Raw genomic sequence first — 69,753 nt, 5'->3', positions numbered from 1 at the left:
CCATTCAGACCTGTGTGAGGTGATATCTCATTGTGGTTTTAATTTGCATTTCTCTAATAATGAGTGATATTGAGCATCTTTTCATGTGTTTCTTAGCCACCTGTATGTCTTCTCTGGAGAAATGACTGTTTAGGTCTTTTACCCCACTCTTTGATTGGGTTGTTTGTTTTACTGGCATTGAGTTGTATGAGCTGCTTGTATATTTTGGAAATTAACCCTTTGTCAGTTCTTTAATTTGCTATTATTTTCTCCCATTCTGAGGGTTGTCGTTTCACCTTGCTTATAATTTCCTTTGCTGTGCAAAAGCTTTTAAGTTTAATCAGGTCCCACTTGTTTACTTTTGGTTTTATTTCCATTACTTTTGGAAGTGGGTCATAGAGGATCTTGCTTTGATTTATGTCATCGAGTGTTCTGCCTCTAAGAACATCGAGTGTTTTCCTCTAAGAGTTTTATAGTTTCTGGTCTTATATTTAGGTCTTTAATCCATTTTCAGTTTGTCTTTGTGTATGTGTTTGGGAAGTGTTCTAATTTCATTCTTTTATATGTAGCTGTCCAGTTATCCTAGCACCATTCATTGAAGAGGCTGTCTTTGCCCCATTGTATATTCTTGCCTCCTTTGTAAAAATAAGGTACCCATAGGTGCATGGGTTTATTTCTGGGCTTTCTATCTTGTTCCATGGGTCTATATTTCTGTTTTTGTGCAGTAACATGCTGTTTTGATGACTGTAGCATCACAGTATAATCTGAAGTCAGGAAGAAATAGAAATTATGAACAACCCAATTAGAAGCACTGTAACTGCATTCTTCTTTCTCAAGACTGCGTTGGCTATTTGGGGTCTTTTGCGTTTCCACAAAAACTGTGAAATTTTTTGTTCTAGTTCTGTGAAAAATGCCATTGGTAATTTGATAGGGATCACATTGAATTTGTAGACTGCATTTGCTAATATAGTCATTTTGAAAATATTGATTCTTTCTACCCAGGAACATGGAAAATCTCTCCATCTGTTTATGTCATCTTTGATTTCTTTCACATGTCTCATAATTTTCTGTGTAAAGTTCTTTTGTCTCCTTAGGTAAGTTTATTCCTAGATATTTAATTCTTTTGGTTGCAATGGTGAATGAGATTGATTCCTTAATTTCTCTTCCTGATTTTTCCTTGTTAGTATATAGAAATGCAAGTGATTTCTGTGTATTGATTTTGTATCCTGAAACCTTACTAAATTCACTGATTAGCTCTAGTAATTTTCTAATACTATCTTTAGGGTTTTCTATGTACAGTATCATGTCATCTGCAAATAGTGAGAGCTTTACTTTATCTTTTCCAATATAGATTCTTTTTATTTCCTTTTCTTCTCTGATTGCTGAGGCTAGGACTTCCAGAACTATGTTGAATAATGGTGGTGAAAGTGGACACCCTTGTCTTGTTCCTGATCTTAGCAGGCATGCTTTTAGCTTTTCACCATTGAGAATAATGTTTGCTGTAGGCTTATCATACATGGCCTTCACTATGTTGAGGTAGGTTCCTTCTATGCCCATTTTTTGAAGAGATTTAATCATAAATGGGTGCTGAATTTTGTCAAAGTCTTTTTCTGTGTCTATTGAGATGATTATGTGGTTTTTATCTTTCAGTTTGTTAATATGGTATATCACATTGATTGATTTGCATATATAGAAGAATCCTTGCATTCCTGGAATAAACCCAACTTGATCATGGTGTATGAGCTTTTTGATGTGTTGCTGAATTCTGTTTGCTAAAATTTTTGGAGGATTTTTGCATCTATGTTCATCAGTGATATTGACCTGTAGTTTTCTTATTTTGTGTTGTCTTTGTCTGGTTTTGGTATCAGGGTGATGGTGGCCTCGTAGAATGAGTTTGAAAGTGTTCCTTCCCCTGCAATTTTTTGAAAGAGTTTTAGAAGGATAGGCATTAGCTCTTCTCTAAATGTTTGATAGAATTCTGTGAAACCATCTGGTCCTGGGTTTTTTTTTGGTGGGGGGGGAGATTTTTTTTATCAGACCTTCAGTATCAGTGCTTGTAATTGGGTTGTTCATTATTTCTATTTCTTCCTGGTCCAGTCTTCAAAGATTGAACTTTTCTAAGAACCTGTCCATGTCTTCCAGGTTATCCATTTTATTGCCATATAGTTGTTCATAATAGTATCTTAAAATCCTTTGTATTTCTTCATTGTCTGTTGTAACCTCTCCTTTTCATTTCTAATTTTGTTGAATTGATTCTTCTCTCTTTTTCCCTTGATGAGTCCAGCTCATTTCAGTTCAGTTCAGTTCAGTCACTCAGTCGTGTCCGACTCTCTGTGACCCCATGATCACGGCACGCCAGGCCTCCCTGTCCATCACCAACTCCTGGAGTTCACTCAAACTCATGTCCATCGAGTGGGTGATGCCATCCAGCCATCTCATCCTCTGTCGTCCCCTTCTCCTCCAATCCCTCCCAGCATCAGGGTCTTTTCCAATGAGTCAACTCTTCCCATGAGGTGGCCAAAGTATTGGAGTTCCAGCTTCATCATTAGTCCTTCCAATGAACACCCAGGACTGATCTCCTTTAGAGTGGACTGGTTGGATCTCCTTACAGTCCAAAGGACTCTCCAATACCATAGTTCAAAAGCGTCAATTCTTCAGCGCTCAGCTTTCTTCACAGTCCAACTCTCACATGCATACATGACCACTGGAAAAACCAGAGCCTTGACTAGATGGACCTTTGTTGGCAAAGTAATATCTCTGCTTTTCAATATACTGAGTCCAGCTAAAGACTGCAATTTTGTTTATTTTCTCGAAGAACCAGCTTTTAGTTAGTATTAATTTTTACTCTTGTTTCTTTCATTTCTTTTTCATTGATTTCTGCTCAGATCTTTATGATTTCTTTCCTTCTACTAGTTTTGGGGGATTTTTGTACTTCTTATTCCAGCTCTTGTAGGTGTAAAGTTAGGTTGTCTATTAGATGATTTTCTTGTTTCTTGATGTAGGATCATATTGTTATAAACTTCCGTCTTTGGACTGCTTTTGCTGCATCCCATAGGTTTTGAGTTGTTGTGTTTTCATTGTTATTTGCTTCTAGAAATTTTTTATTTCCCTTTTGATTTCTTCAGTAATCTGTTGATTATTTAGAAATGTGTTATATAATTTTCATGTGTTTGTGTTTCTTACAATTTTTTTCTTGGAATTAATATCTAGTCTCATAGTGTTGCGGTCAGAGAAGAAGCCTGATACGATTTCAATTTTCTTGAATTTACCGAGGGTTGATTTGTGACCCAAGATGTGGTCTATCCTGGAGAATGTTCCATGTGCACTTGAGAAGAAGGTGTATTCTTCTTAATTTGGGTGGAATGTCCTGAAGATATCAATGAGATCCATCTCATCTAATGTATCACTTTAAGACTTGTGTTTTCTTAGTAATTTTCTGTTTTGATGATCTCTCCATTGGTGTGAGTGGGGTGTTAAAGTCTCCTACTGTTATTGTGTTACTGTCGATTTCTCTTTTATGTCTGTTAGTGTTTGTCTTATGTATTGAGGTGCCGCTATGTTGGGTGCATAGATATTTACAATTGTTATGTCTTCCTCTTGGATTGATCTGTTGATCGTTATGTAGTGTCCTTCCTTATCTCTTGTAATCTTCTTCAAGGTCAGTTTTGTCTGATACGAGGATTGCTACTCCAGCTTTCTTTTGCTTCCCATGTGCATGGGATGTATTTTTGCATCCTCTCACTTTCAGTCTATGTGTGTCTTGAGGTCTGAAGTGGGTCTCTTGTAGACAGCATATATATGGGTATTGTTTTTGTATCCATTCAGCCAGGCTGTGTCTTTTGGTTGGAGCATTTAATCCATTTACGTTTAAAGTAATTATTGATATATATGTTCCTATTGCCATTTTCTTAATTGTTGGGGGTTGATTTTGTAGATCCTCTTTCCTCTGTTGTATTTCTTGACTATATAAATCCGTTTAACATTTGCTGTAAAACTGGTTTGGTGGTACTGAATTCTCTTAACTTTTGCTTGTCTGAAAAGCTTTTTATTTCTCCATCAGTTTTGAATGAGATCCCTGCCAGGGGCAGTAGTCTTGGTTGTAAAATTTTCCCTTTCAGTCCTTTAAATATATCCTGCCATTCCCTTCTGGCCTGCAGAGTTTCTGTTGAAAGATCAGCTGTTAAGCAATGGGGTTTGCCTTGTATGTTACTTTTTCTTTCTCCCTTGCTGCTTTTAATATTCTTTCTTTGTGTTTAGTCTTTGTTAGGTTAGTCAGAGAAGGCAATGGCATCCCACTCCAGTACTCTTGCCTGGAAAATCCTATGGACGGAGGAGCCTGGAAGGCTGCAGTCCATGGGGTCGCTGAGGGTTGGACACAACTGAGCAACTTCACTTTCACTTTTCACTTTCATGCATTGGAGAAGGAAATGGCAACCCACCCCAGTGTTCTTGCCTGGAGCATCCCAGGGACGGGGGAGCCTGGTGGGCTGCTGTCTATGGGGTCACACAGAGTCGGACACGACTGAAGTGACTTAGCAGCAGCAGTTACATTAGTATGTGTCTTGGTGTGTTTCTCCTTGGATTTATCCTGTATGGGACCCTTCGTGCGTCTTGGACTTGATTGACTAGTTCCTTTTCCATGTTGGGGAAATTTTCAACTATAATCTCTTCAAAATTTTTCTCATACCCTTTCTTTCTCTCTCTCTTCTTCTTCTGCTGCTGCAGCTGCTGCTGCTAAGTTGCTTCAGTCGTGTCCAACTCTTTGCAACCCCATAGATGGCAGCCCACCAGGCTCCCCCGTCCCTGGGATTCTCCAAGCAAGAACACTGGAGAGGGCTGCCATTTCCTTCTCCAATGCATTAAAGTGAAAAGTAAAAGTGAATCGCTCAGTCATGTCCAACTCTTTGCAACACCATGGACTGCAGCCTACCAGGCTCCTCTGCCCATGGGATTTTCCAGGCAAAAATCCTGAAGTGGGTTGCCATTGCCTTCCCCGTTCTTCTTCTGGGACCCCTATAACTCAATTGTTGGTGCATTTAGTATGGTCCCAGAGGTCTCTGAGACTCTCCTAGTTCTTTTAATTCTTTTTACTTTATTCTGCTCTTCAGAAGTTATTTCCACCATTTTACCTTCCAGCTCACTGATTTGTTCTTCTGCTTCAGATATTCTGCCATTGATTCCTTCTAAGAGTATTTTTAATTTCAGTAATTATGTTGTTTGTGTCTGTATGCTTATTCTTTAATTCTTCTAGGTCTTTGTTAATGGATTCTTGTTTTCTCCCCATTTCCCTTTCAAGACTTTTGATGGTCTTTACTATCATTATTCTGAATTGTTTTTCAGGTTGTTTGCCTATTTCCTCTTCATTTATTTGGACTTCTGTGTTTCTAGTTTGTTCTTTCTTTTGTGTAGTATTTTTCTGCCTCTTCATTACTATTTTTTTTTAATTTATTTTGTCTGAGGTCTCGTTTTCCCAGGTTTCAAGGTTGAATTTGTTCTTCCTTTTGGTTTCTGCCCTCCTAAATTTGGTCCAGTGGTTTGTGTAAGTTTCTTATAGGGTGAAATTTGTGCTGAGTTTTTGTTTCTTTGTTCTTCCTCTAATGGGCAAGGCTGAGTGAGGTGGTCGTCCTGTCTGCTGATGGTTGGGTTTGTATTTTTGTTTTGTTTGTTGTTTAGATGAGGTGTCCTGCACAGGTTGCTGCTGGTGGTTTCCTTTGTGTGAGTTCTCACTATTTGATAGCCCCTACGGTTAGTTCTCTGGTAGTCTAGGGTCTTGGAGTCAGTGCTCCCACTCCAAAGGCTCAGGGCTTGACTTCTGGTCAGGAACAAAAATTCCACAAGTGGTTTGTTATGGCATTAAGTGAGATTAAAACAAATATCCAAAAATGAGAAACCAAAGATGAATCCCAGACATTGGGAGTTACAAAATCAGGTAAATAATAATTAAAATAATGGAATATGCACATATACAGATACACCCATGAGCAATGTCAAAACAGTCCAACAAAACTAAAGTACAATAGACTGGCCCGGTGAACAAAGGAAATCAAAAATTATATTTACCAGTTAATCCAAAACTAACTAAAGCACAGACTGAAAAACAAAGCTAAAGCAAGGTGCCAAGTAGGGAATAAAGCAATGAAAACAAAACTAAGAAATACGTTGAGAGAAAAGGAAAGAAAGAAGTGAAAGAAAGAATAGATATGCAAAGTTAAATAGAGGTAGGTGAAGAAGATTTATATACATTAAAAATTAACTGCAAGGGGAAAAGAGCAGAAGGAAAGGCACACAAAGGAATGAGTGTAGAAATAATATAATACGTTTAAAAAATTAAAAGTTAAAATTATAAAAAAGAGAAAAGAGAAAAAAACAGAAAAATAAAGAAAACAGGAGAAGAAAACAAAAGGATAACTCTGCAGAACTGCAAAAAGCCTAGCGTAGATGCAGAGGCCTCTACCAATAAAAAGTGTGACCGAATATACACGCATATGTATACATCCATAAGCAAAATCAGAACAGTCCACCAAAAAGAAAGTACTATAGACTGACCCAGCACACAAAGGGAACCAAAAAGTGTATCTACCAGAACAACACTAAGAAAGCTACTGAATTATACTTCAACTTTATAAAAAATATTCCGAGTGAGTTTTAATGTCATGTGTTTACTTATATGAGTAGGAATGTATCAAATTACATGTGCAAATAGAACTTACATAAATACTTTATAATAATACCAAGGTATAGACACTCTTAAAAGTCATTCACAGCTGCTCAAATCATTGAATAACTTAAAATAGTTCTTTAATATTTATTTTAGGTACTTAACATTGAATTTTTTTTCATATCAGAACGTAATTTTTCGTTTTACTTCATGATAGATATTTATCTGGATATTATCAACTTTTTTTTTTCTGTTCAACACTTGGATATATTAACAGCTATAGTAGAATTACATAAAAATATATATTTTTGTATTTTATTTACAAATATAAAATTTTCCATTTTTTAATTTCTGGAGCCCAAATCACACTGAGGTTCAAACATAAGCAACATGCCCAAGACATCCAATGGTTGCTCATAAGTATGGAAAGGCCACCTCTCACAAGATGACTTTGAGATCAAGCAAAGGATGGAGAGAAAGTCCTCTAGTGAACCATCAAGTCGCCTTAGGTTGCACCACTGACCTTGTATACAATTTGTTTATATTCCATAAACTCAATCTCAATGCTCCTCTTATGTATGCTACACAAGAAATGCCAAAGAGAGAAATAAATACTAAGGAGTCTGATTTTGTTGTATCAGATTGGGTTTTGAAGTGTAATAATAAATCATTGTAATGACAAGCTTTGTTCATGTTTCAGAAAACTAATGTCTGCATGTGTGGAAGCATATCATCCCCAGTGAGAAAGCATGATTTAGGAATCACCATCCATGTGAATTTCTGTCTCTGTACATTTGCATTAAATTTCATATTTTCCAAATGACTTTCAAGTTACAATCCAAGTCTATTCTTTTAAATAAAAGGAAACCATCTTTGTAATTAATTCAGAATGCGGAAAAAATTGATTATTTCATGGGAAGATTTAACTTTTGGCTCTGCTCCTGAATTCTTCTGATTTTACAGTGGATTTTATGTTGTCTTGTCCCCTTATGTTCCAAACTTCAAATAAGAGATATGTGACCATCTTTGGCAAATCAGCTCTGTAGTGACTGAACTCTGTCTTCTTCTCTTTGGTATCCTCTGTACCAGGCCCAGTGTAATCGCTCAACAGGTTGTTTCGTGGTTATTTACTTATTTATTCACTTCTGGATGCACCGGGTCTTCACTGCTTGCCTGGACTTTCGTCAGCTGTGGCAAGTGGGGATCGCTCTTCCTCGCAGTACCCGCTTTACTTGCTGTGCAGTCCTCCTCAGGCTCTAGCGTGCGGGCTTCAGGAGTTGCAGCGTCTGGACTCTAGAGCAGGGTCTCAGTAACAGGGGAGCACTGTCTTAGTTGTTCCGTGGCAGGTGGACACTTCCTGGACCAGGGATCGAATCTGTCTCTCCTGAAGAAAGATTCTTCTTCACTGCACCATCAGGGAAGTCCTCAACAAGTAATTGTAGCTAAAGCAGTTTCTCAGATTTCCTCCTACTACTGGAAGGCATTTACAAATGACCCAGCTATTTTGCTTCATCTGGGCCCTATTTCCTGTAACTATAATAGACAGCATCTGGTATTTCCACTCTATTCCTGCTGGTACCAGTCATACTGAGTTTGTTGCTAAAACCACTAGGCGTCTCCTTCCTTGAAGGCACATGTGGTCTGGGGATTCAAGTAGCAAGTGCAACATGCTTTTCAGCCTTTGCCCAGCACTATGTTAAACTCAGGAGGATGCCTCACCCCTAATTGTCCTCAACTAGGTCATGATTCCAGAAAACATCTACTTCTACTGCACTGACTGGGCTAAAGCCTTTGACTGTGTAGATCACATCAAACTGTGAAAAACTCTTCAAGAGAAAGGAATACCAGGCCACCTTACCTGCCTCCTGAGAAATCTGTATGCAGGTCAAGAAGGAACAGTTAGCACCAGACACGGAACAAAAGACTGGTTCTAAACTGGGAAAAGAGTACATCAAGACTGTATACTGCTAGTCTGCTTATTTAACTTATATCCAGAGTACATCATGTGAAATGCCAGGCTGGATGAAGCACAAGCTGGAATCAAGATTGCTGGGAGAAATATCAATAACCTCAGACATGCAGATGACACCACTCTTACGGCAGAAAGCAAAGAGGAACTAAAGGAACACTTTCTCTAAAGATGAAAGTGAAAGAGGAGAGTAAAAAAGCTGGTTTAACACTTAAAACATTCAGAAAATGAAGATCATGGCATCTGGTCCCATCACTAGGGGAAAGAATGGAAAGAGAGACAGACTTTATTTTCTTGGGCTCCAAAATCACTGCAGATGGTGACTGCAGCCATGAAATTAAAAGACACTTGTTCCTTGGAAGAAAAGTTATGACAAACCTAGACAGCATATTCAAAAGCAGAGACATTACTTTCCTGACAAAGGTCTGTCTAGTTAAAGCCATGTTTTTTCCAGTAGTCATGTATGGATGTGAGTGTTGGACTATAAAGGAAGTTGAGCACCAAAGAATTGATGCTTTTGAACTGTGGTGTTGGAGAAGACTCTTGAGAGTCTCTTGGACAGCAAGGAGATCCAACCAGTCCATCCTAAAGAAAATTAGTCCTGAATATTCATTGAAAGGACTGATGCTGAGGCTAAAACTCCAATACTTTTACCACCTGATGTGAAGAACCGACTTATTAGAAAAGATCCTGATGCTGGGAATGATTGAAGGCAGGAGGAGAAGGGGATGACAGAGGATGATATGATTGGATGGCATCACTGACTCGATGGACATGAGTTTGAACAAGCTCTGGGAGTTGGTGAAGGGCAGGGAAGCCTGGCATGCTGAAGTGCATGGGGTCGCAAAGATTTGGACACGACTGCAGGACTGAATTCAACTGAGGTTATGACAGGAAAGAACATGCCCGGTGTGATATACAGAGCCATGTATCTGAACTCAAACTCTCCCTGAGGCTCATAGCTGAGAGCAACAAGGCAGTTTACCACAATACTCTTGGTGTATCTTTACCAACATGGCAATTAGTAATACAGTGATCCAGATACTTCAGATAATCCTCACAAAGAATGATGAATGATCATTTTCATGCTCCATTTTATTCCACTGCATTGGCTGTTGAATTCCATTTCAATATGTTTTCCAGTATTTGACACGTAATAATTAAAGCCTTATGACAGGTTGAAAATCTAGAGTTTGGATATGAATCCCTGATTTCCTTTTTTTTAGTCTGCTAACCTGCTCATTTTTTTTTTTTCCTGGCTCAGGGTGACTATATTCTTACAAGCATGTAGACTTTAAAGCCCTTTATGTTCTGAATGGTTCAGACAGTTCAGTTCAGTTCAGTTGCTCAGTTGTGTTCGACTCTTTGCGACCCCATGAATTGCAGCATGCCAGGACTCCCTGTCCATCACCAACTCCCGGATTTCACCCAGACTCATGTCCATCGTGTCGGTGATGCCATCCAGCCATCTCATCCTCTGTCTCTCCTTCTCCTCCTGCCCCTAATCCCTCCCAGCATCAGAGTCTTTCCCAATAAGTCAGCTCTCCGCATCAGGTCACCAAAGTATTGGAGTTTCAGCTTCAACATCAGTCCCTCCAATGAACACCCAGAACTGATCTCCTTAAGGATGGACTGGTTGGATCTCTTGCAGTCCAAGACACTCTCAAGAGTCTTCGCCAATGGCACAGTTCAAAAGCATCAATTTTTAGGCACTCAGCTTTCTTCACAGTCCAACTCTCACATCTATACATGATCACTGGAAAAACCATAGCCTTGACTAGACGGACCTTTGTTGGCAAAGTAATGTCTCTGCTTTTTAATATGCTATCTAGGTTGGTCATAACTTTCCTGCTAAGGAGTATGCATCTTTTAATTTCGTGGCTGCAGTCACCATCTGCAGTGATTTTGGAGCCGAAAAAATTAAGTCTGACACTGTTTCCACTGTTTCTCTATCTATTTCCCTTGAAGTGTTGCGACCAGATGCCATGATCTTCGTTTTCTGAATGTTGAGCTTTAAGCCAACTTTTTCACTCTCCTCTTTCACTTTCATCAAGAGGCTTTTTAGTTCCTCTTCACTCTGCCATAAGGGTGGTGTCATCTGCATATCTGAGGTTATTGATGTTTCTCCTGCAATCTTGATTCCAGCTTGTGCTTCCTCCAGCCCAGTGTTTCTCATGATATACTCTGCATATAAGTTAAACAAGCAGGGTGACAATATACAGCCTTGACGTACTCCTTTTCCTATTTGGAACCAGCCTGTTGTTCCATGTCCAGTTCTAACTGTTGCTTCCTGACCTGCATATAGGTTTCTCAAGAGGCAGGTCAGGTGTTCCCATCTCTTTCAGAATTTTCCACAGTTCGTTGTGATCCACACAGACAAAGGCTTTGGCATAGTCAATAAAGTAGAAATAGATGTTTTTCTGGAACTCTCTTGCTTTTTCAATGATGCAGTGGATGTTGGCAGTTTGATCTCTGGTTCCTCTGCCTTTTCTGAAACCAGCTTGAATATCTGAAAGTTCACAGTTCACATATTGCTGAAGCCTGGCTTGGAGAATTTTGAGCATTACTTTACTAGCGTGTGAGATGAGTGCAATTGTGCAGTAGTTTGAGCATTCTTTGGCATTGCCTTTCTTTGGGATTGGAATGAAAACTGACCTTTTCCAGTCCTGTGGCAACTGCTGAGTTTTCCAAGTTTGCTGACATATTGAGTACAACACTTTCGCAGCATCATCTTTCAGCACTTGAAATAGCTCAACTGGAATTCCATCGCCTCCACTAGCTTTGTTTGTAGTGATGCTTTCCGAGGCCCACTTGACTTCACATTCCAGGATGTCTGGCTCTAGGTGAGTGATCACACCATCATGATTATCTTGGTTGTGAAGATCTTTTCTGAATGGTTAGCACCCCACAAAATTCATATCTTGAAGTCCTAAACCCCAAACTAATCATATCATGTGACAGACCTTTGGGGATATTCTTAGAGTGTGGGGATGGAGACCTCACAAAAGAAAATAGTGCCCTTATAAAAGAGGTGGATATAAACTACTCCCTCTCCTGCCCTGTGATCATACAAGGAGAACTCTGCAGTGTGAGACCTGAAGCAGGCTCTCACCACAACTGGACCATACTGACATCCGGTTCTCGGATATCCAGACTCAAGAACTAACTTGCAGCAATACATTTCTGATCTTTGCAAATACTCCGTCTATGCTCTTTTGTTGAAGAAGCTTGAATACTAAGATATAACATGCCATATTTTATCCTAAGAATACCTCCAGGAGTCTGTAAAAATACCTGAAAAGAGAAATCAACTTCCTCAACCCCTGTTTCCTAGACATTTCTTCTAGGCTGTAACATTTCTTGAGTTCAATCAATATTCATGTAACATCAATTCACAAGGATGGTAATGTTAGGAGAAACAATAATACCAACATCTGTTAATAGATATGATGTGATAACACAATAGTTTAAATATTCTTCATGGTTCTACCAGGGAGGATATGATGAACTACTGTGTGAGAGAATTTTTAAAGATCATTTGCAGAAATATTTTCTTCAAGTTTGCATTTTCAATATTTGAAAAGTGTAGGAGTGGAAGACCCACTGTCCACTTTTAGTTCAGTGATTCTCAAGTACTTGCAAGGAGCTGCCTGATCATTCTTTCCTTGTCTCCCTCAGGTAATAAGGAAACACTTTGTCTACACTTGTAGATGTTTTCCTCATTGGCCTATGCCTTTGGGAGTCAACCTGAATGCTTCTTTCAAATAGTCTATGATGCTGTGAACTCTGAGTGACAGCTCTGTCATCTTCCCCAAGCTGAAACTGTGATATAAGAGTTTGTCAGAGTGTGTGCAACAAGAACATTGGATTTCCCCTTGCACACCCACCCAGAGCTTCATTAGGACAAATAGTGCAAAAATGAAAAAATGGTCTTGTGCACTGAACTTGTCTTCTCCTCTCTTAATCATCCAATAATTTTCCCAACTTCCTTGCCATGAGACTCCCATGAGATTAAGTTCAGGCCGTGTAATGTGAGAAGTGCTATTACCCCATCTAGTCCTGGTCCTTGGAAGCATCCCATGTGATCCAGCAGACTTTTCTCTTTGCCTTCAAGGAGAATAGACTCAAGTGCTACAGGCAAATTTGGAGTCACAGGTTGATGATGGAAAAAAATCTCAAAACAATGGCACCAATGTTCTCAACTCACTCTTTGGAGGAGAGCAAGCTAGAAGATTCACCTGATCAAGGCCTGCATTGTGTTCTTCGAAGAAGGAAAGAAAAGTGTCCAGTAGATCAAATTCCTTACACTTTGCTGTTTACACGTTAAAGAAGCTAAGCTTTAGGTTAACTGACAAATACCTTTAACAACATACTCTCTTAACTTTTCCATAAAAAAAAATAAATTTCATATGTTGAAAATAACAAATACCCTTAAAACACATAAAAAATCTTTTAAATTATGTTATAAAATTATTTATTTAAGAAAAGAGATTGCGATTCTCTGTCTAAATATTTTTGTAAAATTGTGATTTTCATTTCAGACATTTTTCAGCTTGTAAGCAAACAGATGGTCACTTTGGAGGCTTAAGCAAACAACAGTCTGATTGAATGAAAAGTTGTCACAAGTGTAATTTTCATTGTATCTGTCGAATTATTTTGAGGATTCTTACATGAGGGAAAGGCACTTTTCAATTTGCACTCTGACAACCTCCCAGGCACAGGGGCTGTATTCCTTTCCCTTCAGGTAGAGATGGATTCCTTGGAAATACTTCCGGACAGCAATTCCCAAATGGGGACAATCCAGAGCCACTTCTTCCAGCTGTTCCAGGCTCTCATTCAGGCTGGAGTAGTTTGTTGAGGAGGGCGCTGTTCCAAGCAGCACAGCTGCTCTCCGTGGTGAAGAGGCTGAGATTTGCTGGAGCATCCGTTGGTGATAATAGGTGCCTTGAGTCATCTGGATTGGGGTGATATTCTCTCTTCTCCAAGGAAACTTGAAGTGGTGTCTGTGGTCTAGGCATGACTGAGAGGGGATCGTTTTCATCTGTTTCAAATGTATGAAGAATTTGTTGTCAAGAGAACAAACAGAGATGGAGCAGAGCACCACTCCTGCCACCAGCAAATAGATCTTGGCTATAGTTTCCGCGATTCACTGAAAGGCCAACAGGCGGCGCGCGGACACCGCTAATCAATGAGCGAAAGGTTTCTTCCCCTGGTCCTGGCACAGTGCTCTTCTCTGGGCGTTCACAACAGGGCGGATGATGTCTTCTTATCGGTTTTATTAGTGAGTTTGCGAGTTCTGAGACCGTTTCAGCGGGTGTGGCAGCCGTTTCAGCAGGAAAGGCGTCGCTGCTCAGAGACTAAGTTGGTGCTCCTTGAGTAGTGCACTAAGAAATCTTCAATCTGAGCCCTAGCCAGAGACATTTTGTGTGGTAGCAAGCCTGGAACCTTGCGTTTTCTGCTTTCCCCTGAGTGTTGTGCTTTCTTTTCGCACAGAAACTTGAGCGAGGCCACTTCTACAAAGAAAAGGCGTTCTGGGAGGCGTTTGAAGAGGAGAATCAGAGCGAGTTGGGGCCGATTTTACAGATTCGGGCTCCTTTCTGGCCCGATGAAAGGACAGCTCACGGAAAGGGGAAACTTGGCGGCGGCCATGGGACGACTGGACGGTGTTGGGGACGCCCTGCGGGTGAGTCGGAGCGCGGCCACCCGAGGACAGGGGTGCTGTGCGCCCCTGGAGATGCCCTGGGACTCTCGGGGTGTCGTTCAAGGAACTGGCCTTGAAGTAGGGAAGTATTAAACAGCTGAACAGTTGAACAGTTCAGCTGTTCAATATTGAATACTGTTCAATATTAAACAGTATTGAACAGCTGAAAGTAAGAATATTCAAACTCACAGCGCTGTATTTTTATGCATTTAAATTTATATTTAATTATATGTCTCATTAAATATTTAAATTTTTATTTTGAAATATTCTTTAAATATTAAATATATGATATTAAATATGTGAGTATTGAAATATTCATTTTATGAAAATATTTAAATGTTAGATAATATATTAAAATATGAGTTAAAATAATTTCATATTTATTAGTATTTTATTAAATTCTTTTAAAGCTATGGTTTATTTATACTGAAACAAAAATTTAATATGATTTTACTTTCCTGGCTTTAAATGGAAGCCAACTCATTAATATATTCAAGCTCACTTCTATATTTGTTTGACAATTTCTTGTGACTCTGTGACAGTCTTAAGTAATTTTTATTTAAGCTGAGTTTCTGAAACACCACTGCCAGCACCCCACCTTGAGTGTAGTGTAGAAAAAAGGATTAGTGCAGATGTCCCTGGTCCAATGAGTAAGACTGTGCTTTCAGTGCAGGAGGTGCGAATTTGATGCCTGGTCTGGGAATTAAGATCCCACAAGCTGTGCTGTGCAGTCAAAAAGAAAGGAAGAAGATGGAAGAGAGAGAAGGAGAGAGGAACCAGAGGAAGAAGAGGCAGTGTGCTGTACAAAGCATTGAGGGCATTTACCACGTCTGATCTTTTCATTTTCTTTGGGAAGAATTTTATAGGTGAAATGAAAATTGCCCAGATTTCATTGGCAATGTGAAGCCTTTCTTTGTAAGACACATATGGTCTTGAACATAAAAGGGCATTTCCTGTCTTTCTTGAGAATTTTGATGTTTTGTTCAGCGCATGTATTTTGGTATTTTCATTTTTTAATATTGAGTTACAGTGTTATTTATCTTGATGGCTTAGACTTGGTGCCTTTTAACATTTCATACTCAAGAGAAGTCCTTTCTTACTTCACGCCAAATACTAACCCAAGAAATAGCTTTAGAAGTACTGTTGCCATCTTCTCTGGTGGCAGGGAAAGTGTAGGGATGTCCCATTTCTTGTCATCCTCTCCTCTGTCACATTTTATAACTGATTTCCTGGTCTCGTAACCATTAAAAAAATCTCTGTCTTAAAATAATATCACCAGAGGTGGTCTGAGACTAACTGAGGATGATGTTAGGGACTGTTTACCTCATTTATACTCTTCACAGAGCAGCTATTATTTTATAAGACAATTTTTCAAGATGCTGGTCCCAAGCAAAAGGATTCAAGTGCTGTAAGATATCTTTTCATAATGTTCTAGGACTGCTGTAAGCACGGAATCTTGGGATCTGCTCCTTCACAATCCTTTGGGCAACCCCCTCTCACAGACTTTGGTTTTGGTAGGCCTCAAAACACAGCATTTTAGCCATTTTCCTTCTCTCCACATCTTTTTTTTAAAAAAACTGTCATTTTGTTCTTTTAGAACAAAAATTTCCTTTACAAAAAATATCCTTTAAAAAATTTCCTAACCACAAATCTGATTTCTTTTTCTCTCAGTGTGATTTTGAAGTATAACATAATCTGTAGCTTAAAAAGTAGCATCAGAGGTGGTCTAAAACTTACTGAGGTTGAGGAAAGGGACTGCTTATTATCTCATTTATTAGCAGAGCAAGTGTGTTTTATTAGACAACTTTCCTAGAATCTGTTTCTCTGCAAAGAACTTAAACTACTGGGTATTTCTCTCCATAATGTACCAGGCACTGATCAAAAGGGAGGAAACGTGGGTTCCTGGGCTCCTTCAGAGTTGTGCAGGCAGTCCCTCTCCTAGAATCTAGTCCCTCTCCTAGGGCCTCAACATGCAGACCCTTGACAGTGTTAACAGACTTGCAGGCAAAACTTCTCTTGGTTGGATTGAGGGTGGAGTAAAGAGGTTACTGTTGGTTATATGCAAAGTACATCATGAGAAACGCTGGGCTGGAAGAAGCACAGCTGGAATCAAGATTGTGGGGAGAAAAATCAATAACCTCAGATATGCAGTTGACACCACCCTTACGGTAGAAAGTGAAGAAGAACTAAAGAGCCTCTTCATGAAAGTGAAAGAGGAGAGTGAAAAAGTTGGCTTAAAGCTCAACATTCAGAAAACGAAGATCATGGCATCCGTTCCCATCCCTTCATGGCAAATAGATGGGGAAACAGTGGAAACAGTGGCTGACTTTATTTTTCTGGGCTCCAAAATCACTGCAGATGGTGATTGCAGCCATGAAATTAAAAGACACTTGCTCCTTGAAGGAAAGTTATGACCAACCTAGACAGCATATTAAAAAGCAGAGACATTACTTTACCAACAAATGTCTGTCTAGTCAAGGCTATGGTTTTTCCAGTGGTCATGTATGGATGTGAGAGTTGGACTATAAAGAAAGCTGAGTGCGGAAGAATTGATGCTTTTGAACTCTGGTGTTGGAGAAGACTCTTGAGAGTCCCTTGGAGTACCAGGAGCTCCAACCAGTCCATCCTAAAGGAGATCAGTCCTGGGTGTTCATTGGAGGGACTGACGTTGAAGCTGAAACTCTAACACTTTGGCCACCTGATGCTGAGAGCTGACTCATTGGAAAAGACCCTGATGCTGGGAAAGATTGAGGGCAGGAGGAGTAGGGGACAACAGAGGATGAGATGGTTGGATGGCATCACTGACACAATGGACATGGGTTTGTGTGGACTCTGGGAGTTGGTGATGGACAGGGAGGCCTGCCGTGCTGGAGTTCATGGCGTCACAAAGGGTCGGACATGACAGAGCGACTTGAACTGAACTGAATTGGTTATATTGATATGAAAGACTGTTATCATTCACTAAGTTTCACATTCTCAGCCTAATTTGCAAACTTGTATTATTTGAAGTAAAGAATGTCCTCTATGGCTGCTACTAAAGTTGTCTTCATCTTTTAGAGGAGGAAGTAAAAGTCTGGAACGGCTACACTCAGGAGCCCCAGATTGTGTGAGAGTAGAGCTTCCTGCTGCTCCCAGTCCCTCCTCTTCATCCACTGTGAGTACTGGCCCTCAGCTGCTCTGAGCACTTGTTGCCTCCTTCCTCCTCATCCTGACTCGGTGTCCTCTGCCCTGCTCCCAGGAGGGCAGTCACCATTTGTGCCTGACTGTTCTGGAATGCACATCATCAAGCATATTGTCACATGTGTGTGCGGTCAGCACACTTTGGTGACAGCATAAAGAAACTGTGAATTAACCCATGTTCAGTATTATGCCACTGTTATCTGTAGACCATCAGAAAATGAGAACTATGGGCCTGTAAATCATTGTGGAAGAATTCAAACCTTATGTATTAGACCTTAAAAAGGAAATGCAGAGTTGTGGCTAGATTTATTTTCCTGCAATTTAAACTGTCAGAATAGACTATGTAGTCACACCTCTGAGTTCTCTTTTAGACTAAAGAAGAGAGTTAGATTGAGCTTCAGGGTTTTATTTTAAGCTGAGTTGACTCATATAGATGAATATCTGCTTTTGGATTGAGACTTTTCCATGAGTATATTTCATTTCCAGTGTAATAACACAAAAGAAGCTTCGAAGCTGTGACATTCTCTGATGCCCAGGATAGAAGGGAAAAGTTTCTCCATGAAAACAAAACTGATAAAAGTGTAGAAAGTGACAATTCTGACCTATTTAAAGACCTTATTTGGGGGAAGGTGTTGGGAACAGCTGGATAAAGGCTGGCACAGCCCAATAACTGCAGCATCACCAAGCTCACCAGATGCCAGCCCCTTCCCTGATGACACGGAGGGTGATGTTCTCCAGCCCGGGAGAATCATGATCATCACCATTGCCATCCTCCTAGAGACCAGGAATCGCCAAACTCAGCACTTCAGCAAAACTGAGTCCCAGGGCTACAGCTCTACAAGGAGCTCAAGGCCGCCTTCCTGACACCTCTGTGGCTGGGATGGGCACCGCAGATCTCCCTGTAACAGACCAATGGCCCTGCCCGCCCAGTGGGCACCAACTCCAGGTAAAGCGCCTTGAGCTCTAGTGTGGGATCCACCAAGGAAAACCGAGGAGTCCCAGTCGGCAGGAGCCCCGGGCTCGGGCAAGGCGCTGCTGGGGCCCAGGGATCTCGTGGAACCTCGGGAGCAGTGAGGAAACTTCCTTTTCCTGCCCAACGGCCCAGGGGAGCTTGGCAGCCACTTTGCCTGGAGCCTATGGTTTCTGCCCCTGCCTCTGCTTCCATTCTCCCCTTCCTGGGAGATTTTAGCCAGAGCGCTTTACACCAGTGCCCCTTTTATGCAACGATTGATGGTTGGAAATGAGAGCATGTTGTGGTGTGTTTTCAGATTCAGGGCTGTTTTGGGGAAAGGACTGATTCAGGGAAAGGGGAAAGGCACGTACAGTCTGGACTGGCATCTTCTAGATGTTGGGGCCCTTCTGTGGGAAGACGTGAGGACAAGAATGAGACAGGAGCCCCTGGGAAAGGGAAAATGATTTCATTTAATATAAATGGTTACTTTCTCCTTCAGTGTTCAACTAGTTGAAAAATATTTTTAAATGTATAAATAAGTCTGAAATTCACAGCACATTTAAATATTTTCCTTATGCCAAACAAGATCATCTGCAAATGTTTTCAAAATGACTTCTTTGTTCATCTCAGTTCAATTGAGCGAAAGCTGTAGTTGACAAACTTATGACCCAGTAACTACCATAAATAATTCATCTCAATTTTCAAAATCTTTCTTTCTTCTCGTCTCTTTTAGCCTAGGATCTTATGTTAAACTTTCAAATTTATACATAGCTTTGCATTGGAGAGTTTTATTCACTTTTTAAAACTGTCATTTCATACACATAAGCTGCTTTAAAATTCATAATCAAGATGGTTTTGTATTAAGCATAATGTAGGTTTCCACTTAATATACCATTAGCTACTTAATAGGCACCTTATATGCCAAATGTTCTGATTGCATGTTGACTTGATGCCCAGTAAATATCTCGGTGTGCTTGCTACAGCTATGAGATTCTTTCATTTGCTAGTAAAATTTAAAAATGTATAGATATTCTTTGTACAATACTAGAAAAGGTTAACCTATTCTAACTTACAGAGGTAGAAGTTTTGCATTAAAAATTAGAGTTGAACAAACACAGATATGGCATAATCCTATTTAAGGTAGATATGAAATAATGGTGAAACCTTTGTATACACCTGTCACTGTAAGAACTCTCACAGCTATGTTTAATGTGTCCCGGATGCTTTATATAATCTACTCATATATGATAATTTTGTAAGTTGTTATATCATCATCATATAGAGTAAATAACATGAGACGCTATATTGAATGGAGTACAGTATTCTCATTATCCCTATTTTGTTTTTAATTGGAGAATAATTGCTTTACACTGTTGTGTTGGTTTCTGCTGCACAACAATGTAAACCAACTGTAAGTACATATGTGCTGCTGCCGAGTCGCGTCAGTCGTGTCCGACTCTGTGCGACCCCACAGACGGCGGCCCACCAGGCTCCCCCGCCCCTGGGATTCTCCAGGCAGGAACACTGGAGTGGGTTGCCATTTCCTTCTCCAATGGATGAAAGTGAAGTCGCTCAGTCGTGTCCAACTCTTAGCGAACCCATGGACTGCAGCCCACCAGGCTCCTCCATCCATGGGATTTTCCTCACTGGAGTGCGGTGCCATTGCCTTCTCCAAGTACATATGTATCCACTCCCATTTCCCTATTTTAAAGCTGAGAAAACTGTAGCATAGGACAGAAAAATCGACTGGACGAAATGATTCAGGAACTTGAGGGAAAACTAAAGAGATGCCCAGATAACAAATATACTGGTCACCTGAGAAGACAAGAGTAACCCACAAAAAATAAAGACAAAAAATGTAGCAAGATTGTCGTTTTCAAACAGTTTAATTGGTAAAACTCTTTTAAGCTTATCATCATTATTATTATCATTATTACACTTATACTTTTATTGACAACCCTGAGGACCAGTAGTATGCTACCATTGTGCAGGATGCTGGGTGGGCATAAGAAATGGAGACTTGCTCCTGCTCTGGGGAGTCAATTCCTCCCCATTTAAGGGACTCTCAGTTAGAAGGTCCTGATGGAGGATGTGTGTAGGGGACAGGTGTTTAAAATGAAAAGAAAGACTTTGATCTTGGAAACTACAGACTATAAGAAATTCTTAAAATAATAAAAGTTGAAATATGGTGAATGAAATGTATAAATTGCTGGGATCTTTGTTTATCAATTTTATAAATGAACCCTAGCTTGTTACTGCAGGAACTTGGGTATACCTCAATAATAATATTTTCTGTACAGCATGTTGACATATTGATTATTAAACTCCTTCTTAGAAAATCTTACTGTTTGAAGATAAAGAACATACCTATTTCCAGTAATTAACCTCCTGTTCAAATCTCAGCCAAACATAGGTCCATGGTGCTGAATAAAAGATATGGTGGGTGTGCATGAGATGCTTCAACATATTTCAGATGGTCAAATATCAAAGTTTTGGCTTAGCTTCTGGTTCAAGATGGCAGAGTAGAAGGACATGCACTCATCTCCTGCAAGAGCACTGAATTCTCGAGGAGCTGTTAAAAACCATCCACAGGAGGACTCTGGAGCCCACCCAGAAAAGATACCCCATGTCCAAAGACAAAAAAGGAATTATAATGAGATGGTAGGAGACCCTCAAGCACAATAAAAATAAACTGCATACCTGCCAGTTGGGAAACCAACAAACTGGAAAACAATACAACCAAAAAAGTTCTCTCACTGTTGTGAAGGATCTAAGACTCATGTCAGGCTTCCAGGTCTGCGAATCCAGCAAAGGGCCTAGAAATCCCCAGGAAATCTGACTTTAAAGGCCAGCAATATATGATTACAAGTCTTCCACAGGACTGTGTGGAAGAGAGACTCCATTCTCAAAGGGGACAAACAAAATCTTGCGAGCACCAAGACCCAGGGGAACTGAGCAGCAGTGACCCCGCAGGAGACTGAACCAGACCTACCTGCTAAAGGTGGAAGTCTCCTGTGGAGGTGGGTCAGCAGGGGCTTGCCATGGGGGCAAGGGCACTAGCTGCAGCAATCCTGGAAGGTGCCTCTTGGCATGAGTCCCCTGGGGGTTTCAGAAAATCACACTTCATTCATTAATAATGTTTCCCACTTCTTTAGTATGAGAAGGTTAACAATTGGTTTCTGAACTCTTTGTTGGGTTTTGCCTTTCAGTAGCAATGCGGAGAATGCAATGGCACCCCACACCAGTACTCTTGCCTGGAAAATCCCATGGACGGAAAAGCCTGTGGGCTACGTTCCATGGGGTCGCTAAGAGTCAGGCACGACCCAGTGACTTCACTTTCACTTTTTACTTTCATGCATTGGAGAAGGAAATGGCAACTCACTCCAGTGTTCTTGCCTGGAGAGTCCCAGGGACAGAGGAGCCTAATGGGCTGCCATCTATGGGTTTGCACAGAGTTGGACACGACTGAAGAGACTTAGCAGCAGCAGCAATGCAGAGGCTTCTGGAGGTGACATTGCCAGCAAGTATGGACAAGGGACTTTATAGAAAAGAGACCTAGGATCCAACCCTTACAGCGGAGGACTGGAGGGCAGAAATACATTTCAGAGCGCCTGCTCTTTCCTTCCTGCCTCTGCATGTGTTTGATTTTCTGGATTGATATGAGATCTCTGTTCTTTCCCTATTATTCGTCTTTGTAGTACATCAAAGCATTTTCTGCTAATTCATCTTTCTCAAAGAGCTTTTTATGAACTCATAGGAGTGCTTTTGGAGATATGAAACCCAGAAATTGGAATTCTCTTCAGCATACAGCAAGGAAAGTTCTCACACTGAAAACACTATGAAACCACCAAAGTTGAAAGAAAATACCTTTGCCAAAGGGCCAGCACCTTTCCATGCTGCCCTCCAGTCTCTGTCTCAGGGCGACTGTCCTGTCTCCCCCCTGAGGGCAGCCACTCCGTGATTCTCACTGTCCTGATGATTTCTGCCAGGAGTGCTTGATGCCTCTTGTGTGATATGGACTCATTGAATCCAAACCGTAAGCCTGTGAAAACTACTCTTATTGTCCTCAAATGAAAGATGAGGAAACTGACCTGTTGTGTTTGTGAGATTTTTCAGGGTCACACTGTTGGTAAATAGCAGAGCTGGGATTCAGAGGTTTTGGAATTTCTAGGACTCTCCTTTCACTTGGGCTTCCACTCTGACTACACCATGCAGCTAGAAGAAACCAGCACAGAACAGAGCTCCTGTGTGGAGGCAGTGAAGGTATTGTGGAAGGGAGTGAATTGCTCAGTTAGGCAGTGCTGAGGAGAAGGTGGGAGGCAGAGGAATAGGAGTCAGGAGCAGCCAGTCCACACCGTATGGCATCAGCTTTCCAGCAGGAGGTGACTGCTTCCCTCAGATATGTCTATCAACCATTCTTTAATGAGTGGGTATAAATTAGTTACGCCTATGACATCAAGACTAACCATTTTCTACAATTTCATAATCTCCTTTCTACCTGTTTTCTCTTTGGCACCCTCGACAGCTTGTAGGAACTTAGTTCCCCACCAAGTCTCCCTGGAGGGAAAACTCAGAGTCCTAAAAACTGTACCACCAGAAAGCTTGAAGAACTCCACCTTTTGACGGACATTTGTTGAAAAGTGATAGAACTGTTCCACAGTATAAAGGGAACAAACACCGTTTTGTGATAGGTATATATAGACAAAATAAGGATTTAGATTTTCAAAATAAAAAAAAACTCAAGAAGTTTACCTTGATAAGTATTTAATAAATAAAACAAATTACAATTTTAATGAAATAGAAAGGGGAATATATTTTCCAAATTTTAATACAATGTAAGCATATATATATATTTTATATGAAAATATAAAATATTGAGATAAAGGAATACATTAAATAAATAAAATATAAATAAATAACATCAAAAAGTCATTGCTTATGGACTGATACCCCTTTTATATCTACTTGCTTATGAATACAGTATTACTATGTATTGGCTGAACTAATTCAATAAATCTGGTGGCTAAAGAAGAAACCAGAGTCTTCTGAAATGACAACACCAGAGTGTGCAAGGGTGATGTGGATTAGTCAGTAAGAATCAGTCAAGGTGAGTTCAGGTCTCCATCCATCATTCTTAACCTTTCTTGCAAGCTGGTTGATGAAGACAAGGATCTCATGATTTCTAGTCTGACGATTTCCCAGGCGCAGTCGCTGTATTCCTTCTCTTGCAAGTAGACATGGATGCCCTGGAAGTACCTCTTCATGGCCAGTATGGGGCCCATCCTTCCCAGGGCAGAGTCTTCCTCTCCCATCACCTGCCCCAGGCAGGCATCCAGTTCGTTCAGCTGCTGATGGAGTCCAGTGCGGAGCTGCTCCAGGAGGGTGGTATCCCAGGCAGCAGAGGAGCGCTCTGTGTTGAAAAGGTTGAAGGTCTGCTGGAGCATCTCATGGAGCACAGAGAAGGCCTGGGCCTCCTGGAGCTGGCCACCCTCCACCATCTCCTGGGGGAAAGCAAAGTCTTTTCTTTCCTGTAGACAGAAGCGAGGGGAGAGTCTCCTCATTTGGCCCAGGAGCCTGAGGTTCTTCCTGCCAACCAGCACGTGGTTCTGAGACAGGTCACAGCCCAGCGATCCTCCCGGGCCATAGCTGACCAGCACCAGGGCCATCAGTAGAGAGAGCACGAAGGCCATGGGGAAGATGAGGCTGCTGCTGGGCTGGCTGAGACGGGGTCTGGTGGAACCTTGAGGTAGGTTCTCTGATGCCACTCTTTCTAAGCAAGGCCATTAAATAGGGAACACAGTAATTTTCATTTTCTAATCATTTCTATACACTTTTACTTCCTATTTTGGTTTTCTGTTATGTATTCTGAATATGGTCAAAGAAATTGTCATCAATTTAAACTATTAATTTTACCTTTTCCCAGTAACTTCAGACATGCTTATCCAAATGGATATTTATCATCAAATGAGAAGGTCTTCGTCTTATGTTAGAATTGAAGTACATTTGTAATTACACACATATTGCTCCCTGTCTCTCATGCATAAATGTTCCTCTCCTCTTGTCCAGGAACACATTTGTAGCCCTCATCTTAGGCTCCATTTTCCCCTCTCACTTTACCTAGGAAGCCAGGCTCCCTCAGCCCTATGGTTTCTGTATTTATTTAGGGGTTTACCAGATCACTGTGGCTTTTGATCTCTTTGAAACAAATGATGGGTTTTCCTTAGTGTTTGATTTAGAGAAGAGGCTGATTATTATCAGTCCATGAGTTTTTCTTCCTTCTAGAACACGTTCCTGCAGGTCCATGTGGTTCTGTTTTAGGGAACCACAAATCAGGGCCATTATAGACATCACCCTTTCTTTCCACCATTTTCTTGCTGGAGACCTGTCATCCTCCACAGACTGGGCCAATACCCCCACCAGAATCCTGGTTCTACTCAGGGAACATGGGTGAGGAGTCTCTAAATCCAGGATAATTGTATTTCCCCAGCAGCACCTCACTCAGAAGGGAGAGATCACATGGAGCCACCCCCTGTCCTCTGAGTGACAGAGTCCCTTTCTCACCTGCTGGACTCCCTCCCTGCGCACAGGCTCACCACATCCTGTGGCCTCAAAATCTCCTTCTGTGGAGGGCTTGTTTATTTGTTGGGAAAATAAATCTCTTCCTGAACCCATCTCTCCCCTGGAGTGTTTCTTTGAAGGAGCCAAGTTCTCGGTGTTGACTTCCTCTTCTGACCCGTTTCCCCCGATGTCCAAAATATCAGCAGTGCTCAGATGCTGAGGGCAAAAGTGTGTTTGTGTAAGCTGGTGAAGGAATTTCCAACCACAGTCATTTTGCTTTTCCCAGATAAATAATATCTACTATGCCAAGTATAGTTTCTATTATTCAACTCTTTTAATTAAAATGTTCAACACTTGTTCTGCTCAGAGTTTCTGAGCTGGAGGAAGGAGGTTCAGTGCTGGTGTTGTCTCTTGTGGAAGCTTATGTAACAGAATCTAGTGAGTTACAGTTGTTTGTTCAGGCAGTTGATTCCACCCGGCATCTCTGTTCCTCTCTCTCTGTCTCCTCTGAGAATTTAGGCATTGAGACCCAATATATTAGATCAGGAGAAATAGCCTTCTTTCCTTGAGTGTAATTTTTAATTTAAACTTTTTATATTCACTTAGTGACTTATTGGACAAGATTCATCTCACTGCTCCTTCTCTGGTTGTAATTCAGGATGAGGTGAGAACAAGAAAGGGAACTAAAGAAAGCCCGAGGAGCTGCATCACTTTCAAGAGGTTAGATTTTTTTGTTTCTCTTTGCAATTTTACTAGAAAGTAAAATTCCACAGTTGTTTTGTGGGCAACTAGGAAACAAGGGTAAGTCTCAATGTCATGAATATGAAAGAAAGGAAGTGGCTTCCCTGACACATGATGTATTCTGGATTAGCAAACTTCAGTCCCGCATAGCTGGGGCCTAGGCTGTGGCAGAGGGGAAGGATCAGGTCAATATGAACAACAGAAAGGCTGAGACATGGCTGCCTCTAAGAGAAGCTCAACGAAGGCCAAGTCCTGAGTCCCTGGACTGCCCTCAGCTTTGTAAGACCAGCCACCTGATTTTTCTTTCCTTTAATCCATATGTGGTCTGTATAAGGGGAAAAGGAAGAAGTCACACACACTAGCTCATGGGAGACAGCAATCAGAACTCCCATTGCTAGAACACTAACCCTCTCTCACAGGGTCAAGGAGACCAGCCTTGCTGTGCATCTGTGACAAATCCACCTGGGCAATGAGAAGTTGCTTTGAAAAAACTAGAATGAAAGGGAATGAAATGATTCCAAAAGATCCTGATCTTAATCTAGGTAACAATAATTATGATATTAAAAATGATAACAATTTTATTGATTGTAACCCTAATCTCCCTAATATCTCTCCTTGTGTTATGATCACATTGATGGGTTGGGCTTCTTGGGTTTTTTAAGAATTTTAAATGCATTTATTTTATGTATTTATTAGGCTGTGCCAGGTCTTAGTTGCGGCATGCTGGATCTACCATATTCCTTGCGTCAGATAGGATCTTTACTTGTGGCATGGGAAGTCTTGGTTGTAGACTGTAGGCTCTAGTTCCCTGACCAGGAACAAGACATCAGAATTCTAGGAGAGTGGAAAACTTTTCTAGAATCTCTTCCTCAGCAAAGTACTTCAAGTGCTGTAGGATTTCTCTCCACTATGTACAAGGCCCTGCTCAAAAGGGAGGAAAGTTGGGCTCCTGGGCTCTTCACAGTCCTGCGGGCTTTCCCTCTCCTAGAATGAACACTTAGGGATTCAACACGCAGACCCTTGACTGTGTTAAGGAACTTGCAGTCAAAGCTGCTCTTGCTTGGACTGAGGGTGGAGTAAAGAGGTTACTATTGCTTATATTGATATGAAAGATTGCTATCATTGCCTGAGTTCCACATTCTCAGGCTAATTTGCAAACTTTGTATTATAAATAAAGGACTGTCCTCTGTGACTGCTACTATAGTTGTCTGGATGTTTTAGAAGATGAAATGAACATCTGGTGTCGGCTACACTCAGGAGCCCCTGATTCTGTGAGAGTAGCTTCCTGCTGCTCCCAGTCCCTCCTCTTCATCAGCTCTGAGTACTGGCCCTCAGCTGCTCTGAGCACGTGCTGCCTCCTTCCTCCTCGTCCTGCCTCCAAAGTCTTCTCCCCTGCTCCCAGGAGAGCAGTTATGATCCCCTCCTGACACTCCTGGAATCCACATCGCCAAGCACATTGTCACATTTGTGTATGTGGTCAGCACACTTTAATGAGAGAATGAAGAGAATGCTACAAATTAACCCATGTTCGTTAATATGCCACTATTATCTCTAGACCACCAGAAAACAGGAGCTATAGCCCTGTAAATAACTGAAGAATTCAAACCTTATGTATTAGACACTTCAAAAGGAAATGCAGAGACATATGGCAATTTAAAAATTGGTGCAATTTAAAAAATTTCACAATAGAGTATGGAATCACACCTCTAAATTTTCTTTTAGACTAAAGAAGAGAGATTGAGGCTCAGGTCTTTCTTTCAAGCTGAGTTGACTTATATAGATGAATATTTCCTTTTGGATTGAGACTTTTCCATGAGTGTATTTCATTTCCAGTGTAATAACACAAAGGAAGCATCGAAGCTGTGACATTCTCTGATGCCCAGAATAGAAGGGAAAAGTTTTTCAGTGGAGACAAAATTTTAAAAAGTGCCGAAAGTGACAATTCTGACCTATTTAAAGATCTTATTTGTGGGAAGGGGCTGGGAACGGCTTGATAAAGGCTGGCACAGCCCAACATCTGCAGCATCACCAAGCTCACCAGATGCCAACCCCTTCCCTGATGGCACGGAGGGTGATGTTCTCCAGCCCTGGAGAATGGTGATCATCACCACTGCTTCCTTCTGAGAGACCAGGAATCCCCCATATCAGCACTTCAGTGAAATTCAGTCCCACGGCTCCAGCTCACCAAGATGCTCAAATCTGCCTTTCCTGTGCCCCAGTGACCGGAGGCAATGGCAACCCACTCCAGTGTTCTTGCCTGGAGAATCTCAGGGACAGGGGAGCCTTGTGGGCTGCTGTCTATGGAGTCGCACAGAGTCTGACACGACTGAAGCGACTTAGCAGCAGCGACCGAGAGGGCACCACAGAACTCCCTGTAACAGAGCAACTGGCCTTTCTCGCTCAGTAGACCTGTCTCCAGGTCCAGTGCCTCGAACTCCAGCTCCACGTCCACTGGGAGAACCGGGGAGTCCGTTTAGGTAGGAGCCTGCATCTGAGCTAGGTGCTTCTGGGCCCAGGGAGAGCCTGGGGCCTCGGAAGCAGTGAGGAACCTTCCTTTTTGGGCCAGATGGCCCAGGAGAGCTTTGCAGGGGTTTGGCTTAGAACTTGATTTCTGCACCTGCCCCTGAGTCCATCCTCCCCTTCCTGGGGGGAGATTTTAGCCAGAGCAGTTTACACGGGTGCCCATTTATGCCTTGACAGATGGCTGGAAATCTCAGCATGTTGTGGCACATTTTCAGATTCCAGGTTGTTTCTTGGGGAAAAAAAAAAAAAAACTAATTTGGGGAAAGGGGAAAGGCATCTACATTCTGGACAGTAATCTAGATATTGGGACCATCCAGTGGGAAGACTTGAGGACAAGACTGAGACTTACAGGAGGCCCTGGGGAAAGGGAAATGATTTTACTTAATATAAATGGTTAATTTCTCCTGCAACGTTCAAGAGTTGCAAATATTTAAAATGTATAAAGAGGTCTAAAACTCACACCAAGTCTAAATATTCCTTATGCTAAAACAAAACTTTAAGTTCCTGGATTCAGTGGAAGCAAAATCATCTATAATGTTTTAAAAATTACTTCTTTGTTCATCTCAGTTCAATTGAGGGAAAGCCATATTTGAGAAACTTATGACCCAGTAGCTACCGTAAATAATTCATCTCAATTTGCAATATCTTTTTTTCTTCTCATTTCCTTTAACTAAGGATCTTATGTTAAGCTTCAAATCTATACATAATTTTGCATTGGAGAGTTTTATTAACTTTTTAAAAATGTCATTTCATACAGATAAGTGCTTTAAAATTCATAATCAAGATGTTTTTTATGTCAGCATAATGTAGGTTTACACTTAATATACCATTTCCTACCTAATAAGCATCTTATATGCCAAATGCACTGATTGCATATTGATTTGATGCCCACTAAATATCATGGTGTGCTTGGTACAGTCATGTGATTATTTTATTTGCTAGTAAAATTTCAAAATGTGTAGATATGTTTTGTACAATACTAAGAGTCAGGCAGAACTGAGCAACTTCACTTTCACTTTTCACCTTCGTGCATTGGAGAAGGAAATGGCAACCCACTCCAGTGTTCTTGCCTGGAGAATCCCAGGGACAGAGGAGCCTAGTGGGCTGCCGTCTATGGGGTTGCACAGAATTGGACACGACTGAAGCGACTTAGCAGCAGCAGCAGAAAAGATTAACTTATTCTAATTTGCAGAGGTAGAGCTTTTGCTTTAAAAATTAGAGTTGAGCAAGGCACAGATAAGGCATAATCATCTTTAGGGTAGACATGAAATAATGGCGAAAACTTTGTATACACCTTTATACACACTGTTGTCACAGTAACAACTCTCACATGTTTAATGTGGCCCTGATGCTTTATATAATCTACTCATTTAAGATAATTCTGTAAGTTGTTATATTAACATCATATAGAGTACATAACATGAGATGGTATATTGAATGGAGTATAATATTCTCATTATCCTTATTTTGTTTTTAATTGGAGAATAATTGCTTTACAATGTTGTGCTGGTTTCTGCTGTACAACAATGTAAACCAGCTATAAGACACATATATCCACTCCCATATCCTTATTTTAAAGCTGAGAAAACAGTAGCATAGAACAGAAAAATTGACTGGACTAAACTTGAGGGAAAACTAAAGAGATGCCCAGATAACAAAGATACTGGTCACCTGAGAAGACAAGAGTAACCCACAAAAAATAAAAACAAAAAAATGCAGCAAGATTGTCATTTTCAAACAGTTTAACTGGTAAAATTCTTTTAAGCTTATCATTATTATTATTATCATTATTACACTTACACTTTATTGACAGCCCTGAGGACCAGTAGTATCCTACCATTGTGCACGATGCTGGGTGGGAATAGGAAATGGAGACTTGCTCCTGCTCTGGGGAGTCAATTCCTCCCCATTTAAGGGACTCTCAGTTAGAAGGTCCTGATGGAGGATGTGTGTGGGGAACGGGAGTTTAAAATGAAAAGAAAGACTTTGATCTTGAAAAGTACAGATTATAGGAAATTCTTAAAATAATAAAGGTTGAAATATGGTGAATGAAATGTATAAATTGGTGGGATCTTTGTTGATCAATTTTTATAAATGAACCCTGGCTTGTTACTGCAGGAACTTGGATATACCTCAATAACAATATTTTCTGTGCAGCAGATTGACATACTGATTTTTAAAATCTTTCTTAGAAAATCATACTATTTGAAGACAGACAACATACCTATTTCCAGTAATTAACACCCTGTTCAAATCTCAGCCACACGTACATCCATGGTGGTGAATAAATATATGGTGGGTGTGAATGAGATAGTTTAGCGTATTTCAACTGGTCAAATATCAAAGTTTTGGCTTAGCTTCTGGTTCAAGATGGCAGAGTAGAAGGACATACACTTCTCTCCTCACGCAAGAGCAACGAAATCGCAACTAGCTGTTGAACAACCATCCAGAGGAGGATTCTGGACCTGCCGAAAAAGGATGCCCCACGTCCAAACACAAAGAAGAAACTACAACGAGATCCAGGATGCACTCAAGCACAATAAAAATAAATCCCATACCTGCCAGATGGGAAACCAACAAACCGGAAAACAATAATACCAGAAAAGTTCTCCCACTGGTGTGAAGGTTCTGAGCCTCATGCCATGCTTGCAAGCCTGCAAAGGCACTGGGAATCCCTAGGCAATCTGACTCTGAAGGCCAATGGGATTTGATTATAGGACTTCCACAGGACTGTGGGAGAGACTCTTCTTGCAGGGGACAAACATAATCTTGCATGCACCAAGACCCAGGGGAAGGGAGCAGTGACCCCACAGGAGACTGAACCAGACCTACCTCCTAAGGTTGGAGTCTCCTATGGAAGTGTGGGTCAGCAGTGGCTTGCCCTGGGGACAAGGGTACTAGCAGCAGCAATCCTGGAAGGTGGCCCTTGGTGTGAGTCTCCTTGGAGGTTGCCGAAAATCAAGCACTTCATTCATTAATCATGTTTCTCACTTCTTTAGTATGAGAAGAGGTAAAACTGGCTTCTGAACCATTTGTTGGGTTTTGTTCTTTCAGTAGCAAAACAGAGGCTCCAGGAGGTGACATTGCCAGCAAGTATGGACAAAGGATTTTATGGAAAGGAGAACTAGGATCCAACCTGGGACAGCCCAGAACTGGAGATCAGAACCACACACTTCACAGCCCCTGCTCTTTCCTTCCTTCCTCTGCCTATGTTTGATTATCTGCACTGATATGCGATCTCTATTCTTTGCCCAGTATCGTATTTATGTTAGATCAAGTATTTTCTACTAATTCATCATTCTCAAAGAGTTTTTTATGAACTCATAGGAATGCTTTTAAAAGTATGAAACCCAGAAATTGGAATGCTCTTCAGCATACAGCAAAGGAACATTCTCACACTGAGAGCACTGTGAAACTAGCACCCAAGTGGAAAAGAAAATACCTTTGTCAGGGGCCAGCACCTTTCCATGCTGCCCTCCAGTCACTGTCTCAGGGTGGCTGTCCTGTCTCCTCCCTGAGGGCAGCCACTCCGTGATTCTCACTGTCCTGATGATTTCTGCCAGGAGTGCTTGATGCCTCTTGTGTGATATGGACTCATTGAATCCAAACTGTAAGCCTGTGAAAACTACTCTTATTGTCCTCAAATGAAAGATGAGGAAACTGACCTGTTGTGTTTGTGAGATTTTTCAGGGTCACACTGTTGGTAAATAGCAGAGCTGGGATTCAGAGGTTTTGGAATTTCTAGGACTCTCCTTTCACTTGGGCTTCCACTCTGACTACACCATGCAGCTAGAAGAAACCAGCACAGAACAGAGCTCCTGTGTGGAGGCAGTGAAGGTATTGTGTAAGGGAATGAATTGCTCAGTAAGGCAGTGCTGAGGAGAAGGTGGGAGGCAGAGTAATAGGAGTCAGGAGCAGCCAGTCCACACCGTATGGCATCAGCTTTCCAGCAGGAGGTGACTGCTTCCCTCAGATATGTCTATCAACCATTCTTTAATCAGTGGGTATAAATTGGTTATGCCTATGACAGCAAGACTAACCTTTTTCTACAATTTCATAATTTCCTTTCTAACTTTTTTTTTGGCACCCTCCACAGCTTAGAGGATCTTAATTCCTTACCCGAGGCTCCCTGAGGAAAAACTCAGGGTCCTAACAATGGCACCCACAGAAAACTCTCAGAATTTCACCTTTTGACAAACATTTCCCAGAAAATAATAGAAATGTTCCACAGTATAAAGTGAACAAATACTATTTTGTGATAGGTATATGTAGACAAAATAAGGATTTAGGTTTTCAAAATAAAAACTCAAGAAATTTATCTTGATAACTATTTAATAAGTAAAACAACAATTTTAATGAAATAGGGAAATATATTTTCTAAATGTTACTACAATGTAAACATACACATCTTTTATATGAAAATATAAATATGATGAGATAAAATACTACATTAACTAAATAAAGAATAAATAAATAACATCAGGGCCGTCATCGCTTGTGGAGTGATATCCCTGTACTTGATTACTTTTATGGATATAAAAGTAATATATCTTGCTTATTACTACTGACATGTATTGGCTGAGTTAATTCAATAAATTTGGAGGCTAAAGCAGAATTCAGAGTCCTCTGAAATGACCCCAGGTGAGTATACAAGGATGATGTGGCAACTTAGTCAGTGAGAGTCATCTCAAGGTGAGTTCAGGTCTCCATCCATCACTCTTAGCCTTTCTTGCAAGTTGGTTGATGAAGACAAGGATCTCATGATTTCCACTCTGACAATTTCCCAGGCACAGTCGCTGTATTCCTTCTCTTTCAGGTAGACATGGATGCCCTGGAAATACCTCTTTATGGCCAGTGTGGGGCCCGTCTTTCCCAGGGCAGAGTCTTCCTCTCCCATCACCTGCCCCAGGCAGGCGTCCAGGTCGTCCAGCTGCTGATGGAGTCCAGTGCGGAGCTGCTCCAGGAGGGTGGTGTCCCAGGCAGCAGAGGAATGCTCTGTGTTGAAAAGATTGAAGGTCTGCTGCAGCATCTCGTGGAGCACAGAGAAGGCCTGGGCCTCCTGGAGCTGGCCACCCTCCACCATCTCCTGCGGGAAAGCGAAGTCTTTTCTCTCCTGCAGACAGAAGCGAGGGGAGAGTCTCCTCATTTGGCCCAGGAACCTGAGGTTCTCCCTGCCAACCAGCACATGGTTCTGAGACAGGTCACAGCCCAGGGATCCTCCCGGGCCGTAGCTGACCAGCACCAGGGCCATCAGTAGAGAGAGCACGAAGGCCATGGGGAAGATGAGGCTGCTGCTGGGCTGGCTGAGACGGGGTCTGGTGGAACCTTGAGGTAGGTTCTCTGATGCCACTCTTTCTAAGCAAGGCCATTAAATAGGGAACATGGTAGTTTTCATTTTCTAATCATTTCTATATACTTTTACTTCCTTTTTTTGATTTTCATGTATATATTCACAGGCAATGGCACCCCACTCCAGTACTCTTGTCTGGAAAATCCCATGGACGGAGGAGCCTGGAAGGCTGCAGTCCATGGGGTCGTTGAGGGTTGGACACAACTGAGCAACTTCACTTTCACTTTTCACTTTCATGCATTGGAGAAGGAAATGGCAACCCACTCCAGTGTTCTTGCCTGGAGAATCCCAGGGACGGGGGAGCCTGGTGGGCTGCCGTCTCTGGGGTCGCACAGAGTCAGACAGGACTGAAGTGACTTAGTAGTAGTAGTATTCACAATATGATCAAATAAAAGAATCTAAACTATTAATTTTATCTATTTCCCAATAACTTCAAATGTTCCCAGCCAAGTGAATATGTATCAATGAAATAAGAAGAGTCTTTGTCTTAAGTCAGATGTACTTCTGTAATTACACACATTATTGCTCACTGTCTCTAATGCATAAATGTTGCTCTCCTCTTATCCAGGAACACATTTGTAGCCCTTATCTTAGGCTCCATTTTCCCCTTTTACTTTACATGGGAATCTAGTGTCTCTCAGCTCTGTGGTTTCTGTATTTATTAGGAATTTGCCAGATCACTCTGGCATTTAAGCTCTTTAAAACAAATGATGGGTTTTCTTCAGTGTTTGATTTACAGAAGAGGCTGATTATTACAAGTCCAAGATCTTTTTCCATCTTTCTGTTCTTTCTAGAACAATTTCCTGCAGGTCCCTGTGGTTGTGCTTCAGGGGACCATGAGGTCAGGACTGTTACAGACATCACGTTTTCTTTCCACCATTTTCTTGATGGAGACCTGTCATCCTCCAATACTGAGCCAATAATTCCAACAGAATCCTGGTTCTTCTCAGGGAACATGGATGAGGAGACTCTAAATCCAGGACAATGGTATTTTCCCAGCAGCACCTCGTAAGGGAGAGATGACATGGAGCCTCATCCTGTCCTCTAGAATGACAGAGTCTGCTTGCAAACCTGCTGGATACCCTCCCTGAGAGCAGGCTCAATCCTCAGAATCCTGAGGGCTTGAAAATCTCCTTTCTGTGGAGGGCCTGTTTACTTGTTGGGAAAAAACTCATCTTCCAGAACCCTTCCCTCTCCCCTGCAGTGAAGGACCTCCCCTTTGTGTGAAGGACCCTGTTACTCTGTGGTGACTTCCTCTTCTCCTGGTCCGTGTCCTCAGGTGTCCATAGTGTCAGCAGCCCTCAGACGCTAAGAGCAAATGTGTATTCATGCAAGTAAGCGGAGGAATTAATCCAACTGCACTCCCTTAACCTTAATAAAAATAAAAAGGACCCAGGTATCGAACCCGGGTGTCCTGCCTCACAGAACAAGTCTTGGCCATCTGAGCTACCAGGGAAGTCCTAGCCTTAGTAGACAAATAATTTTTATTTGACCAAGTATAGATTTAATTATTCAACCCTTTTACTATTGAGCACTTGTTCTACTGAAATTTTCTGAGCTTGAGGTAGGAGATTCAATGATGATGTTGTTTCTGATTAGAAGCTATTTCACAGAACCAAGGGTTGAGCTTCATTTGTTCATTCAGTTCAGTTCAGTCACTTAGTTGTGTCTGAATCTTTGCAACCCCATGGACTGCAGCACACCAGGCTTCCCTGTCCATCACCAACTCCCGGAGCTTATTCAAACTCATGTCCATTGAGTCAGTGATGCCATCCAACCATCTCATCCTCTGTCATCCCCCTCTCCTCCTGCCTTCAATCTTTCCCAGCATCAGGGTCTTTTCCAATAAGTCAGTTCTTCATATCAGGTGGCCAAAGTATTGGAGTTTCAGCTTCAGCATCAGTCCTTCCGATGAATATTCAGAACTGATTTCCTTTAGGATGAACTGGTTCGATCTCCTTGCTGTCCAAGAGACTCTCAAGAGTCTTCTCCAACACCACAGTTCAAGAGCATCAATTCTTTGGTGCTCAGCTTTCTTTATAGTCCAACTTTCACATCCATACATGACTACTGGAAAAACCATAGCTTTGTTTGACTAGATGGACCTTTGTTGGTAAAGTAATGTCTCTGCTTTTTAATATGCTGTCTAGGTTGGTCATACCTTTTCTTCCAAGGAGCAAGTGTCTTTTTATTTCATGGCTGCACTCACCATCTGCAGCAATTTTGGAACCCCCCAAAATAAAGTCTGCCACTGTTTCCATTGTTTCCCCATCTATGTGCCATTAAGTTGTGGGACCAGATGCCATGATCTTCGTTTTCTGAATGTTGAGCTTTAAGCCAACTTTTTCACTCTCCTCTTCCACTTTCATCAAGAGACTCTTTAGTTCTTCTTCTTCACTTTCTGCCATAAGGGTGGTGTCACCTGTATATCGAGGTTATTGATAGTTCTCCTGGCAATCTTGATTCCAGCTTATGCTTCATCCTCCCAGAATTTCTCATGATGTACTCTGTATATAAGTTAAATAAGCAGAGTGACAGTATACAGCTTTGACGTACTCCTTTCCCGATTTGAAACCAGTCTGTTGATCCATGTCCAGTTCTAACTGAATTAAGCCAGCTGAATTCCATGGGCATTTCTGTTCCTCTGAGAATTCAGGGCAGTGAGGACCAGGCTAGTAGGTCAGGAGAAATACCCTTTTCCCCTTTACTTGAGTGTAATATTTCATTTAGTTTTTAATACCCTATATTCCCTTAGTGACTTACTGGACAAGATTTGTCTCAGTGCTCCTGATCTAGTTCTAATTCATGATGAGATAAAGGAAAGTAAAGAAAGGCATAGGGGCTGCATCTCTATCACTTTCAAGACTTTAGATTTTGTTTCTCTTTGCAAGTTGCCTAGAAAGTGCAGTTGGAGATGTGTTTTGTGGACAAAAAGCAAATGTAAGTCTTCAATGTCATGAATGTGGAAGAAGGGAAGTGGTTTTCCCTTGACACAGTGACGTATTCTGAGCTAGCAAACTTCAGTGCAGCACAGCTGGGGACAGGGCTGTGGCAGAGGGGAGGATGAGGCCAGTGTGAACAAGGAAAGGCTGGGACACAGCTGCTTCTGACAGAAGCTCAATAAAGGCCAAGCCCTGGCTCCATTGACTGCTTTCAGCTTTGTATAATAGTCATTTGATGTTTCCTTCATATAATCCACATGTGATCAGTAATAAGGAAAGAAGGAATAAGACACACCCACCAGCTCACAAGAGACTGACAAGCAGAACCCAGTTGTTAGAACAATAACCCTCTCTGGCAAGATCATGGAATCTAGCTTTGCTGAGCATTTGTGTAGGTGATAAATACACCTGGGCACTGAGAAGATGTTTGGGAAAGCTGGAATTAAAAGGAAGGAATTAGATGATTTTAAAGATTCTGATCTTATTCTAGATAATAGTAATTGTGATATTAAAAAATAATAACTGAATTTTATTGCTTGCTACTAATGGACTAGCCACTTTTCTAAGTTCTTTCAAATTTTAACTCAGTCCTCTCATTAACACTATTAGGTTATAGTCAGCCATGCAACTAGAGAGAAACATAAATCTTGACAACTGAACTATTCCTAATGTACCAAAGATACAAGGGAACACCTTGGTGGCTCTACAATGATTTTTCTTAAAGAACCCATCAAAAAAGTCAAGCGTTCAATTGAAGATGATATTTAGGAATGAGCGAAATAAGTAGATCCAGGAGAGTGAGACAACAGAGGACCCTTCTGCTCCTGCTGCTACTAAGTTGCTTCAGTCGTGTCCGACTTTGTGTGACCCCAGAGATGGCAGCCCACCAGGCTCTGCCGTCCCTGGGATTCTCCAGGCAAGAACGCTGGGGTGGGTTGCCATTTCCTTCTCCAAGGCATGAAAGTGAAAAGTGAAAGTGAAGTCGCTCAGTCATGTCCAACCCTCAAGGACTCCATGGACCGCAGCCTTCCAGGCTCCTCCGTCCACGGGATTTTCCAGGCAAGAGTACTGGAGTGGGGTGCCATTGCCTTCTCCGACAGAGGGCCCTAATCCACTACAAATGCCAAAGGGTACTGTCTATGGTTTCGTGGGGTGATTCGGGTGTGGTCTGAGTGAACAGAACTAAGTTCTAATCAAAAACACAAAATCACTATTGTGTAGTTAGAGTAGACTAGATATTTCTGCCAAATGAAGAAGAAAAAGAAAGCATTTCCTAGAGTTTCCTAGAGGTCTAGTCATCAGGATCCTATACTTTCACTGCTGCAGGCCGGGTTCAATCCCTGACTGGGGAACTGAGATCCCACAAGCCACACAGCAAGAACTCTTAAGATTTTATGAGTTATTTCATCAATGAAATTTAGTGAAATAATGTTATTAAACCTACAGGAGCTGACTGACTCCTGAAATCTTTGTCGTTTTAACTCTTGACTTTTCCAGTGAGTTTTAAGAACAAAGAAAAAGCACCTACCCATTTTAGCTCTGATGTTTCTCCTTCAGGATGACAACTAAAATGTCATTTGCCATCTTGTTCTACACGAATGAAGTCACTATACCCACTGCAGTCCCTGACCTCCAGCACTCCCTGATAGGAGTTAAGAGGGGAGATCAGGAACGAGGCTGGGAAAACTGACACAGCAGGCCAGCAGAGAGTTAGATAACTCCCAGAGAAAATTTTTGAACCCAGTTTTTGCAACTTCTCATACTTAGAAAAGCACGGACATCGTTTATAGAGACATCTGTTCCTCCTGACCCTCAGCCTCCTTCTACCAAGATGTGAGCTTGATGCCATGTACCCCTTTACTACAAACACGTGTACACTGACCTCCCGCTAAGGCCTTGAGCAGGTCCTCAGAGCTGAGGAGAGCCTGTCTTCCAGCCTGTAGTCCTCAGGAAGTCTTCCCCCAAAACTGAACTCCTGGCTCTCACACTGCTGGATATTTTTCAGTCGACAAGGACCTCTCCCAGGAGACCTCCTCAGGTCAGCCTGTTGCTCTCACTCTCATTCTCTTTCATTTCCCACCTCCAGTCCAGATGGCTCATCCTGTGGTCCACTGAGTCCAGTGAAGACCCTCTGCTCTTTATTTTTCCAGCCACTAGTCATGGACACTGAAGAGGCCTCATGTGTGACCAAGATGGAAGAGCACACAGGCTTCCTGGACAGAAACAGCGCAGGTTTAGTGTATGTGCTGCCGAAGTGAGCACAGCAGCACCGGTTTTGAGGGGCTCCTTATCAGGGAGGGTCTGGAATGAACTCGAGTCAGCCTTATGATCTTACATGGTTGTGTTTGTTTAAATTTCTAGCCTCGATCTTTTAAACATCAAAAATAATACTATAGGGTTGAAATAAAAATATTACTTAGGAAATCATTTGTTAACAAAATGATATTTTTAGCAGTAATATAGGAATGGTTTTTGCTTGTGTTAGGGCCCTAATCCTCTGGAAGGGTTCCAAACCTAAAATGTACTTTAAATGTCCTCTATCTTTAAAAGTATCTACTCAGTGCTATATGTACCAACTGGAGAGAAGAGAGAGGATCAATCCATCAATGTCCTCTTTCGAAACTGCCCACATTAAATACATGAATTTCCACAAAAATCGTTGTTACTTTTAGAAAACGTGATCTTCCAGTGTGCACATTACTGTCATATGTCCTGCAGGGAAGGCTCTGTCCCACTGTTGCTAAATGTATTAAAAGCCCTGTCTGTGCCCCTTCTATTCAATCTTGTTTGATTTTGTTTGTCTCTCAAAGATGCAAAGACACCATGATGGAATTTAAGAGCTTCCTTGGATTGCATTGTCCCCAGGCACCTCTTGCCCTGCTGTGTGATAACTTGCTGGGTCCTAAGGAAGAAACAAGTCTGCAGTTGTGATGGGAGTGACCGTCGCCCCTTCCAGGACTCTGCAGGCTGCTGTGGTATGAACGTCATCCATGCTGGGGACACAGCTGGTGGCCAGGCATTCGTGCTCTGTTTCTGTGCTCTCAGCATCCGCTCAGTCTTCTCAGTCTCTGAAAAGGAATGTTGTGGAGAAGCACTTGCCTCAGTGCAGCTCATCTGTGTTGTTCCATATCCTGAGGCCCTGCCGCTGCTCCACAAACACTTTAAACTTCTCTGTTGTCCTTCCAAGTTCTCAAGCTGCTGCTGACTTTCAGCTCCATGTTTCCTGGGCTTTGGGCTTTTTGAGCAAATGAGACTCCTAACCCAGGCAAGCTCCTCCTAGTGTAATCAGCACGTGAAAGTGCCCAGATAGAGGCACAGAGGAGCCCCTGGTGTCTCCACCATTGTTCACTGTGGTGCAGTTCCCTCTATTTACTGTGTTTCTTTGGGAGGCTGGACAGTCTGGACCTGCAGTGCTTTTCAGGCAGAGTGGGTGAAGTCATAAGAGAGTGTCTGACAGACCTAGAACATTAACTCAGGTTCTGCTTTTTGGTTGGTGGCTTTGCTGTCTTAAGGGTAAATTCACAACCAGAAAGCGTAATAGAGTGGAGAAGGCAAAGGCACCCCACTCCAGTACTCTTGCCTGGAAAATCCCATGGATGGGGAATCTGGTAGGCTGCAGTCCATGGGGTCGCTAGGAGTCAGACACGACAGAGCGACTTCACTTTCACTTTTCACTTTCATGCATTGGAGAAGGAAATGGCACCCCACTCCAGTGTTCTTGCCTGGAGAATCCCAGGGACGGGGGAGCCTGGTAGGCTGGCTACTGTCTATGGGGTCGCACAGAGTTGGACACGACTGAAGCGACTTAGCAGCAGCAGCAGCAGCAAGTGTAATAGAGAAGGACACAGCTGTATGAGTGGAGAGGACACCTTTATGCAGAGTGAATGAGGAGAGCACGCTGGGGATTTCTACACTGGGAGCGGTGAATGATTGTGATATTTGAGTGTACGAATCAGACCCAGGGGAGCAGAGATGGAGCAGAGTGGTGCCATGTATCAGAATCAGCAGATAGGTGCATGGTATGTTATATATGTAGTATGCTTTATTACTTTGTTTTCACACATGTATATATTATTATTTTATCATGTATATAATTACATACAATCAATGAAACACTTTCCCTCAATACTTTTATTTAGGTTATTATTGTTTTGCAGTCAGTGAAAGAGGGAGGGTAGGAGAATTCACTATTTCCATTTAGATTTATATCAAAGAAAAGAAAACATGCTCTACCTGTTTAGCCCTCACTCAGTGGGTGATACTTGGCTAAGTGCTCTTAAATGTTCTGCTTTTTCTGACACTCCAAACACTAGGAACATTTTCACTCACTTTATATTTGAGGAGACTGAGGCTCAGGGAAGTTTAGTGATTTCCTTGATTACCCGTATGTCCTGACAGAGTCTAGACTCGATGCAGGATCTCATATCACATAGAAATCATTTTTTAACTTTCAGCCCGTTTGATTCTCAGCCCTTTGTTTTCTTCTCCGGTGCTTTGGGGAGATCATTTCTCCAGGTTGGCTCCCAAGTGCACTGGATGCTCCACCTCTGGGCCCTTTGCAGACCCTCCTTCACTTCCTCAACCTTCAGAGCGGCAGGTCCTCGTGAGCTTTAGGTCATCTTCTCATTCTACACGCTAATCCTAAAGCACGACATCCACATAAGCTTCTACCAATGGGAAATGGGAAATCTGTCTTTAGGTGTTTCTTGGGCACTCTATAGACTAATCAGCTTTCTCCTCTTCCCGAGAGGCCTCAACCAGATTCTGGTGGGAGAATCCCCTTTTGTCTAGCTCTCATTGTAACAGGAAACTTAAATAATTAAGCATGATTATTGCTTTTATACCTTTCTCTTCCAAACGAAACCCTCCAAGAGAAGAGGTTTCACATTTGGTTTTTCCACCTCTGTGTTTTCAGAACTGAAAATATATCTGATATAGAAATAAACAATTTTAAATCAGATATCTGATATAGAAATATGCAGTTTTAAGTTATAACCTGCTGAAAGAAGTGAGTAATGAGTAGAATTCTTCATCCATGTTTCAGTATGCATTGTGAATTTAAGCTATTTCTTTTTATAAGAGTAACAATTCCAAGCTGTCTTCTGGGGAAGAGTTTCGTAAATTAAAGGAGAAAATAATTTGAAAAACAATAAAGGTAAGTATCTTTTCTTCTATTTGAATACATTATAAATTTGAACATGATATTATATAAACAAAACTATTCTAAATACCATACATGGTATGACTGAGGTAAAGTACAGGGATTAGAGCCCTTTGCACTCTAATCGCTGTTATTTTGACTCCTGATCTGATCATTCCTAAACCTCTAGTGTATCTGAGACTAGTTGGGATACTTGCTGTGTCCTCAAACTGCGTTCTTCAGCTTTTAGTACGGTAAATGTCTGTTAAAAGTTGATGATGATGGACTGGAGAAAAGGAACGGAGGAAAATTGGCCTTGACAGTGATCATTAGCATTCATTTGGGGAGGAGTTGGGCTGTGTCTACTTCTAGTTCTGCCTTTGTTTCTGCCCTCTTGATTTTGTACATCAACTACACTGGCTTATGGTACTGGATTGGTCTTCTTGAAAACAGATTTATTAGATGTGTTTGACAAGTAACCACCACAGGAGAAAGGCGTATGTCTTGTTCACCATTCTGTCATGAGCACAGAGTTCATAATAATTACACTGAATTCACAAAGAGTATTCTTAGAGTTTCCATCAGACCTCCCATCAGAATCTTCTATTGACTTTACTTATTGGCCTTCTTAATAGAAGTAGCTAATAGGCATCATTAGCTGACTGAGTACATTTCTACTGAGCCTCTTGGATCATCATTTTCATCTCACAGTGGAGCTGTAGGGTCTGTGATGCTAGGTAACCAGCCCTCATGCTTTCCTGATTTCAGAGTCTTTGTAATTTTATATGTTCTATTTCATTTAGTATTTTTTTGGGCAGGGGTTGTCTTGCTACTTCTGAATTACTTTCTGTATCATTTTGAGGTTGTAGCTTAATAAGAAACTAAAAATGGAAACATAAAAGGGCCTGTACCATGATTTTCCATAATGTTCAATTCATCATTGATTTTCTTCTCCATTCAGCTTTCTTGGAAAGCTGTCACTGTGTTGGAAGCATTGAGGTAAAAGGAAAACAAATGCTATTCTAACTCTGGTGAGAGTGAAAGAACTAAAGAGAATCCCCAGAGGAAACAGTGACATTGGGACTTTGTTTCTTATTAAATGCCACGTAACCCAGTATAGTTCCTGGTGGTTAATTCCACCCCATCAGCTCTTACTAAGGTCAGTTCCATCTGTTTCCCGTGCAGTGAATGCTTTCAACCACAGAGCAGCTTCCTGACATTCAACACTCTGTAATGCAATCAAAAGAATGATACTTTATCACTGTGTCACTAAATCTCATGATTTAAAGTAAATCAGATCTTTAACAGTGATATGTGTTTTCAATGCATCAAATGCATGAAATCTCTTCATAAGCAAAATATTCCAAAAAGGGAAAACACTGCAGAGCAGGAAAAAAACAAAAAAACCCACCTTCGACTCTAAGTCCCACCCTATTCTCTCCTCAAATGAGACAGCAAATATCTCAAAACCATTTTCTATTCATATTACTATTACCTTCTCTTCTCCATCCTTCCACTTTGTCCACTATGGTGTCTGTTGATTAATTCTACCAAGCAAGCTCTCATTAAGGTGGCCCATGCCATCTCTTTTCCAAGTAGGAAGCACTTTCCATCTACATGTTCAGGAATGCATTGAGTCTTAAGTGGTTGCCGCCTTTGCATCTCTGTCTTCTCACCATTCTCTCTTGTGCAGTTAACACATGGCCATTCCATCTCTGCTTCCTTTGTGGCATTCCCTCCCTTTTAAGACTGAGGTCATGGGACTCAGTTTTAACTCCTTTTCTCATTCTACACTCTCCTCCTATTTGGTCAGTACTTCTGTTACACCTTATGCTTTATGAAATTGCTTGTAAATTGCCATCTCCAATATCCATCGAACATTTGCACTGAAACGAAATTTGCACTGAAATGAAAAGTAGTTAACTTTTATTTTCACATCCTCTCACAGCTTGATCCACCTTCTACTGGGGGAATCCCACTTTTCTCCCTCTCATTGTAGCATTCAAGCTAATTGATAGTCATTTCTACTATTAATTATACTATTTTTAAAATAGTTAAAATTTTATTATAAATTAACTCATTATTGTTTTTAGGTTACTTTCCATTAAAAAAAATCAACGTTACAAAAATGATTGGATTAATGATGTTCATGTCTAGGTCCTGAGAGCAACACACCACCTGGCTAGAGAAAGTATATTTTTACTTGTTGTTGGGAAGCCCAGGACAAAATAGCCGGTTGGAGGATGTCCTTGGGAAAATGGCGAAGGGCCAGAAATACCCCGGCTTGATGTGCCCGGGCAGAAAAACATCTCCTGCCTTTGGTTATGCCTGGCGCCAAGATTTAATAATAAATATTAAGGATGTTGCTTGAGAAAACGGGTTATGGGATAAGCTCATGGGTCACTTAGAGCGCGCTGTCCTTGAAATATTTTTACTGATTAGGTGTTAACCCCGTACGCGCTCTGCTGGCTGTATACTCTACGCTCTTTGTTCCTACTTCTATAAAAAGGCTTGACTGCAGAAATAAACTTGTCAGTCCTTGCAAGAGACTGTCCGTCCTTCTTTCAGGTTCGTCGCTTCCAAGTCCCGAGGAGAAAATCCCCAACACTTGTAATGTGGAAATCACAAACATGGGTGAAGGAATTGTAAAATGCATTCTTTAATCAAGTTGCGTATTCAGTCTTCATGTTTCTTTTTTAAAGAAAAACAAAGGAAGATTTTTATAGTAAGGTTTAATGAATGAAGAAAACTCATAAATTGACTAAATACAAAATATATTTTTCCCTTAAGTATACATACATAATTATATGAACAAAATAATTTAATTCTTTATATATAGATAAATAAATATTAAATTAGATAAATAAATATCCAAATAGATAAATAAGTAGATGGATTAGCTTGAGTATCCGGGACAGAGTAGTGCCTGTAGAGTAGATCATGATGTCGCTTAATATACCTGAAATCATTTAACAAATTGATTCAGTTCAGTGCCTGATGACAGCAGAAATGAATCTTCCACATGGCAGCGCAGGAGGAAGTGTGGTCTGTTGGTCCATGAGAATCATTTCCGTGTTGAACCAGGTGTGTGTCAGTCCTTTCTCCTGAAACTCTCCTGCAAGTTTGTTGAGGAAGAGAAGGCTCTCATGACTTGTGCTCTGACAACCTCCCAGGCACAAGGGCTGTGTCTCTTCTCTTGCAGATAGAGAGTGAGTCTGTGGAAGTATTTCCTCACAGCCAGGCTGGAGTCCTCCTTGAGCAGGGGAGCTCCTTGCAGCTCCTCCTCCTGCCTCAGACAGAATTGCAGGTCAGTGAGCTGCTGATCCAGTGCATCGCGGAGCTTGTCCAGGAGGCTCTCATCCCACATGGTGGCCGAGCCCTCTGTGCTGAAAAGCTGGAAGGTGTGCTGGGTCACCTCGTGGAGCACAGAGATGGCTTGAGCCTTCTGCAACTGGCTGCCACCCAGCGCCTCCTGGGGGAATGCAAAGTCATTTCTGTCCTGCAGGCAGGAGGAAGGGGAGACCCTCCTCAGTTGTCCCAGGAGCATCAGGACCCTCCTGTTGGCCAGGCTGTGGGTGTGAGGCAGGTGGCAGCCCAGAGAGCAGATGGCATTGCAGCTGAGCAGCAGCAGGGCCAGGAGTAAGGACCAGGCTGGGGCCATTGGGGACCTTGCAGATGCTTGTGGCCTGGGGAGGTGGGTGACTCTGTGAACCTGCTTTCTAGGTTCTCTGAAGACCTTCCTTCAGGCCTGTGTGTTAAATAGGAGCCCATGGTTTCCATTTTCTGAAAGTTCCCTCTTGCTTTCTACTTTTGTTTTTGTTTTTCATTTTGCACTCTCCAAATGGGTTTAGGACAGCATTTTGCAAACGTTGTTTTCATTATTGACCCCCCTTCCCCTATTGACAGAGTCTTCTGAAATTTTTTTTTTTACTAATTACCCCCACCGTGAAATTGTGACAACACATTTATGCTGTGGATCCATCTTTGTACTCCATGCATATCTTTATACATAGAAAAAGAAAGTGCAAAGTTTCCTTGTTGTATTCACCCTAGGGTTAACAGTGCCATAAAATGAAAGGTGTACATTAAATGTAAAAGCTGTTGAGTTTTATTTAACTTTATGAATGAGTTTGAAGAATGACTTTTGATGGAGGATACTTACTTATATAAATAGTAATGTACCAAATTGAATATTCATATGAAATTCATATAAAAATATATAATAATACCACAGTATAGATAGACTTAAAAAATTTTCAAAACTCAAAATCATTGAAAATCTTACATTATTTTCCTCATATTTATTTTGAGGCACTTTTAACTTTGTTTCATATCAGAAACCAATTTTTAATTCTCTGTCTGCTGAATATTCATCTCAATTTTATCAACATTTCTTTCTGTTTAGCTCTTCACATACTTTTGGATGTTCTTAACAACTTTGATAGGAATAAATAATAAAATACCATGATACCAATCCAACGGAGGAAAGCAAAGAGGAACTAAAGAGTCTCTTGATGAGGGTGAAAGAGGAGACTGAAAAAGCTGGCATAACACTCAACATTTAAAAACCTAAGCTTCTGACATCTATGGCAAATAGATGGGGAAAGAGTGGAAACTGACAAATTTTCTTTTCTTGGTCTCCAAAATCACTGTGGACGTTGACTGCAGCTACAAAATTAAAAGACACTTGCTCCTTGGAAGAAAAGCTATGACAGAGCTAGACAGCATGTTAAGAAGTATAAACATCACTTTGACATCAAACGTCTGTATAGTCAAAGCTATGGTGTTTCCTTGGAAAGGAATAGAGATCATTCTGTCATTTTTGAGATTGCATCCAAGTACTGCATTTTGTACTCTTTTGTTGACCATGATGGCCACTCCATTTCTTCTGAGAGATTCCTCCTCACACTAGTAGATATAATGGTCATCTGAGTTAAATTCACCCATTCCAGTCCATTTGAGTTCGCTGATTCCTAGAATGTCGACATTCACTCTTGCCATCTCTTGTTTGACCACTTCCAATTTGCCTTGATTCATGGACCTGACATTCCAGGTTCCTATGCAATATTGCTCTTTACAGCATCGGACCTTGTATCACCAGTCACATCCACAGCTGGGTATTGTTTTTGCTTTGGCTCCATCCCTTCATTCTTTCTGGAGTTATTTCTCCACTGATCTCCAGTAGCATATTGGGTACCTACTGACCTGGGGAGTTTCTCTTTCAGTATCCTATCATTTTGCCTTTTCATACTGTTCATGGGGTTCTCAAGGCAAGAATCCTGAAGTGGTTTGCCATTCCCTTCTCCAGTGGACCACATTCTGTTCATTTCCAAGGCAAACCATTCAATATCACAGTAATCCAAGTCTATGCCCCAACCAGTAATGCTGAAGAAGCTGAAGTTGAACGGTTCTATGAAGACCTACAAGACATTTTAGAACTAACACCCAAAAAATATGTCCTTTTCATTATAGGGGACTGGAATGCAAAAGTAGGAAGTCAAGAAACACCTGGAGTAACAAGCAAATTTGGCCTTGGAATACGGAATGAAGCAGGGCAAAGACTAATAGAGTTTTGCCAAGAAAATGCACTGGTCATAACAAACACCCTCTTCCAACAACACAAGAGAAGACTCTATACATGGACATCACCAGATGGTCAACACCGAAATGAGATTGATTATATTCTTTGCAGCCAAAGATGGAGAAGCTCTATACAGTCAACAAAAACAAGACCAGGAGCTGACGGTGGCTCAGACCATGAGCTCCTTATTGCCAAATTCAGACTTAAATTGAAGAAAGTAGGGAAAACCACTAGACCATTCAGGTATGACCTAAATCAAATCCCTTATGATTATACAGTGGAAGTGAGAAATAGATTTAAGGGCCTAGATCTTATAGATAGAGTGCCTGATGAACTATGGAATGAGGTTCGTGACATTGTACAGGAGACAGGGATCAAGACCATCCCCATGGAAAAGAAATGCAAAAAAGGAAAATGGCTGTCTGGAGAGGCCTTACAAATAGCTGTGAAAAGAAGAGAAGCGAAAAGCAAAGGAGAAAAGGAAAGATTTAAGCATCTGAATGCAGAGTTCCAAAGAATAGCAAGAAGAGATAAGAAAGCCTTCTTCAGCGATCAATGCAAAGAAATAGAGGAAAACAACAGAACGGGAAAGACTAGGGATCTCTTTAAGGAAATCAGAGATACCAAAGGAACATTTCATGCAAAGATGGGCTCGATAAAGGACAGAAATGGTATGGACTTAACAGAAGCAGAAGATATTAAGAAGAGATGGCAAGAATACACAAAAGAACTGTACAAAAAAGATCTTCACGACCCAGATAATCACAATGGGGTGATCACTGACCTAGAGCCAGACATCCTGGAATGTGAAGTCAAGTGGGCCTTAGAAAGCATCACTACGAACAAAGGTAGTGGAGGTGATGGAATTCCAGTTGAGCTCTTTCAAATCCTGAAAGATGATGCTGTGGAAGTGCTGCACTCAATATGCCAGCAAATTTGGACAACTCAGCAGTGGCCACAGGACTGGAAAAGGTCAGTTTTCATTCCAATCCCAAAGAAAGGCAATGCCAAAGAATGCTCAAACTACCACACAATTGCACTCATCTCACACGCTAGTAAAGTAATGCTCAAAATTCTCCAAACTAGGCTTCAGCAATACGTGAACTGTGAACTTCCTGATGTTCAAGCTGGTTTTAGAAAAGGCAGAGGAACCAGAGATCAAATTGTCAACATTCGCTGGATCATCGAAAAAGCAAGAGAGTTCCAGAAAAGCATCTGTTTCTGCTTTATTGACTATGCCAAAGCCTTTGACTGTGTGGATCAAAATAAACTGTGGAAAATTCTGAAAGAGATGGGAATACCAGACCACCTGATCTGCCTCTTGAGAAATTTGTATGGAGGTCAGGAGGCAACAGTTAGAACTGGACATGGAACAACAGACTGGTTCCAAATAGGAAAAGGAGTTCGTCAAGGCTGTATATTGTCACCCTGTTTATTTAACTTATATGCAGAGTACATCATGAGAAACGCTGGCCTGGAAGAAGCACAAGCTGGAATCAAGATTGCCGGGAGAAATATGAATAACCTCAGATATGCAGATGACACCACCCTTATGGCAGAGTGAAGAGGAACTAAAAAGCCTCTTGATGAAAGTGAAAGAGGAGAGTGGAAAAGTTGGCTTAAAGCTCAACATTCAGAAAACGAAGATCATGGCATCTGGTCCCATCACTTCATGGGAAATAGATGGGGAAACAGTGCAAACAGTGTCAGACTTTATTTTTGGGGCTCCAAAATCACGACAGATGGTGATTGCAGCCATGAAATTAAAAGACGCTTACTCCTTTGAAGGAAAGTTATGACCAACCTAGATAGCATATTAAAAAGCAGAGACATTACTTTGCCAACAAAGGTCCGTCTAGTCAAGGCTATGGTTTTTCCTGTGGTCATGTATGCATGTGAGAGTTGGACTGTGAAGGAGGCTGAGCACTGAAGAATTGATGCTTTTGAACTGTGGTGTTGGAGAAGACTCTTGAGAGTCCCTTGGACTGCAAGGAGATCCAACCAGTCCATTCTAAAGGAGATCAGCCCTGGGATTTCTTTGGAAGGAATGATGCTAAAGCTGAGGCTCCAGTACTTTGGCCACCTCATGTGAAGAGTTGACTCATTGGAAAAGACTCTGATGCTGGGAGAGATTGAGGGCAAGAGGAGAAGGGGACAACAGAGGATGAGATGGCTGGATGGCATTGATGACTCGATGGACGTGAGTCTCAGTGAACTCCGGGATTTGGTGGACAAGGAGGCCTGGCGTGCTGTGATTCATGGGGTTGCAAAGAGTTGGACAAGCCTGAGACTGATCTGATCTGATGGTGTTTCCAATGGTCTTGTATGGATGTGAGAGTTGGACCATAAGGAAGGTTGAGTGCAGTAGAATCGATCCTTTTGAATTATGGTGCTGGAGAAGACTTGAGAGTCCCTTGGACAGCAAGGAGATCAAACCAGTCAAGAAATCCACCCTGAACATCACTGGAAGGATTGCTAATGAAGCTGAAGCTCCAAGAAGTAAGTAAAAGTTAGTTGCTTCGTCGTGTCTTCCCTTTGTGACCCCAGGGACTGTAGCCAGCCAGTTGCTGTTTTGTCCATGGAATTCTCTAGGCAAGAATACTGGAGTAGGTTGCCATTCCCTTCTCCAGGGATCTTCCCAACCCAGGTCAATCTTGGCTCTCCCGCACTGCAGGTACAGTCTTTACCATCTGAGCTACCAGGGAAGCCCTGTAGTTTGGCCATCTGATGTGCAGAGCCACCTCATTGGAAAAGATCCTGATGCTGGGAAAGATTGAGGGCAAGAGGAGGAAATGCTTGCATGGCATTACCAACTCAGTGGATATGAATTTGAGCAAACTCCAGGAGATAGTGAAGGACAGGGAACCCTGGTGTGCTTCAATCCAGAAGATCGCAGAGTCAGACAGGATTGAGCACAGGATTTAGCAACTCAAAAATAGCAATAAAATATCTTTCCCTTGAGCCCTGGACAGTGTGCTTCTGCAGGCAGCTGTAGGAGGGCCAAAGAGCTCTTTTTCTCGGGTTCCTTTGGGATGCCCACTTTGGAAAGTTTGCAGTTCTGGGCTTGTAGACCGTCAGGGCACAGCATCCTCAATGAGTCTTTTGATAGTGATTTATTACTGGGGGGAAAACCTTTTGTTTTCACAGTGCTGAGAGCTGAAGAGGGAGCCTTGTAGCCCTGCCAGTGACAGTGTTCTCTGGTTGGGAGCTCAGAACCTTGCATTTTCTGAGCCTTCCCTAGAGTTTGGGGAGGCCTGGTGTGCTGCAGTTCATGGGGTCGCAAAGAGTTGGACACAACTGAGTGAACTGAACTGAAGAATATTTGTCCCTGTACAGATTAAATTAAAAACAATATTTCCTGGCCTATATTCATGGGTAATAAGGAAATAAAAATAATTTAGAACATCAAACCAACAGATTTCTTCTTGAACAAGTTGGCAGGAAAACTCAGGAATTAAGGGGAAGTATTTTAATTCTCAAGATACTGCAATTTATTGACTTTCACCAAAACATGAAGTTAAGCAAATTGGTTAATTTCACTGCCCCCTCTCTGACTGGTTACTGATTAAAGAAATGGTTGATGCAAATATTTGGGTCAAGCGATAGATGGGGAACAGTATTGGCTAAATGGTTAAATGATGTTTAAAATATCCAAGTGTTTTTCAAAATATATTAAAATAAAAATTATTTTAGGTATATTTTTCCCATTATCCCTCGGCAAGAACCAGAAGGCAGAGCATTCTTCCCTGTTGCCTCATTTTTCTTGCTGTTTCCTTTCTTTCATCAGTACTCTTAATGTCCTTTAGATGGGCCATCATTCCTCTCTCTGATTCAGACTCTATGGTTTTTACTTGTGAGTGCGGATTATCAGTTTTATTTCTGAAGAAGGGGACTGAGAACAATTACACATGACAATGTCTTCTCTGTTATGTATGCTTTGAACATGAATATTTACATACAACCTCAACTAGTGGACTGCAGACGCTAAATGTACCATGCCCTGGGTTTTGGTTCAGGCTGCTCTAACAGGTCCCAGAGACTGGTGGCTCATCAGTAGCAGAAGTTTATTTGTCACAGTCCTGGGGGCTGCAAGTGTGAGCTCAGGGTGCCAGCAGGGTGGAGTTCTGGTGAGAACCCTCTTCGGGGTTGCAGACCACCAGCGTCTCTCTATGTCCTCACATGGTGGAGAGCAGAGACGAAGCAAAGTGTCTTGTGAGCCTCATGAAGACAGTAATGCTGTGCATGAGGAATCCCCTCCTAACCTCCTCTAACCCTAATGATTTCTCTAATATCCCAACTCCTGATATGGTCACATGGTGGGGGAACACACACACATTCAACCTGTAACATGGTAACAAGAAGACACTGAGGCATTGTGTTTATTGCAGATTCATTAGAATATATTTCATTCTTGATATTTATTTGAGGAAGCAAAGTTATGACCGATAGCATATTAAAAAGCAGAGACATTACTTTGCCAACAAAGGTCTGTCTAGTCAAGGCTATGGTTTTTCCAGTGGTCATGTATGGATGTGAGAGTTGGACTGTGAAGAAAGCTAAGCACGGAAGAATTGATGCTTTTGAACTGTGCTGCTGGAGAATACTCTTGGGAGTCTCTTGGACTTCAAGAAGATCCAACCAGTCCATCCTAAAGGAGACCAGTCCTGGGTGTTCATTGGAAGGACTGATGCTGAGGCTGAAACTCCAATACTTGGGCCACCTCATGCAAAGAGTTTACTCTTTGGAAAAGACCCTAATGCTGGGAGGGATTAGGGGCAGGAGAAGAAGGGGATGACAGAGGATGAGATGGCTGAATGGCATCACTAACTGGATGCACATGAGTTTGGGTGAACTCTGGGAGTTGGTGATGGACAGGGAGGCCTGGCATGCTGCGATTCATGGGGTCACAAAAAGTCGACACGACTGAGTGATTGAACTGAACTGAAAACATTCCTTGATTCTGTCATCCTTTATTATGGCTCATTCATCCTGAATATATTACTTACTAAATGTTACAATGCTACTGGGAACATGATTACCAAGAACTTGCCAAACAAATTCCACAGACTTTCAATCTTAAAAAATGATGTTAACAGCAACTATAAATTCCTTAACTCTTAAAAGGGACACTTAATCCTTCCAATATAGTTGAACCTGAGTTGTAAATATTCTCATTTCCAGGAGCCACCTGCTAAGACTTTATTTGAAAAAACAATCTAATAAGAAAATGGCAAGTCCAGGTTTCAAAACCTATTATGTCAAATTCCAAACTCCACCTCCCTATCCATACCATAAACACTGTGCAAATTGTACGTATTGAACCATTGCTTATTTTCCTATTTCACTAACACACGTTGTGCCTTTGTTTTCCATACCTTGCTGTTACACTACTCTATGTTTTCATTAGTTTATCATCTACCACAAATTTCTAGATGAATTGAGCAATTGACAAAGTATTCTGATTATTTTATGTAATAAGCAAAATGAAATTATCAACTGTTAATTCTTTCTGAGAGTCTAAATGTGATTGACAAAATTAATGATTCTAATAATTGTAAAATATCATATTTAACTGTCCAAGATGATTCATATAGATTGCTCAATTAACCGTCACCATAAACTTGAGATGTATGATAGATAAGACCCTTGAGAATTATAGCCATTGCAAGAGATTGGATTACAAACATTTCAGTGAATCTCTGTAGGAAACAGGCTTCCCTGGTGGGAGAGAATCTTTCAGTGGATTAAAGAATCCACGTGTCCATGCAGGAGAGGGGTGTTAGATCCTGGATTGGGAAGGTCCTCTGGAGGAGGAAATGGCAATGCACTCCAGTATTGTCTGGGAAATCCCATACAGAGAACCCTGGGAGGCTACAGTTCATGGGGTCACAAAGAATCGAATAAGACTTAGCGACTAAACAATGAGAACAACTGTAGAAAACACCAAGCTGACAGGGTTCTTGTGGATTTAGGTTAAAAATACTTAATGCTACCAAATTACATGAATATGGGAAAGGACTGGAAGAATAGAAGGCGACATATGCTAACAGGTGAAATGTTAGGGATGGAGCAGAGCATCCCCGTTGCCATCAGCAGGGAGACCAGAGTTTCAGAAATTCGGCACTTCACCTGGGTCTCAGTGAAACAGCTCAGGTCCTGCACTAAGCTAAGTCCTCCAAGCTCCCTTCGCTGCGCCCCAGCGGCTGGGTTGTACACCTGAACTCTCAGTAATGGACAGGACATGCCTCCAGGTCCAGCACCACGAACTCCCACCCAGGATCCAGGGGAGAACCGAGGACTCCCCGTGGAGAAGAGCCTTAATCCCTGCGAGGCGCCGCCACAGCCCAGGGAGCCTGAGGGGCCCAGGGAGCAGTGAGGAAACTTCCTTTTGGGTCCCACTGCCCAGGGGAGCTTTAATGCTACTTTGCTCAGATCCTTAGATTTCTGCACCTGCCCCCATGTCCTCCCTCCCCTTCCTAGGAGGAGATTTTGGCCAGATCTATTTACACCGGGCCATTTATGCTGCGATTGATGGCTGGAAATCAGAGCAAGTTGTGAAGTATTTTCAAATTCAGGATTGTTTCTGGGGAGAAAGACTAATTCTTTCAGGGTTTCAGGGCAAAGGGAAAGGCACCTGAAGTCTGGACAGGTATCTACGAGATACTCGGACCCTCCAGTGGGAAGACTTGGGGACAAGACTGAGACTGAAAATTATTTCATTTAATATTAATATAAATGGTTAATTTCTCTTGCAATGTTAACTGGTTAAAAAATATTTCAAAATTTATAGTGAAATTCATTCAGTCATGTCTCTTTGTCACCCCATGGATTATACAGTCCATGGAATTCTCCAGGCCACAATACTAGAGTGGGTAGACATTCCCTTCTCCAGGGGAACTTCTCAACCCAGGGATCAAACCCAGGTCTCCCACACTGCAGGCAGATTCTTTACCAGATGAGCCATTTGGGAAGCCCAAGAATATTGGAGTGGGTAGCCTATTCCTTCTCCAAGGGAATCTTCCTGACCCAGTCATTGACGCGTGGACCCCTGCATTGCAGGTGGATTCTTATAATTTATCAGAACAGATCAGATCAGTCCCTCAGTCGTGTCCAACTCTTTGCGACCCCATGAATCACAGCACGCCAGGCCTCCCTGTCCATCACCAACTCCCGGAGTTCACTCAGACTCAGGTCCATCGAGTCAGCAATGCCATCCAGCCATCTCATCCTCTGTCGTCCCTTCTCCTCCTGCCCCCAATCCCTCCCAGCATCAGAGGCTTTTCCAATGAGTCAACTCTTCGCATGAGGTGGCCAAAGTACTGGAGTTTCAGCTTTAGCATCATTCCTTCCAAAGAAATCCCAGGGCTGATCTCCTTTAGGATGGACTGGTTGGATCTCCTTGCAGTCCAAGGGACTCTCAAGAGTCTTCTCCAACACCACAGTTCAAAAGCATCAATTCTTCGGTGCTCAGCCTTCTTCACAGTCCAACTCTCACATCCATGCATGACCACAGGAAAAACCATAGCCTTGACTAGACAGACCTTTGTTGGCAAAGTAATGTCTCTGCTTTTGAATATGCTATCTAGGTTGGTCATAACTTTCCTTCCAAGGAGTCTTTTAACTTCATGGCTGCAATCACCATCTGTCGTGATTTTGGAGCCCAAAAAATAAAGTCTGACACTGTATCCTCTGTTTCCCCATCTATTTCCCATGAAGTGGTGGGACAGGATGCCATGATCTTCGTTTTCTGAATGTTGAGCTTTAAGCCAACTTTTTCACTCTCCACTTTCACTTTCATCAAGAGGCTCTTGAGTTCCTCTTCACTTTCTGCCATAAGGGTGGTGTCATCTGCATATCTGAGGTTATTCATATTTCTCCTGGCAAACTTGATTCCAGTTTGTGTTTCATCCAGTCCAGTGTTTCTCATGATGTACTCTGCATATAAGTTAAATAAACAGGGTGACAATATACAGCCTTGACATCCTCCTTTTCCTCTTTGGAACCAGTCTGTTTTTCCATGTCCCGTTCTAACTGTTGCTTCCTGACCTGCATACAAATTTCTCAAGAGGCAGATCAGGTGGTCTGGTATTCCCATCTCTTTCAGAATTTTCCACAGTTTATTGTGATCCACACAGTCAAAAGCTTTGGCATAGTAAATATAAATAACTTAAACCTTATAAGTCTTAAATATCAAGTTAAGATATTTTCACTAAGACCAAACAAAATTTTAAGTTCTTGGCTTCAGTGGAAACAAAATCATCAGTAATGTTTGCAAAATTGCTTCCCAGTTTATCTCACTTCATTGCATGAATGCTGTATTTGACTAACAATGCCAAAGAATGCTAAAACTACCTCACAATTGCACTCACCTCACAGGCTAGTAAAGTGATGCTCAAAATTCTCCAAGCCAGGCTTCAGCAATATGTGAACTGTGAACTTCCTGATGTTCAAGCTGGTTTTAGAAAAGGTAGAGGAACCAGAGATCAAATTGCCAACATCTGCTAGATCATCGAAAAAGAAGAGAGTTCCAGAAAAACATCTGTTTCTGCTTTATTGACTGTGCCAAAGCCTTTTTCTGTGTGGATCACAATAAACTGTGGAAAATTCTTCAAGAGATGGGCATACCAGACCACCTACCTGCCTTTGAGACATCTGTATGCAGGTCAGGAAGCAACAGTTACAACTGGACATGGAACAACAGACTGGTTCCAAAGAGGAAAAGGAGTCTGTCAAGGCTGTATATTGTCACCCTGTTTATTTAACTTATATGCAGAGTACATCATGAGAAACGCTGGGCTGGAGGAAGCACAAGCTGGAATCAAGATTGTGGGGAGAAATATCAATGCCCTCAGATATGCAGATGACACCACCCTTATGGCAGAAAGTGAAGAAGAACTAAAGAGTCTCTTGATGAAAGTGAAAGAGGAGAGTGAAAAAGGTGGCTTAAAGGTCAACATTCAGAAAACTAAGATCATGGCATCTGTTCCCATCACTTGATGGCAAATAGATGGGGAAACAGTGGCTGACTTTATTTTTCTGGGCTCCAAAATCACTGCAGATGGTGATTGCAGCCATGAAATTGAAAGAAGCATACTCCTTTGAAGGAAAGTTATGACGAACCTAGACAGCATATTAAAAAGTAGAGACGTTACTTTGTCAACAGAGGTCCATCTAGACAAGACTATGGTTTTTCCAGTGGTCATGTATAGATGTGAGACTTTAAAGAAAGCTGAGTGCCGAAGAATTGATGCTTTTGAATTGTGGTGTTGGAGAAAACTCTTGAGAGTCCCTTGGACTACAGGGAGATCCAACCAGTCCATCCTAAAGGAGATCAGTCCTGGGTGTTCATTGAAGGGACTGATGCTAAAGCTGAAATTCCAATATTTCGGCTACCTGATGGGAAAAGCTGACTCATTTTAAAAGACCCTGATGCTGGGAAAGATTGAGGGCAGGAGGAGAAGGAGACGACAGAGGATGAGATGGCTGAATGGCATCACCAACTCAATGGACATTAGTTTGGGTGGACTCTGGGAGTTGGTGATGGACAGGGAGGCCTGGTGTTCTGCAGTTCGTGGGGTCGCAAAGAGTCGGAAATGCCTGAGGGACTGAACTGAACTGAACTGATGACCGAGTACCTATCGTAAATTATTAATTTCAGTTTACAAAATCCCTTTTTCTCTCATTTCTTTCAACCAAGGGTCTTCCCTTGTGGCTCAGATGGTAAGGAATCTGCCTAAAATGCAGATTCCAGATTCCATCCTTGGTTGGGAAGATCCCCTGTAAATGGCAACATACTCCAGTAGTCTTGCCTGGATCATCCCATGGACAGAGGAGCCTGGTGGGCTACAGTCTATGGGATCACAAAAGAGTTGGACTTTACCTGGCAACTAAACATAAAATGGTAAAAAATTCAAGAAGTTCACCTTGATAATATTTAATAAATAAAACATTGTTACAAATTTAATGAAATAAAAATGTGAATGTATTTGTTAAATTTTAATACAATGTAAACAAAAATATTTTATATGGAAAAATAAATATGAGGAGATAAAAGAATAAATATAACAAAATAAATAAGCAAACAAACAATAAAATAAGGGCAGTCTTCACTTCGGGACTGATGCACCTGCAGTCAAAAAAATTTATATATATTCATTTACTACTGACAAAGTACTGGATGAAATAATTCAATAAATTTTGTGGCTAAAGCAGAAATCAGAGTCTTCTGAAATGGCCGAAGATGAGTGTGCAAAGATGATGGGGCATCTTAGTCAGTGAGAGTCATGTCAAGGTGAGTTCAGGTCTCCATCCATCATTCTTAACCTTTCTTGCAAGCTGGTTGATGAAGACAAGGATCTCATGATTTCCACTCTGATGATTTCCCAGGCGCAGTCGCTGTATTCCTTCTCTTTCAGGTAGACATGGATGCCCTGGAAGTACCTCTTCACGGCCAGTGTGGGGCCCGTCCTTCCCAGGGCAGAGTCTTCCTCTCCCGTCACCTGCCCCAGGCAGGCATCCAGGTCATCCAGCTGCTGATGGAGTCCAGTGCGGAGCTGCTCCAGGAGGGTGGTGTCCCAGGCAGCAGAGGAGCGCTCTGTGTGGAAGAGGTTGAAGGACTGCTGGAGCATCTCATGGAGCACAGAGAAGGCCTGGGCCTCGTGGAGCTGGCCGCCCTTCACCATCTCCTGGGGGAAAGCGAAGTCTTTTCTGTCCTGCAGACAGAAGCGAGGGGAGAGTCTCCTCATTTGGCCCAGGAGCTTGAGGTTCTGCCTGCCAACCAGCACGTGGTTCTGAGACAGGTCACAGCCCAGGGATCCTCCCGGGCCGTAGCTGACCAGCACCAGGGCCATCAGTAGAGAGAGCACAAAGGCCATGGTGAAGATGAGGCTGCCGCTGGGCTGGCTGAGGCGGCGTCTGATGGAACCTTGAGGTAGGTTCTCTGATGCCACTCTTTATAAGCAAGGCCATTAAATAGGGAACATGGTAATTTTCATTTTCTAGTCATTTCTATACACTTTTACTTCCTTTTTTGATTTTCATTTATTTATTCTGAATATGGTCAAAGAAATTGTCATCAGTCTAAACTCTTAATTCTATCTATTTCCCAATAACTTCAAATGTACCCATCCAAATGGTTATTTATCAATCAAATGAGAAAGGCCTTTCTTTGTCTTACATCAGAAATGATGTAGGTTTCTAAGTACAAACATTATCACTCTTTCTCTTTCATGTGTAAATGTGGCTCTTTTCTGTTCCATAAACACATTTTTGGCCCTGATCCTAGGCTCAATTTCTATTTCTTACTTTACTTAGGAAGGCAGGCTCTGTGTTTATCAGGCATTTACCAGGTCACTCTAGCAAAGAAACTGTTTGAAACAAAGGATGGGTTTTCTTGAGTGTTTGATTTAGAGAAGAGGCTGATTATTGTGAGTCCATGAGCTCCTCCCATGTTTCTTTTCCTTCTAGAACACGTTCCTGCAGGTCCATGTGGTTGTGCTTCAGGGAACCATGAAGTCAGGACTATTACAGACATCACGCTTTCTTTCCACCATTTTCATACTGGAGACCTATTGTCCTATTGGTGGCCCAGCCCTTCCCCTACCAAGAATTCTGGTTCTTCTCAGATGATATGGGTGGGGAGACTCTAATTCCAGGATAATTGTATTTCCCCAGCAGCACCTCACTCACACGGGAGAGATCACATGGAGCCACCCCCTGTCCTCTGGAGTGACAGAGTCCCCTTGCTCACCTGCTGGGCTCCCTCCCTTAGGGCAGGCTCACCACATCCTGAGGACTCAAAAATCTCCTTTCTGTGGAGGGCTCATTTACTTGTGAAAATAAATCGTCTTCCTGAACCATCAACTCTCACCTGCAGTGTTTGTGTGAAGGACCCTAGTTCTCAGTGGTGACCTCCTCTTCTCTGACCCGTTTCCCCACGTGTCCAAAGTGTCAGCAAAGCTCAGTCCTTGAGAGCAAAAGTGCGTTTGTGCAAGTTGGTGGAGGAATTTCCAACTGCAGTTATTTTGCTTTTAGTAGATAAATAAAATCTACCCTGCTAAGTATAGTTTTTATTATTCAACTCTTTTACTTAAACTGTTTGACACTTGTTCTGCTCAAACTTTCTGAGCTGGAGGATGGAGATTCAGTATTGGTGTTGTCTCTTACTGGCAGCTTATGTCACAGAATCTAGTGAGTTACAGTTGTTCATTCAGGCAGTTGATTCCACCAGGCATCTCTGTTCCTCTGTCTCTGTTCCTCTGAGAATGCAGGGCAGTGAGACCCAGCCTACTAGATCAGGAGAAATAGTCTTCTTTTCTTGAGTGTAATCTTTCATTTAAACTTTTTATATTTACTTAGTGACTTCTTTTGGGTAGGCTCGGGGAGTTGGCAGGAGAAGGCAATGGCACCCCACTCCAGTACTCTTGCCTGGAAAATCCCATGGATGGTGGAGCCTGGAAGGCTGCAGGCCATGGGGTCGCTGAGGGCCAGATACAACTGAGTGACTTCACTTTCACATTTCACTTTCATGCATTGGAGAAGGAAATAGCAACGCACTCCAGTGTTCTTGCCTGGAGAATCCCACGGACAGGGGAGCCTGGTGGGCTGGCTACCGTCTATGGGGTCGCACAGAGTTGGACATGACTGAAGTGACTTAGCAGCACCTGGGAGTTGGCGATGGACAGGGAGGCCTGGCGTGCTGCAGTTCATGGGGCTGCAAAGAGTCGGACATGACTAAGTGACTGAACTGAACTGAAGTGACTGACTTATTGGACAAGATTTGTCTCATTGTTCCTGTTGTGGCTGCAATTCATGATGATGTGAGAACAACAAAGTGAAGTAAAGAAAGCCAGAGGGGCTGCATCTCTATCACTTTCAAGACGTTAGATTTTTTTGTTTCTCTTTGCAACTTTTCTAGAAAGTAAAATTGCCCAGTTTTTTTGTGGGCAACAAGAAAACAAGAGTAAGTCTCAATGTCATGAATATGAAAGAAGGGAAGTGGTTTTCCCCTGACCCAGTGACGTATTCTGAGTTAGCAAACTGCAGTGCAGCACAGCTGGGGACAAGTCTGAGGCAGAGGAAACGATGACAATATGAACAACAGAAAAGCTGGGACAGGGCTGCTTCTTACAGTCGCTACAAGAAGGACAAGTCCTTGATCTGTTGACTGTCGTCAGCTTTGTAAGACCAGCCTCCTAATTTTTCTTTTCTTTAATCAGCATGTGGTCAGCATAAGCGAGAAGGAAGAAGTCACACTCACCAGGTCACAAGAGACAGGCAATCAGAGCCCCAGTTGCTCGAACACTAATCCTCTCTGGCAGGGTTACGAGACCAGCCTCGCTGAGCATCTGCGTAGGTGATAAATCCACTTGGGCAAAGAGAATATGCTTTGAAACAACTAGAATGAAAGGGAATTAAATGATTCCAAAAGATCCCGATCTTAGTCTAACTAACAGTAGTTATGACATTAAAAATAATAACTGAATTTTATTGATTACTAACCCTAATGATCTCCCTAATATTCCAGCTCTTGATACTATCACATTGATGGGTTGGGTTTCTGCAGGTTTTTAAAGACTTTTTAAAATGTTTATTTTATGTGTTTATTTGGCTGCGGCATGTCTTAGTCGATGTATGCTGGTTCTTGGATCTTGGTTGCTTCGTGCAGGATCTTTACTTAAGCCACGGGAAGTCTTGCTTGCCATGCAGAACCTAGTTTCCTGACCAGAGATCCAGCTCAGGCTCCCTGCTTTGGGAGCATGGAGTCCTGGCCCCTGGACCATCAGGGAAGTCAAGGGGTAGGTTTCAATATATGAATTTGGGGAACACACACACATTCAGTCCGTAACACAGTAGTAAGAAGATACCAAGGTATTGTGTTTATGGCAAGGATTCATTAGGATCTATTTCATTCTTGATATTATTGAGAAGTAAGAACACATTCCCTGATGCTGCCCTCACTTTTTATGGCACATCCATCCTGAGTTGATTACTAATTAAATGTTACAAGACTACCATGGACATGATTACCAAGGACCTGCCAGACAAATTCCACAGACTATGTGTTTATCAAAAATGACAGTGACAACAACTACAAACTCCTTAGCCTTTGTGAGGGACTCACGCAATCCTTCCAACGTAGTTGAAACCGAGTTAATATTTTTGTTTCGAAGAGCCTCCTGCTAAGACTTTATTTGAATAAAACAATCTAATAATGAAATGGCAAGTTTTCAAAACCTAGTATGTCAGATTCCAAACTGCTTATGTAGACCGTCACACCTGCGCACACTGCGTGTGCTGAACCCTCACTTAGTTTCCTGTTTTATTTCTAACACGAGATGCACCCTTGTTGTTTCATACCTCAATGCTACAAACCTCTTGTTTCCATCAGTTCACATCTACCTCCAATTCTAGATAAGCTGATCGATTTACAACATGTCTGATTATTTTGTATAATAAGCAAAATGAAATTATCAACTGGTAGTTATTACTGAAAGTCTAAATGTGATTGACAAAATTAATAATTCTAATAATTACAAAATAATCATATTTAACTGTCCAAGATGATTCATATAGATTGTTCAATGAATCCTCAGCATAAATTGGGGATACATGATGGACAAAATCCTTATGAGTTGTGACCCCAGCAGGAGATTGGATTACAAACATTTCAGTGAATCCTCTGTAGAAAACACCAAGCTGATGGCTTTGTGAATGTAAGTAAAAAAACTACTTAATGCTTTTGAGAGGGTAACAGACAGGAAGGTCAGGGGTTTCCAAACAGAGGAAACAGGTTGCAAGTGTCAGACACTTTCTTTCTCTCTCTTCAGCAGCAGGAGGAAACAAACTAGTCTTAGATTTGTTCCCCTTCTCCATACACATTTAGAAAGAGGTTTCTCTTAAACTTCTGTGTTGCCATAATGACACCTGGTTCCACCTGAACTGAACTTTTCCCAAACCTTGAGCTAACCAATGCATTTTTCTAATGGAAATGTTTGTCTTAAGCTGATAATGTGCATTTACCCTAGACTCTGTGTTCAAGTCAGTTCCACCTAAAGGCTCAGAACCGACTTGACAAACCAGTATGTTACACTCATAGAGTATTCTCCTAATCTGTGTTAATGATACTGTATATTTGTTTGGAAATCTGCCTTTCTTCAAGATTCATGTCAATCGTGTTATGGCCAGGGATGACTCACCTGGTGCCAATGTTATCTCATGCATGTTGTGGGTGAGGGGCCTGGTGCCATTCTCTGAGTTTTGAGATATTTCCTTTGTCTAATTAGCAGACTGCGATGGCACCCCACTCCAGTGTTCTTGCCTGGAGAATCCCAGGGACGGGGGAGCCTGGTGGGCTGCCGTCTGTGGGGTTGCACAGAGTCAGACACGACTGAAGCGACTTAGCAGCAGCAGCAGCAGTAGCTATATAACATCTGGCTGAAGACTAGGTCAGGGCACTCTTTCTGCCCCCTTCTGATGTCTATGTCAAAAGCTTTCTCTATCTCTTTTATACTTTAATAAAACTTTATTACACAAAAGTTCTGAGCGATCAAGCCTCGTCACTGGCCCTGGATTGAATCCTTCTTCTCTGGAGACCAAGAATCCTGGTGTCTTTCGTGGTTCAGCAACAAACTTTTGCTTCCAAATTATATGAATTTGGGAAATGATAAAAAGAATAGAAGACGACCTAAGCTAACCGGTGAAATGTGAGGGATGGAGCAGAGCCTCCCCATTGCCATCAGCAGGGAGACCAGAGTCCAGAAATTCAGAACTTCACCTGGGCCTCTGTGAAACAGTTCAGGTCCTGCACTGAGCTCGGGAGCCCTCCAAACTCCTTTTGCTGCGCCCCAGCGGCCGGGAGGGGGCGGCCGATCTCTCAGTAACTGACTGACCGGCACCGCCCACCCAGCAGAACTCGCCTCCAGGTACAGCGCTGCCGGCTGGGGCTTCAGATCCACGGGGAGAACTCGCGGGTCGCCGTGGGCAGGAGTCGCGACAGGAGCGAGGCGTCGCCGGGGCCCAGGGAGAGATAGGGGCCGCGGGAACAGAGAGGAAACTTCCTTTTCGGGCCCCACTGCCCATGCGATCTTTGCCGCGTCGCTCAGAGCCTTTGATTTCTGCACCTCCAAATTCTAGATAAGCTACCATTGTGTCCATCCTCCCCTTCCTGGGAGAAGATTTTAGCCAGAGCGGTTCCACCGATGCCCTTTTATGCCGCGATTGACGACTGGAAATCACAGCATGTTGTGGTATGTTTTCGGATTCAGAATTGTTGTGGAGTGAGTGAAAGTCGTTCAGTCGTGTCTGACTCTTTGCGACCCCATGGACTATACAGTCCATGGAATTCTCCAGGCCAGAACACTGAAGTGGGTAGCCTTTCCCTTCTCCAGGAGACCTTCCCAACTCAGGGATTGAACCCAGGTCTCCCTCATTGCGGGCAGATCTTTACCAGCTGAGCCACAAGGGAAGCCCTTGTTTATGGGGAAAAGGAGTAATTCAGGGAAAGGGAAAAGGTATCTACAAGCTGGACGGGAATCTACTAGATATTGGGACCCTCCAGTGGGAAGCCTTGGGGACAAAACTGAGACTTAAAAAGAAGCTCCTAGGTAAAGGGAAAATTATTTCATTTAATATTAATATAAATGGTTATTTTCTCCTGTAATATTAATTGGTTGGAAAATGTTTTAAAATGTTTAAGTCTTCAACTCACATCAAATTCAAATATTTTCCTTATGCCACAACAGTACTTTAAGTTCCTGGCTTTAATGGAAGCAAAATCATCAGTAATGTTTTCAATATTACTTCTCTGTATATCTCTCTTCATCTGAGCAAAAGCCATATTTGACAAACTTATGACCTAGTAACTACTTTGAATAACTCATCTCAGTTTACAAACTCCTTTTTTGTTTTCATTTCTTTTAACCAAAGGTCATCTATTAAGCATTTTTTTTTTAGTCAGTTTTTCATTGGAGAGTTTCATTACCTTTTTCAAACTGTCTTCTCATATGGATAAGTTGTTTAAAAAATTGCAATTAAAATGCTTTTGATTTCAGCATAATGTGTGCTCAGTAGACACCAACTGTGAAATAGGCAGTTGGGCATATGATTCCAGCATGCATCTTTGGAAGACATCACCATCAAGATAGATTTTTAAAGGCCTGAAAACTAGAGCAAGTCATGACCTAGTTCATTGGTTTGAACAGAAGACAGTTCTGGGCCCTGAACACAGGAAAACCACAAGTGTCTTTGTCACAAATGAAACTCAGACTGGATACCGGCCAGATGGCAGGAGTGCAGTGTGAGTGTGGAGCCTGGGATCTGGTTGAGGGCCTTGCAATCTGTGTGTCTTCTAGCTGGAGACCACGGAGTTTGACTGAAAATGAATGATGACCTTCTTTACGTGAGTAAAGTGACAGTGCAAGAGCAGTGGGTGCGTCTGTGTGGATCAGAAATTCACAGGGAAGCCGCGCTTGCAGTGGATGTGATGGGGAAAGGCCGTCCTCTATCCTAGTGCAGCGGTCTTCAACCAACGTCTCAGCTCCACAGCTCTTCTCCTCAACTCTACTCTGTGATGCTGGGGCTCTAGTTCCTTCCAGTACATTTCTCCTTTGCCTGCGGATTGTTTGCCTTTCCCATACCAGTTCCAAGGGTGGACTAGAAGGCTGGAAGGAAGTTTCTGTTTTCCTGACTGGAGTATGACTGATAACAACCGCCATCAATTAGGAAAAGGAAAACTAATGGTTGCTGCTAGATGCTATGTGTCACCAGTCAGACTGGCAAAAAGTAAAAAGGATGATAAGATCCTGTTTTGGTCAATGTGTGAGAACATATAGAGCTTATATGGTCTTGAATATGGATTAATGTAGCCACTGTTGTCATGGACAGTTGGCGGTATGCATGTGGAAGGCTTATTTATTTTGACCAATAAAATTGACTTCATGGCCTCTTATTCACAGAAAGACTCTCACTTGGGTATGACACCTGCATACACTTGTAGCAGTCTCTCCTCTAAAGGCAGTAATTTCTGAGAAGCACTGACTCTAGGAGGTGACACTGCTGGCACTTAGGGACTGAAGTCTTCACGGAAAACAAATGGGATCAAACCTAGGACAGCCCAAGGTTGGAGAGCAGAACCTCACACTGCATGGCCCTTGCTCTTTTCTTCCTGCCTCTGCTTTGCTGCTGAAAGACTGAAACCCAACAGAGAGTTGAGAAGGTAAGTTTAGAAATGTCTTCAAGAAGTAGTAGAGTAGTACTCATACTAAAGAACAAGAAACATTATTAATGGGTCATGTGTGTGATTTTCTGCAGTCCTATGAGATTTCTATGATTTCCCTATTATTCATTTTTATAGTAGATCAAAGCATTTTCTACTAATCCTTCTTTCTCAAAGAATTTCTATGACCTCCTCAGAATACTTCTAGAAGTCTGAGATACCGAAATTATAATTGTTTTCAGCATTGAGCACAGAAGAGTTCACAAACTAAGCCCTGAAACTAGCACCCAAGTTAAATAATTTTACCAAGTACCCAGCATCTTTCCAGGGTAGCCTTCCAGTCACTGCCTCAGGCCAGCTGTCCTGTCTGCTCCCTGTGGGCAGCTACTCTGGGACACATTGTCCTGAACATTTCTGCCAGGTGCACTTTTATGCTTCTTGTAATATGGGCTCATTGATCCTAACAGTAATCCTGTCAAAAACTACTCTTATTTTCCCCATGTTAAAGAAGAGGATCAAGACAGCATGCGTGCCTGCGTGCCTGCTAAGTTGGTTCAGTCGTGTCCGACTCTTGTGACACATGGACTGTTGCCCACCAGGCTCTTCTGTCCATGGGATTTTCAAGAAAGAATACTGGAGTGGGTTGTCATTTCCTTCTCCTTAGTGTTTGTGATATTTTGCAGGGTCACACTGCTGTTAAATAGCAGAGCTGCAATTCAAAGGTTTTGAAATTTCTAGAACTCTCCTTTCACTTGCGCTCTCTTCCAGTGATTTCCACTCAGAGAAACTTTGAACCAGAAACCATCACAGAACAGAGCTCCTGTATTGGGGGCAGTGAGAAGATTGTGTAAGGGAGTAGATTGTTCAGTAAAGCAGGACTGAGGAGAAGGTGGGAGGAAGAGTAACAGGTGTCGGGATCAGCCACTCAGCACCACATGTTGGCAACTTTTCTGGAGGAGATGTGTCTTCCCCCCAGATACTGACACCAACAGTTCTTTGCTGACTGGGTATAAATTAGTTTATCTGTGACTTCAGGACTAATCATTTTCCACAGTTTCAGAACTCCTTTCTACCTTTTTTTTTTTTTTTCTTTGGAGGGGTGGAATCAAGGGCTGCCCTCTCTAGCCTGCAGAATCGTAGTTCCCTGAGCAGATATCCATGGCACCTGAGCTTCCTATACTGGAAGCGTGGAGTCCAAACCACTGGACTGCCAGGGAATTCCAGGAATTCCACCTTTTGACAATCAAGTCCTGAGAAGTAATAGAGCCATTCCATAGTATACATGGACAAATGCTATTCCACAATAGGTTTATGTAGACAAAATAAAGATTTACGTCTTCAGAATGAAGAAACAAGTTTACCTTCATAAGAGTTTAATAAAAACAAATTAGAAGATTAAGAAAATGAACATGTTTTCTAAATTTTATTACAATGTAAAATATTTTATATGAAAATATAAATATGATGAGATAAAATAATAAATGAAAATATGTACATAAAGAAACTTATAAATAAATCAGGGCAGTCATCGCTATGCACTGATTTCTGTGCAGCTGAATACTTTTTATAACTACTTTCTTATTACTACTGAGAAAGTATTTATTGATTTAATTCAATAAATATTGTGGCTAAAGCAGAATTCAGAGTCTCTTAAATGGCTGAAGGTGCGCGTACAAGGGTGATGTGGCAACTTAGTCAGTGAGAGTCATGTCAAGGTGAGTTCAGGTCTCCATCCATCATCTTAACCTTTCTTGCAAGTTGGTTGATGAAGACAAGGATCTCATGATTTCCATTATGACGATTTCCCAGGCGCAGTCGCTGTATTCCTTCTCTTTCAGGTAGACATGGATGCCCTGGAAATACCTCTTCACGGCCAGTGTGGGGCCCGTCCTTCCCAGGGCAGAGTCTTCCTCTCCCATCACCTGCCCCAGGCAGGCGTCCAGGTCGTCCAGCTGCTGATGGAGTCCAGTGTGGAGCTGCTCCAGGAGGGTGGTGTCCCAGGCAGCAGAGGAGCGCTCTGTGTGGAAGAGGTTGAAGGTCTGCTGGAGTATCTCGTGGAGCACAGAGATGGCCTGGGCCTCCTGGAGCTGGCCGCCCTCCACCATCTCCTGGGGGAAAGCGAAGTCTTTTCTGTCCTGCAGACAGAAGCGAGGGGAGAGTCTCCTCATTTGGCCCAGGAGCCTGAGGTTCTGCCTGCCAACCAGCACGTGGTTCTGAGACAGGTCACAGCCCAGGGATCCTCCCGGGCCGTAGCTGACCAGCACCAGGGCCATCAGTAGAGAGAGCACACAGGCCATGGGGAAGATGAGGCTGCTGCTGGGCTGGCTGGGAAGGCGTCTGGTGGAACCTTGAGGTAGGTTCTCTGATGCCATGCTTTCTAGCAAGGCCATTAAATAGGGAACATGATAGTTTTCATTTTCTAGTCATTTCTGTGCACTTTTACTTCCTTTTTTGATTTTCATTTATGTATTCACAGTATGATCGAAGAGAATGTCCCATCAATCTAAACTATTAATTTTTCCTACTTCCTAATAACTTCAAATGTACCCATCCAAATGGATATTTATCAATCAAATGAGAAAGGTCTTTTTCTTAAGTCAGAATTAATGGACATTTGTAATTATATACATTATTGCTCTTTGTCTCTCATGCATAAATGTTGCTCTCCTCTTATCCATGAACACATCGGGAGCCCTGATATTAGGCTCCTTTTTTCCCTCTTACTTTACATGGGAATAGAGGCTCCCTCAACTCTGTGGTTTCCGTATTTATTCAGGGATTTACCAGATCACTCTGTCAATTAAATTCTTCAAAACAAATGATGAGTTTTCTTTAGTGTTTGATTTAGAGAAGAGGCTGATTATTATCAGTCCTTGAACTCCTCCCACATTTCTCTTCCTTCTAGAACACATTCCTGCAAATCCCTGCCCTTCAGGGAACCGTGAGGGCAGGACCATTACAGACATCACCCTTTCTTTCCATCATTTTCTTACTGGAGACCTGTTGTCCTCCACAGACTGGGCCAATACCCCCACCACAATCCTGGTTCTTCTCAGAGAACATTGGAGAGGAAACTCCAAATCCAGGATAATTGTATTTTCCCAGCAGCACCTCACTCACAAGGGAGAGATCACATGGAGCCACCCCTTGTCCTCTAGAGTGACAGAGTCCCTTCCTCCCCTTCTGGACTCCCTCCCTGAGGACAGGCTCACCACATCCTGTGGACTCAAAAATCTCCTTTCTGTGGAGGGCTTATTTTTGGGAGAATAAATCATCTTCCTAAACCCCCGTCCTCTCCCCTGCAGTGTTTGTGTGAAGAACCCTAGTTCTCAGTGGTGACCTCCTCTTCTCCTGACCCATGTCCCCAGATGTCCAAAGTATCAGCAGTGCTCAGATACTGAGAGCAAATATGTATTTGTGCAAGTTGGTAGAGGAATTTTCAACTGCAATTATTTTGCTTTTAGTAGATAAATATTATCAGCGTTGCCGAGTATAGTTTTATTATTCAATCCTTTTACTTAAACTGTTCAAGACTTGTTCTGCTCAGAGTTTCTGAGTTGGAAGAAGGAGATTGAGTGATGGTGTTGTCTCTCACTGGAAGCTTATGTCACAGAATCTAGTGAGTTACAGTCGTTCATTCAGGCAGTTGATTCCACTGGGCATCTCTGTTCCTCTGTTTCTTTCTCCCTCTGAGATTCAGGATAGTGAGAGGCAGGCTACTCGTTCAGGGAGAAATAGCCTTCTTTTCTTTCAGTTCAGTTCAGTTCAGTCGCTCAGTTGTGTGCAACTCTTTGTGACCCCATGAATCACAGCATGCCAGGCCTCCCTGTCCATCACCAACTCCCAGAGTTCACTCAGACTCACGTCCATCGAGGCAGTGATGCCATCCAGCCATGTCATCTTCTGTTGTCCCCTTCTCCTCCTTCCCCCAATCCCTCCCAGCATCAGAGTCTTTTCCAATGAGTCAACTCTTCACATGAGGTGGCCAAAGTACTGGAGTTTGTATTTTGTCAGCTTTAGCATCATTCCTTCCAAAGAACACTCAGGGCTGATCTTCAGAATGGACTGGTTGGATCTCCTTGCAGTCCAAGGGACTCTCAAGAGTCTTCTCCAACACCACAGCTCAAAACCATCAATTCTTTGGTGCTCAGCCTTCTTCACAGTCCAACTCTCACATCCATACATGACCACTGGAAAAACCATAGCCTTGACTAAACGGACTTTTGTTGGCAAAGTAATGTCTCTGCTTTTAATATGCTATCTAA

The 69,753-nt window shown here is 42.1% G+C and overlaps 5 protein-coding genes and 1 non-coding gene across 9 annotated transcripts; 1 reads left to right on the top strand and 5 right to left on the bottom strand.

The window, feature by feature from the left end:
* Window positions 1–13,691: 13,691 nt before the first annotated feature.
* On the top strand, window positions 13,692–19,744 carry LOC100335340 (uncharacterized). 4 transcript variants are annotated; one of them, XR_003035997.2, is made up of 3 exons: window positions 13,692–13,967; window positions 14,100–14,289; window positions 14,981–15,273. It is a non-coding gene; the product is annotated as an uncharacterized protein (transcript). The 4 variants fall into 4 exon arrangements; XR_003036001.2 differs by lacking the exon at window positions 14,981–15,273 and adding an exon at window positions 17,365–19,744 and having other exon boundaries at window positions 13,741–13,887; XR_003035995.2 differs by having other exon boundaries at window positions 13,771–13,887.
* A 3,574-nt stretch (window positions 19,745–23,318) lies between these two features.
* Window positions 23,319–24,353, bottom strand: LOC100298573 (interferon omega-1). The gene has a single exon (XM_010807765.4). The coding sequence runs from the start codon at window positions 24,127–24,129 to the stop codon at window positions 23,542–23,544; it is 588 nt and encodes a 195-aa protein (XP_010806067.1). The 5' UTR covers window positions 24,130–24,353; the 3' UTR covers window positions 23,319–23,541.
* Window positions 24,354–32,948: 8,595 nt separating this feature from the next.
* LOC100298530 (interferon omega-1) lies at window positions 32,949–33,710 on the bottom strand. The gene has a single exon (XM_059889370.1). It carries the CDS (start codon window positions 33,534–33,536, stop codon window positions 32,949–32,951), a length of 588 nt encoding a protein of 195 aa, XP_059745353.1. The 5' UTR covers window positions 33,537–33,710.
* An 11,074-nt stretch (window positions 33,711–44,784) lies between these two features.
* IFNAC (IFN-alpha C) lies at window positions 44,785–45,423 on the bottom strand. The gene is given in 1 exon segment (NM_174085.1): window positions 44,785–45,423. A coding segment is annotated over 1 exon segment (570 nt). The 5' UTR covers window positions 45,355–45,423.
* A 12,055-nt stretch (window positions 45,424–57,478) lies between these two features.
* LOC781853 (interferon omega-1) lies at window positions 57,479–58,148 on the bottom strand. Its single transcript, XM_059889369.1, has one exon. It carries the CDS (start codon window positions 58,146–58,148, stop codon window positions 57,561–57,563), a length of 588 nt encoding a protein of 195 aa, XP_059745352.1. The 3' UTR covers window positions 57,479–57,560.
* Window positions 58,149–67,224: 9,076 nt separating this feature from the next.
* On the bottom strand, window positions 67,225–67,878 carry LOC132345930 (interferon omega-1). The gene has a single exon (XM_059889368.1). The coding sequence runs from the start codon at window positions 67,876–67,878 to the stop codon at window positions 67,225–67,227; it is 654 nt and encodes a 217-aa protein (XP_059745351.1).
* Between the last annotated feature and the right edge of the window lie 1,875 nt (window positions 67,879–69,753).

The sequence above is a fragment of the Bos taurus genome, chromosome 8, assembly GCF_002263795.3.
Source record: "Bos taurus isolate L1 Dominette 01449 registration number 42190680 breed Hereford chromosome 8, ARS-UCD2.0, whole genome shotgun sequence".
NCBI lineage: Eukaryota > Metazoa > Chordata > Mammalia > Artiodactyla > Bovidae > Bos > Bos taurus.
The sequence above is the reverse complement of the archived record's forward strand: the minus strand, read 5'-3'. Positions and strand labels throughout refer to the sequence as shown.

Coding starts and splice junctions, on each gene's coding strand:
- LOC100298573 (XM_010807765.4), bottom strand. CDS start 24,129: ATGGCCTTCGTGCTCTCTCTACTGATGGCCCTGGTGCTGGTCAGCTAT.
- LOC100298530 (XM_059889370.1), bottom strand. CDS start 33,536: ATGGCCTTCGTGCTCTCTCTACTGATGGCCCTGGTGCTGGTCAGCTAC.
- LOC781853 (XM_059889369.1), bottom strand. CDS start 58,148: ATGGCCTTTGTGCTCTCTCTACTGATGGCCCTGGTGCTGGTCAGCTAC.
- LOC132345930 (XM_059889368.1), bottom strand. CDS start 67,878: ATGGCCTTGCTAGAAAGCATGGCATCAGAGAACCTACCTCAAGGTTCC.